Raw genomic sequence first — 60,948 nt, forward strand, 5'->3', positions numbered from 1 at the left:
TCGTTGCTGATGAAGGCGACATGCATTTTGATGATTTCTCGCTGCCCCAGGTCGATCGGTGAGGGCGGACGGAAGCGTCGCTGCTGGCTGTGGTGTCGCCAGCCAGAGCAAGCTTGGCCCATCCTTTTTGCAGGCACGTACAGTAACAGCCAAGCAAAACCGTATGGGACTTGGGACGTCGTCGTCGTGTCCCTGCTGGGCTCACCGGCTCAGGCTGAGCAACGGCGGCGGACGACGGTTGGTGCCGGGTGCTCGCTCGCAGCTCGCTCGACGGACCGGCCGTGGTCCCTCTCCCCGCTCCAGCTAGCGCTCACTGCACTCTGAAAATCTCTCCTCCCTCCTGTTGTGTGTACAGCTCGCGGCTGCGCGCTGCGTTGCAATCGTCGCGTCGCGTACTCGCGTCCCGTCCGGCCGCTCGATCTCGTCGATCGCCAGGACAAGGCCGCCTCCATTATTAAAAGCCACGCAGGCGCCACTAGCAGCTAGCTCTAGCTGCGCACCAAATAAAAACCGGGGCTCAGTTGCTGGTTGGATGCCTGGATGGCCACGCCGCGCGCACGCACGGTGTGTGTGTGCGCGCGCGCGCGCCCTGTGTGACAGTGTGAGTGTGACGACATGTGACAAGCCAGGTCGACCCCAGCCACGAGCCACTTCCTGCTGGTAGGGTTCCTCCCCTTTCCGACATCCCCTGTTCCTCACCATGCACACGCACCGCTGCTGGTAACACGTTTTTATTTTTATTTTTAATTCCCCCGCGTACGATCACCTGGCGTAGGATCATCGAGCGGGCAGTTCAGCTTTTCCACCCCCTGCTGGTACTACGATTGCCGCCGCGCGCCTCGCATCGATCACACCATGTGCACCACCTGTCCTGCTGTCCACCTGCCCCTGTTCTTCCATGCTCGATGCGCGCATGGAGGATGGCGAGGAAAATGAGGCTCGTGCCGCTGCCCGGGTACCAAACCGGCAGGCATGCGACCAGGGGCGGAGACCCGGGGGGGGGGGGGGGCAGGGGCCTGGCTCCATGGTCTCCAAATTTACATTAGAAATTTAAATTTTGATTAAATTTATATATACATTTGTATGGTTGGCTTTTCCTAATAATGAAAAAATCAACTTCCTGGCTCTGCCCCTGCATGCGACGTGCTCGCGTGCGTTCCGAGTTTATCTAGGCAGCACTGCACCAGGCAGGCGCATGGTGACCCGTCGGCCGCCACCAGGATTCTCTCTACAGACTACTGGCAGCTAGCATGTACAAGTGGGTGTGGGTGATCAGTAGATCGAATTAAACAAGAACCATGCGATCAAGCAGCGGCTCTCTGTGCTCATGCGCTGAGCCTACTTGTTGGTGTAGATCGTGGAGGAGTTGATTGATCGTGCACGCACGCACAGCCACGGGGATATAGAGTAGAGTATATAAGAGCACTGACATATACTCAGGGCACCACTCTGATTGTCATGGAGTATGTAGTTCACTGCCTGCCGCTGCCGGCCGCTTCAACAAAAAAAAAATAGAGAGAACTCTGATTAAGCAGTAGAGTATTCCGTTTGCACCAGCAGGAAGTTGGCATACATGCATCTTCCAGCTAGATGCTATCAGTTTTTCTAGCTTACTGGCGTACGTACGTAACATTAGTTTAATTCTTCATACGTCAGTTTGTGTGCCTCCAATATACACCTAGTCAACTTTACTCTGGTTCATGGGCGATCTGAAACCCACTTGCATCATTGCATGCCCGGTTGCTGATTCAATTCGTCAGATACGTGATCGAACCGCACCGTGATTCCTCTGAGCAACTCGTGGTTGTCTGACGATTAGATAAGTTGGCAAGGAAGGCCATGCATGTGTTCTTGATAAGCGCAAGTCAACAGCTAGGAGCTAGCTGATCTACTGTCTGCGCGTTAGGGGAATCGATCAACTAACCGTGGAGCCTCTTGCGAGTCTATTTGCATGCCAGGGCAGCTGTTCCGAGCTTTCAAGTGCAAAAAATACTCCGTTTTTCTGTTGTTGTTTTTTTGGAAATATACGACAGGAGGATACTCCATTTTTCTATTATTTTCGATTTGTTTGCATGCAATTTCAGCTTCCTAGTCTGAAACTTCTGGATGCACGCGACAAACTGTCCCGCGGTATCTAATCCTATATATCGAAATGAATCAGGGCCGCCATTTACGACCCAAGTACATTTTTTTTTAAAAAATAAGGCAGGTAGATACTAATAGGCATGTACAATGCACCCAGTAGATTCAGTGCATTGCTAATCTGCTAGTATCAGCAGCACTTTGCTTGTTCTAGTAGATTGTAGAGAGACAATTAGCAATCAAAGCGTGTGGCACGTACCTGGCTGCGAGAATAAGAACAAGGGAACAAGCATGCGTTGTCCTGCCGCCGGTACGCGCCAAAAGGCAAATTATGAACCGAGGAGGCTTTCATTTGGCCATAGATTTCAAGATCCTACCTAACTAACTCCATGATCATCAGCTAGCACCATGAGCGTCAATAAACGGCCCCCTAATCACAGTCCTCCATCCCATGCCAACAAAAGGCGCACACGCACACACACAGAGAGGCACATCTCTGCAGTTGCCAGCTCCCTCGAACGAGCCATCCCCCGGATCGTGCGAGCCTTCCAAGTTCCAAACCCCCAAGTCGCGGTCGCAGACGCACTTCTCCCTACACATCATTGCTCGATGAACGCCCCGATTTAGACAAGCAGATGAAGCAGATCCGTCTAACCCCAGGGGTAGTGATCACCAGGTGCAGCGTCGCCTGGGCTGGTCGATCTCCTTCGGCCGACGCCGAGCCGCCCTGCCGGACTACTACTAATCTATTCGCCGCACGCTGACTGCCTGCTCCGAATCTGGATGGCCACGCAAGCGCGCGTCGACGACTCGACTCGGCCCCGCACCGCGCCTGCCGACCAATCATCGCCCGGGCAGCGGGCACAAGTGGCTATAGTTGGCCAAATGTGCCAGACTCGATGGGCCAGCACGGGCACGATCCGAAAAAGCAAGACACTAGTACGGCACAGGCACGACACAATAGTGCCAGTGTCGGCACGAGGCACGGTCTATATAGTGCCTGGGCCGCAGGTCCAGCCCGCGGCACTAGCACGGACACGGCACGACTAATGGGCCAGCACGATGCCGGCCCGATAACACTAACAGAGATGACCCAATTTGTAAACCTAGGTATAAAATCAAATCATTTTTCCTTCCCACAAGCACAGCCCCCATCGCCATCCTTCAACCGCCGCCCCCTCTCGTAACTATCGTTCCGTCCCTCCCTCAACCTCCCGACGCCTCTGTCCTCTTCTCCGCACCCCTCTCTCTCGCCCTCTCGCACCACGCCGCCGGCCAGCCGCCGCACCTCCCTCTCGCACCGTGCCGCCGGCCCGCTGCCGTGCCTCCCTCTCGCGCCGCACCCGGCCGCCTCCGTCGCCCCCTGTCCTCGCCTCCCCGGCCGGCGGCCACCGCCGCCACCGCCGCCGCCGCCCCTGTCCTCGCCTCCCCGGCCAGCGGCCACCGCCGCTGCCGCCGCCACCGGCCTGGCGTGCCCAACGGCACGGCACGGCACGCCGGCGCCCTCGCCGGGCCGTGCCTGGGCGGGATGGCGGCACTGCGCGGCACGGCACGGCGGAGCCGCCGTGCCCCGGCGTGCCCGTGCCGGCCGTGTTCGGGCCGGGCCCGTGCCGTGCGGCCCGGTTGGCCACCTATACAAGTGGCCGCTGCGGCGCTGCTGGCTGGGCAGGGCCGGCCCGGGCACGCCGCGTCACCGCCCGCACGCGACGCGGTGCGAGGTTCGCGTCCTCGACGACCGGCTCGATCCCCTGCCGGCTATCTTCCGGAGCCAGCCAGCTTGGGGATTGAAAAAGGGTAGCGAGCTGAACTGAGTGTCTGAGCCCCCTCCCGGTGCTTCAGGTTTGGCAGATGGATTGCATGATCGACCGGCCCTGTCTGTCCATCCGTGTCACACTCGAACAATGACAGTGTATAGAAATAGAAGCGAGCAGCGTGGGGGAGTCGAGTCGAGGCGGCAGCCACATGAGTCATGACGTCTGATACTGTGGCGGTACATGGCCCAGCGCGTTACGTAGCCGGCAGCGCCGAGATTTTGTCGCGGCAGCCTCGTGACTGAGCAGGATAAGCTTGATAATTTCATGTCGTCGTTAGTGTTCCAAAAGGAAAACGGAGTGTTGTTCGGAGGGAGCGAGCCTGCGATGCGAGAAGATGGCGCCACATGACCACTCCACTGCATGCCTCTGCGCCAGGTGGTGATTGCACTGGTTGGTGGTTTGATCGGGGGAGTCTATTTACCGCATATGCGAAGGGGGAAGAACACATCGCAGAAGCTTCCGCCACCGCTCCCCCGCCATCCCCCGCCTCCCCAGGTTCCGGCGCCTTCGCCGCCGTCTACCACCGCCGCCAACCCTAACCAAGCTCGTCGCCACCACGCCGCCGACTTCTTCTCGCCCCCGCCGCCGGCCGCCGCCCACCGGAGGTCCTACCCCGCCCGGCCGGCGGCGCTCCCGCGCTGCCTCGCCCTCCGCCGGCCGAACCATCGCCGCCGCCCATCCTCCACCACCCCGGCCGCCGGCAACCTCGCCGGCGGCCGCTCCGCCCACCAACCACCCCTCTCTGGCCAACCCTTTCCCCCTCCCCACTCCTCCAGATCGCCGGCAGTCGCTCCACCTCCTCCCCTAGCTCGCCGGCGGCAGCAACAGCGCCTTTTGCGATGGCTCGCCGGGAAATCGCATATGCGATGAATAGATTTCCCGGGTTTGATCTCCACTGCATGGTGTGGCCAGGACGAGACGACCGCAGGATACTAGTCAATGGCATGTAGCCCAACAGTGCACCGTACGTCCGCGTCAGATTCCATGGGTTCTGTTTTCCGGATCTCCCCGACTTGCTTTTGTGGAGCCGTTTGACACGGCAAAGGGCGTACAAAATTCAAATATACTACTGGTATAGCAAGCGGTGCGGTGGGTCGTTGGAGACTTGTGTTGCCGAAAAAAGGACTGTTCAAAGAGGACACCAAAGAAGGAAAAACAAGTGGTTGCCTAGTTGGAGGTGAAAAAAAAATAGAGAGAGACCGAAGGAGGGGGGGGGGGGGTATGGGGAGAAACCTACCACACAGCCCGCCGGGTCACATGTCTAGTGGGCCTGAGGCCTGTAAGAATGTGGCCTCAAGTATTTGATGATGGGCAAGCACAGAATAGCGATGATGGGCAAGCACAGAATAGCGGAGCGGCTCAATACCTGAACTGGGCTGTAAATTTTTTTTTTGAAAAAACAAGCCGTAAAAGCTCCATCAGGAGGTTGCAGGCCTAGACGCGCCCAAAGTGAAACAAGTCACCCTCCTTTTCTATCTGCGCCATACATATGGGTGGTAACGGGCCATGAGCCTAATACTCTTTTCACAATTCTATTTGATTTTTAATTTTTTTAGCTTAAAATTAAATAAGATTAGAACCCGATTTTTTTAGGACTCAGCCCTTACATTATGTAGACAAAAAATTAAGGCATTTTACCACCCCCTAGCCATACAATGACACAAGTGTACACGTCTCTGCAAGTACGAAGTACAGTGCTGGGAAACTGGAAACAGTACTGGTAGTACCATAATTACGGCAGGCTTGAGTCTCCGAAATGACGAGAGTGACATCTACCTCGAAGGAGTACAGTGGACTTTGATGAAGTACCAATACTAGACTCTACCACGGTAGAGCGGTCAAATTAAAGGCATATCTGGCAGAGTTACAACTCTGAGACCCATACAAAATTTAGAGAATGCGCGATGAACTAAATGGTTTAAATTTCTATCTTTGGTATGGAGTAATAACAAATCAACTCGATTAAAGAGACAAAGACGGAGCACGATGAGCGCTTGCTCGATCAGTACAGAGTTCAAGAGTTATAGATGATACGGTTTCTGAGTGCCACGTCCGTCTGGGCTCTCCAGACTGGACGCTCGCTTTCTTTAGAAGTTTTATGATGCAGATTTGGAAAGAAAAAGTTACCTATAGTTATTGCTCCATACCAATCCGCAATAATCCATTTTTGGCACTCTCATCGCTCCTTTTTACTAGGATGGCAGCATTATAGATTTAGGGTGTATAGTCTGTTTGGTTGAGTTGCAGCTTTTAGAGTTTTTTTTTCTAAAAAGCTGCTACTAGCTTTTTTTTCTAAAAAATCTTTCATAACTTTCTAAATAATGATTTTAACTTTTCAATTTTCTCTATAATCTCTGTTTTTCTAAACTTTTGGCTTTATAAAAACTGCACGGGAAGTTCCGCTGTTGGTAGCACTTAAGAGCAACTCCAACATAATAGCTAAAATTCTTAGGTAAATGAAGAGGTAAACAGACTATGTAAAAAATAAAAAGCTTTCCACAAGGTAAGTTACCCAACAGCTTCTCCAAATTGCCTCTTGAAATCAACTATCCTCTCCCTCAACCTCTCCCAGACAACTTGGCACGGCGCGCGCGCAGCGTCCTCAGCAAAGAAGGCCGGCGGGGCGTCCCCGGCGTCGAGCTCGGCCTCCGCCTGCCAGCCCTCGTTGTTCACTGCCACTGCACTCTGCCGCGTCCTCCGTGAAGCAGGCCGGCGGGGCGTCGAGTTCGGGTGCCGCCTGGCAGCCCTGTCATCTCTGTTGCTGCTGCATCGAGCTCTCTCCCCGTGTTTTTTTCACCTGTTAATGGCGATTAGGCCCCAAATTCACCATTGTTTGGCCCTGATTCCTGTAATTAGTTTCAATTTCATACATCAGGGTTGGATTTATCACTCAGAGCATTTAGAAGGAGGGAATTCATGCCAAAAGTTGAAATTCCCACCCATCCCGTAACCATAGATGCAAAAATCCCCAAATTTCAGAAATCCTAGCCGCCGCTGCACATGAGCTCGAGGAGTAGCGCGTCCGGCCGGCCTCCATCATTGCGCATCAGCACCACGCGTCCGGCTGCCACCTCCTCCTCGCATGAGCTCAGGGAGGAGAGCGCCACAGCCGCCGTGAAGTCCCACGCGGCTTGTCGCTTGCCTTCGCCGCACAAGGTAACCACCGAGGATCCCTTGACAAAGCCGCGTTGCTTGTGAGGGAATTGCTGCGGGAGCTTGCGCCGGGAAAGAGCCACGCTGCTGCCTCTACCATGGCCGCGCACTCCCTGCCAGTGCCGAAGCCAACAGCCGCCGCCGCCACTACCGGAGTTCATGCCGCCGCCGGAGCCATGGCCGCGTACGCCCTGCCGGCGCCGAAGCCGACGGTCGCTGCCGCCGCCGCCTGTGAGAACCGCCCAATTTATCATCGGTTTAGGTGAAATTATTGATTAATCCTTTAAGACGAGGACTAACACGTGTCCGTCTCTCGACACGCCACGTGCTAATCCACGCCTTAGAGGCACTTAATCAACACAATTCACCCAGAACGAGAGCAAACCCGGTAGTCTCGGTACGTGTTTGCCACATGCCCAGGATTAAGCACACGTACCGTTATACAAACGCATACATTGCTGATGATCCACAAAGAGCAATTTTATTCATTTATTATTACAAATTTGATATAGGTGGGTCCAACCTAACTTCATTACAAACCTTGGGCTCACAGAAACCATATTAAACAGAAACTTAAGGATTATTATATTTACATGCTCTCACGGAGTTCGATTACGAAGAAACTTACTACGATGATGATGTCTTGCTCAAGGACACCATCCCAGCCTCAACGACCTACTCCTCCCCCGCGCCTAAATCGGCGGGGTAGAAGTGGCCGAACACCACTTCGGGTTCACCTGCAACTAGGGTTAGAAGCACCCTGAGTACAAAGGTACTCCGCAAGACTTACGCAAATAAATAAGCAAGGAACATGCAAAGGCTCAAATAAAAGCTTTAAGGTTAAGTAATTATTGCATAAGCATGAGCTCTTCTAACAAAATTAATTAAAGTTGCCCAAACCCCCAAACACTTTTAGTTGATTAAGAGAGTAACATCATCTATAACTGATCATAGATGTAACAAGAACCGTTCCCATCATAAACGATAATCTATGAGGAGTTCATGGGATAATGAGCTTGCTCATAACCGAGAGCGCGGCAATTCGAATTGGTTATAACCTTGCAAGGGTGTACTACTTTACCCACACGACGCGAGGACCATGCGACTCACCCAACCGGCCAAAGTTGGATAAGGGGGCACTCGCGACAACCGTTCCCAACATGGCTCGATCATTGAAATCTTCACACCTAGCTTACGCGTAGAGACTTAGTTTCCACCGGGGACATCTCTAAACTTTCCTACACATAGGTCCATCCGGGGGACACCTCTAAGCCTCTCTGCATAGCCTTTAGCCACGTATCTAGGACTGTACATCAATGATCAAGTCAAAGAAGGTAATTGGCTTATCCGTTCCATTATATTGGATATGTGGTAGCACGGAAAGGTGCTCAAAACCAACGTCGTCCACTCGGTCCTTAATCGATCCAAGCGGACTATGCCCATGTGACTTCATTCTCTAGGCCCTAACATTCCGCTCGAATCTCGATACTGCACTCCACTTGTCCCAGATACTCAAGTGCACTCAAGGATAATCAGGTAAGTGTGATACTCCAAACCATTCCTTTCGAGCAAGCAATATGAGTATTCTAAGCAGGGCTAAGCATCTAATCAGATTAAGTTATTAACTGACTAACAAGTGACAAGGACATGGATAACAATTCAAGGAAGGGTAATGCAAGAGAATAGGTATCAAAATGCAATACATACATATTATATAACCCCATATTACCCGGTGATGTAACTAACTAACTCAGATTAAATAGGAGTAAAGAATCATGCTTAGCTGCTTGCCTGGGTTAACTTCGGGCTCGACCATGAACGGGATTCCGGGTTCAGGCTCGACGGACTCGGCAGGCTCAACGGGTTCGTTCTCCGACGGTTCAGTCACTATAATGCATGAATGAGATGCCAGAATTAGCATGATGCCCTGATTGTGCAACAAATGCTATGCATGAAATGAGATGCATGCATTAGTGTGATATCCTGGATTATGCAAGGGTGACAAGACGTGAATAATGAATGGCACATATGCGATGATGCACAAACGTAACACACGCGACAACAACCAATCACTATGCAAACACGAACGAGGAAACTAGAGCAAGAATTAGGAAATAAACTTATAAAACAAACATAAATCACAAATTAAATTGAGAAAGCAAAGAACATTACAAGGAACTCATGAAAATTTGGATTTACATCAAAAGCATTTTCCTAGAATTAATCATAAATATATCAATTTTTAGTTACTCTAAATAAGATAAATAAAAAAACATGCAAACGAGTCCAAACAATTTCCATAAATTTTGCACAGGAACTAAACATGTAAACAAGGCTAACAAAAGTGGTTTTGCCATTTTATCATTTTCAGGAAATATTTATGCAATAAACAACATTTCAGACCAAGCACAAAATCGAAACAAAACGCTAACCAACATGCGAGATTCATGCAAGCAAGTTGTACCACTGGAAAGAACATTTCACAAGGAGCCTGCGAGATTCATGCAAGCAAGTTGTACCACTGGAAAGAACATTTCACAAGGAGCCTAACAAAATTTGGTTTAGCATTTTTAGAGCATCACACAAATAACTAAGCATTTAACTCACTTTTGCAATATTAAACCACAAGTAAATCTACAGGACAGTAACATGCAAAACTATATTTTTCAGGAGTAGATCTAAGCAAAAGGAAACTAACAAAACAAGTTTCACTATTTTTGGATCTATATATATTTTTCTATGATTTTTGCAAACTCAAACACACACAAATACAACAAGGATTGTTATTAGCTTCTACCACTGTTCATCTTCTTCGTGTCCACGAACAGACCCACGACGCGCGCGACGCGGCGGACGGCGGCGCGGCGAAGCAGGGCTGGAGAGGGGCCGGAGGCGCGCGCAAGGCATGTTCCAGGCGACGGCAAAGCTCACCAACAACGGCACGGGCGGAGAGGAGCGACGACGGGGCGGCGCGACGACGAACAGCGGCGGCGGGCGGAGGGCTGCGCCAACGGCCCTGCAGGGAGGGGGAGGAGGCCTGGTGAGGAGGGAAATCGAGCGAGGGAAGGGAGGAGATGCTCCTCGCGCAAGGAATCGAGAAGTAGCTCACCGGAGACGGCGAATCGACGGCGGCCGACGGAGCTCCTCGCGGCGGCGTCAATGGCGGCCGGGCGGCGCGGGCTCGATTCCGCCGGGAAAACGCGAGAGCGAGCTCGAGGAGGCTGGAGGAGGTGGAGGGCGAGGTGAGGGGGCCGTGGGCGCGCGAAATCGAGGAACGGCGGCCGGAGTTCGTCGGCGCGACGATGGGGGCGAGCTCTGCTCGAGTTCCAGGAGGAGGAAGATGGGGAGGAGAAGGAGAACACGGCAGCGGGGAAGGATAAGGCCGCGGCGTCGTCGTGGAGGATGGGGCGAGCGGAGGACGCGCGCGGCACGGAAGCCGGGGATGGCCCGCGCGTGGCGACGCGTGCGTGCCGCGGCGCAGAACAGAGAGGAGGAGGAAAGAAGGAGGCTGACGGGTGGGCCCGGCGGGAAAATTTTATTTATTTCCTTTTTTTCTTGGGCTGTGACACCGCCGAACAGGAAGAAGAAGCGGGGAAGAGAGACGAGGCGCGGCGAGGGAGGGGCAAATCGGAGGCAAGGGCGCGAGGCGCGAGGCGAGATGGCAAGGAAGGCCCATTTGGCAAAGATGCCGTGCGCGGGACCTGGGATGCCGATCGGGATGGCGATGGGAGTAGTATGGAGAAACTGTTGGATCCTAATTTTAAGACAATTTATTTATTTTTACCTATTCAAATTTTTTTCCAGAGTCTCTTAGAGATGCTCTAATCATAATGATAGAGACAGCTAGTGCCACCGTTCATCCGACAGCGACAAACAACGCGAGCCAATGCTACCATGCTGCCTACAAGACCGGGTAGCTCCAAACGGAAGAAAGGGAGACGTGGAAGACTCTAAGACTATCCGCACCCCACACCTCCAGTGCTCCCCCAAACATTTAGAGTTGCTATTTAGAGTTGATATCAATGCAGCCCACTACTCTACGCTCCCTCCATTGGTTGGGGAAATGCCCCACCCCTCCATCTGCAGCGCATGTACGGCGTCCACCCCATCCACTGTGCCGCTGTGGGCCCCACAACGGCCGCATCCTCCTGCGCTCCAATGGAAAGAGGAGAGGGCCGGGAGGCGGATGACGAGGTGACCCCGGACGATGGTCGGCGGAGGCGGGCCCGGAGCACGGCAACGACACGGAGCGCAGGGGCGGCGGCGCCGTCCCGAGCCAGGCCGCGGTGCGGAAGGCAGGGGAGGCGCCGCCGGCCCGAGCGAGGCCGCAGCGCAGAGGGGAGGGGCGCGCAGCCGGCCCGGAGCACGGCGACGACGCAGAGGGGAGGGGCGGCGCCGCGGGCCCGGAGCACGGCGACGACGCGAAGGACAGGGGCGGCGCCGCCGGCCCGAGCGAGGCCGCGTCGCGGAGGGCAGGGGCGGCACCGCCGGCCCGAGCGAGGCCGCGTCGCGGAGGGCACGGGCGCGCGGCCGGCCCGGAGGGCGGCGGCGGCGCGGGCGGAGCTCGTGGCCGGCGCGAACGCGCGTGGGGCGGAGCTCGGACGCGGCCGCCGCGCGCAGATCACGTGGGGCCGAGGGCAGAGCTCGCCGCTGCCATGGGCGGAGTGGGGAAGGGAGGGGTGGTTGAGTTTATAATATAAAGTAATTGATGGTGGGGTATGGAGTAAAAATCTGGAGTAGATGGAGTGCGGGATAAGTTGGTGTAGGGGGGAGAATCTCGCTGACTAGACAGGAATATTCTTTTTAGAGTTGAAATGTAGAGGAGATGGGGTGTGGATAGTCTAATGCCCCCGCGTGATGGTCACATCTATGCTTTGTTTCTCTGAAAAACACAACTGGACGTAGTAAGTGTCATGCTAGCACAGCTTCCAGAAGAGTAAGAAAAGAAAGAAAATATGCTGACCTGCATTGTGCCTGCCCTGGGTCCTCTCAAAAGAAAAAAAAATCATCGTTGACCTACTTTGTGCCTGCCCTGGGTCCTCTCAAAAGGGGAAAAAATCATCGTGACCTTTCCTTTGGAGCCCCGCGCGGCGGCGGCGGGGCTCCGACGACCCGCACAACCCGCGCGAGCCCAGACGAAACCCATCTCGGCAACCCTACCGGTCGCTCGCCCTTGTGCCGCGCCGCGCATTCCCACCACGCGTCTCCCAAAATTCGCGGCCGCCTATATAAAACCCGCCCCCACCACCTTGCCATCCGCCCTCCCCCCTCACCGTCCTCCTCCTTTTTGGCTTAGCGGCCATGCCTCCCCTCACGAGCGCCCTGCTCTCCCGCTCCACCACCGGCTCCTCCACCCGCGTCTCCGCCGCGGCGGCCGCGGCGATCTCCAGGCCCGCCGCGGACGCCGCCCCGTCGTCCTCGCCTCCCCCTTCACGCCCGATCCCGAGGCCGCGCCCCAGCCCGGCGTCGCCCTTCGCGTCCGGCCTCGCGGGCCGCCTCTTCAGCGGCCACCGCGCCGCCGCCCGCTCCGCATCGTCTGCGACCGCAGTCTTCGAGCGCCGGTTCGCCTCCGCTGGTACGGATTCCGACGACCTCGATGGACAAACTGGGTCAAATTATTGCATCCCTCTGCTCTGACTGTGTCTCTGTCTCTGTCTCCGCCTGTTTCCCCCCTCTCCAGCGACCAGGAACACTTACGATGAAATCCTGACGGGCCTCGGTAGGCCAGGAGGCGGAGAGGAGTTCGGGAAGTACTACAGCCTGCCCGCTCTCTCTGATCCGAGGATTGGTGAGTTCGTCGTGACGCTTCAGTACTCAATTTTGGCGTGACTTGTTTTAGTTTGTAGATGCGACGTGGTTTGATCCTGGGTTTCTGTTATCGAATTGAAATTTAGTGAGTTTTGTCTCCTCCGATCTGTTTACTTCACTCAGTTGCGTGTAATGCGGATGAATTGGTGGGGCCAGTTCAGTGGTCTAGAGCCTCTGATCTGCTCTAATGCTGGATTTGCGAATTTTCTGGGATGACAGATGTTGATATATCTCTTGAAAGCATTATTGTTTTTCCCACGTAGCTTCATAGGTTTTATCTGTTTCTATGACCTAGTTATCTGAAAATTCTGATGATTCGACCCATGTGTCCGGCCTATTCTTCTGCCAGATCGGCTCCCCTACTCTATAAGGATTCTTCTTGAGTCGGCAATCAGAAACTGCGATGACTTCCAGGTCACTGGTAAGGATGTTGAGAAGATCTTGGATTGGGAGAACAGCGCACCAAAGCAAGTTGAAATCCCATTCAAGCCAGCCCGTGTTCTTCTCCAGGTACCACATTATTTGAACAAATTCAGAGTTGTTACATTTGTCCAAATTCTGTGGATAGAATAAGTGTGAGCTGGAAATATTCCCATCAATAGCTTTTGATTACAGGAATCTTTTAATTGGAGTCCCACTTTCCAATCCTATCGAGAAAGTGGAGTCCCTTGCCCATTAGCCAATTTGCATGGTGTTTGATTGGTACTATCCGTTGACTTTTTGAGTTGTTTAATGACAGACACATACATCAGACTGTTTTGGTGGCAGAATAAAGTTATCTACATTGACTGTTCTCATAACAGTGATAAAAGAACCATAGCAATTGCTACATAAAAGTTGGTCATGTTGCTTAATTTAGTCTAATACTTTTCAAATGAGGTGTATAGCTGATGTGAAATATTTGCTCTGCATTCTGAACTGTTATGAATTAACTGGTGACTCAATTTTTTCTATCTCTTGGTTAAATTATAGGATTTTACTGGTGTCCCAGCAGTTGTTGATCTTGCATGCATGAGGGATGCTATGAGCAAACTTGGCAGCGACCCAAACAAAATTAATCCTCTGGTGAGTACACAGTGTAATGCAATTCATAATTTCTGGCATTTTGTTTGTTTTCTCTTACTGCCATTTTTTTTGTATTTCTGAACCTTATCCTTCAGTATGCCACCAATTTGTACGGTAGCTATATTTTAAACTCCCAATATGAACATTACTTGTTATGTTAACTGCTACAGATCTTATATGTTTTATTATGAAGTGCTTATTGCTATTTAAGAAACATTACCATTGCAATCAACAACAGTTGGCGTCACCTTCTCTAATAGAAAATTATACACATTATAGTTGCAGTGCATATTTCTAATGCACATACATCATAGGTCAGCTTTTGTTTTTTCAAAGGGCCGAATAATGCAACTTTTTAAATGGCTAATCATATTAGTTATCGTCTCTCTGGAGTCTGGCATAACCTTTTATATTAGTTATATTTTTCTTTTGAATCGGATGGATTCTTCTTTGTACCCTTCAGCTAACTTTTAGTCTATAATGCTCCCATTCACCTCCCATAATGTAGCTTGCACGTATATAGATATTGTGTATTGATGCTGGTACCATTTTTTTTGCTGATATATATGTATTGTTTGCAGGTTCCTGTAGATCTTGTTATTGATCATTCAGTACAAGTCGATGTTGCACGATCACAAAATGCTGTTCAGGCAAATATGGAGCTCGAGTTCCATCGTAACAAGGAGCGGTTTGGTTTCTTGAAATGGGGGTCCTCTGCATTCCGTAACATGCTTGTTGTTCCACCTGGGTCTGGCATTGTCCACCAGGTAATTTTATGATGTGATCATTTTGACTATTATCCAAGCTGAGTTGGTTTTGTTGGTTCAAAACCTTTTAACCCTCCATTTGACCTTTTAGGTGAATCTTGAGTACCTGGCCAGGGTTGTGTTTAACAATGGTGGGATCCTTTACCCTGACAGCGTAGTAGGAACTGATTCTCACACAACTATGATTGATGGTCTCGGTGTTGCTGGATGGGGAGTTGGTGGCATAGAGGCGGAAGCTGCAATGCTTGGCCAGGTGAGAAGTTCATTTTGATATCTCTAAAATCTGCTGTTATCATACCATAGAACCTTGTTTGAACCTATGGCACTGTTATGGACAAGTACATTTTCTCTTAGCTATGGCCCATTTGGTTGACCAGCATCTACTTTGGCAACTTACATGTTGAGTATGGTTTCTATGTGCAGCCAATGAGCATGGTCTTGCCAGGTGTTGTCGGTTTCAAGTTATCAGGCAAGCTGAGGAATGGAGTTACAGCCACAGATTTGGTTCTAACAGTAACTCAAATGCTTCGTAAACATGGCGTTGTTGGAAAATTTGTCGAGTTCTATGGTAATCATATTATAGCCTTTAAAACCAATATTTTCCTTTATGAAGAGCTTCTATGATGAGATTTTCTAATGTATATCTCAAACCTCTAAACTTCAGGCCAAGGTATGAGTGAATTGTCACTTGCTGATCGGGCCACCATTGCAAACATGTCACCAGAGTATGGTGCAACTATGGGTTTCTTCCCAGTTGATGCAAAGACACTGGACTATTTAAAACTTACTGGCAGAAGTGATAATACTGTAAGCTATTAGTGGTGATTGTATTCAATTTGTTTCTTATCTGCGTTGATAAAAAGACACTAGACTAATTTTGTATCATGTTTTAGGTGGCCATGGTAGAGTCCTATCTGCGTGCCAATAAGATGTTCGTCGACCACAACCAGGTGATTGTTTTTTGTCTGTTGAACATAAGCTAGTTTGGTATATGCTTTGTTTTATTAACACTTCGTCTGGCATGTAGGTTGAAGCTGAAAGAGTGTATTCTTCTTATCTAGAACTTAACCTTGAGGAGGTTGAACCATGTCTATCAGGACCAAAACGGTAATGTACTTTATTTCTAAGTGGTATTGGCATATCTTGCCTTTGTTCTGTAATATATTTGTTCCTTTGCAACAGGCCTCATGATCGAGTGACATTGAAGAACATGAAGTCGGATTGGCTTTCTTGCTTGGACAACGATGTAGGGTTTAAGGTAAGGATTTCCTCTATGGATTGCAATTACCATTTACCAAGCTTATTTGTGTATGTTCCACCAGCCCCTGTATTGCCATGTTTATCCCATTTCCCTCATCTTTATGCTCACTGCAACCGTATTGCAGGGTTTTGCTGTCCCCAAAGAATCACAGGGCAAAGTTGCAGAGTTTTCATTCCATGGGACTCCTGCAAAGATAAAGCATGGCGATGTTGTAATTGCAGCTATAACTAGTTGCACCAACACGTCAAATCCTAATGTAATGCTGGGAGCTGCTTTGGTTGCGAAAAAGGCTTGTGAATTAGGCCTAGAGGTTTGGTTCTGGACGACATCTTCCATCTTGTTTTCCCCATATTTATTTTGTCAATATTCGATACACTACTTGAAAACATAAGAACTCTATTGTTTGATTTATACCTTATTCAGTAGTTCCATGCTAATATTGATTGGCTATTGTTCCAAATGATCTTTTTCAACCCTCTGTATGATGAAATTAATTCAATGCCGCAGTTGTTCTATGTTTTCTAATACCATCATTTAGTTTAACAATGGTTCATGTCAATCAGGTAAAGCCGTGGATCAAGACAAGCCTTGCACCTGGTTCTGGTGTTGTGAAGAAGTACTTGGATAAGAGGTAAGTCTCGGGTCATCAGCTCAAATGCTTACCTTGTACTGCAAGACTTTGTAATGTTTGCTTTGTTGTTTCCCCTTCTGCAGTGGTCTGCAGAAATATCTTGACCAGCTTGGCTTCCATATTGTTGGCTATGGTTGCACAACCTGCATCGGAAATTCTGGAGAACTTGATGAATCTGTGTCAGCTGCAATTTCTGAGAATGGTTATTCTAATGACATTTGATAGTTAAAGTGTAAAGTTTGTAATAGAGCATATTGCTTATATTTCCCCCTTTTTTGTAGATATTGTTGCTGCTGCTGTCTTGTCTGGTAACAGGAATTTTGAAGGACGTGTACATCCATTGACCAGAGCAAATTACCTTGCTTCTCCTCCACTAGTTGTGGCTTATGCCTTGGCTGGCACGGTAAGTGGGAGGATCTGCTTCTGAGTATGCAACCAAATGAATAAATAAATGTTGCTTATTCTGTTAAGGCTATCCTACACATTTTTACAGGAAGACCATTCTTCACTGATCAAGAAAAATGCTGTTATAGTGAAGTTAATACAATATATGTAGTTGAAACAAACTAATCAGTGGCACTCCCTGTGTTTTATTGGTTAATGTACCAGCTATTTTTTTTTGCTCAAATGATTCATGGCATGAAGCTAGTTTTATTAGTGCGTTAGACCTTGTTATTTTTTTGTTTGTCTTTTCTTATTTGATGAATTGTTAATTTTGCTTAGGTTAATATTGATTTTGAGAAAGAACCTATTGGCATCTCGAAAGATGGGAAAGAGGTTTACTTCAGGGACGTTTGGCCTTCCACAGAAGAGATAGCCGAGGTCAGCATCCAGCAGAGAAATTATGACTATATTTCATTTTCCTAACGCCTTGTGCTATGAAGCCTTGTGCTTGTCAGAACATGCTTTTAATGCTTGTCCTTTTAATTGCTAGGTTGTCAAGAGCAGTGTGCTCCCTGACATGTTCAAGAGCACATATGAGGCAATCACAAAAGGAAATCCTATGTGGAATGAGCTGTCAGTCTCAGCAAGCACTCTCTACCCATGGGATCCCTCATCTACTTACATCCATGAGCCTCCTTATTTCAAGGATATGACAATGACCCCTCCTGGCCCACGACCTGTGAAGGATGCATATTGCCTTCTGAACTTTGGTGACAGTATCACAACTGACCACATATCCCCTGCTGGAAGCATTAACCCAGAGAGCCCAGCTGCAAAATATCTGAAGGAGCGTGGTGTTGAAAGGAAGGACTTCAACTCATATGGTAGCCGACGAGGAAACGATGAGATCATGGCTAGGGGTACTTTTGCCAACATCCGCCTTGTGAACAAGTTCTTGAATGGTGAGGTTGGACCAAAAACAATCCATGTTCCGTCTGGGGAGAAGCTTGCTGTTTTTGATGCTGCTATGGTAAATATAATTATAATCCATATCATGTAGTTCAGTGATACATGCTATGTGCCAATGGCTTTCAAGTTTTGATATTGATCCATTTCCTTTTGTTGACTGGCACAGAAATACAAGAATGAAGGGCATGATACTATAATTCTGGCTGGTGCTGAGTATGGTAGTGGAAGCTCTCGGGATTGGGCTGCAAAGGGCCCAATGCTTCAGGTAACATTGCTTCCACTATTTTCTTCAGCTATGCCGTTAGCTAACCTCACTGTGTCACTGATGGGGGTACGTTCACCTGTTGGCTGCAGGGAGTCAAGGCTGTGATAGCAAAGAGCTTTGAGAGGATTCACCGTAGCAATCTTGCTGGCATGGGAATTATCCCTCTTTGCTTCAAGGCAGGGGAGGATGCAGACACCCTTGGCTTAACTGGCCATGAGCGCTACACGATCCACCTTCCAACCAATGTGAGTGACATAAAGCCTGGACAAGATGTTACCGTGACAACTGATACTGGGAAGTCATTCACTTGCACGCTCAGATTCGACACCGAGGTATGATTTTTCTTTCCTGTGGCAGTACCTGCTGATGCTGATTAACTACATTGGTATGCTGATATTGTGTTTTTTTTAATAAATATTAACGTTCAGGTGGAACTTGCTTACTACGACCATGGAGGCATTCTACCGTACGTCACCAGAAAGATTGCAGAGCAATAGATTGTACCATTGAGATGAGGCTCGTGATTGATGTAAACGGGCACAGCCCATTTTTGAGTACTTCAAAGTTCTAATAATCTCTAGGCACAGAGAACTCTGTCCGAAATTTTGAGTTACTGCCCTCCAGCAAGAATTGGAGTGCTTAATGATGCTTCGTGATCTTAACCTTTCTCCAGACATGTTAATAATCTTCCAACTCCTGCAAACGCTGAATATACATTGGGCAATGATTACCCATGATGTAAAATGATTCGTCACTTGTTGAAAGTTTAATGCTGATGCAGTTGGGTACTGTTAGCTTATACTTATTGGTTTCTTCTGAGACCTGTGCTTTGATTCATTTCAGAAGTACATGTTAAATACAATTGGATTTTAAAGACACTATTTCCTGCCACCTTAGCTCAATAGGGCTAGCAGGGGTGCGGCCCCTACTGTTTCTTCGAACTGTACTATTTCAGCCGTATTTGGTGGGTACTGCCGGGTTGGTGTTTTTGGTGCCACCTATAAACAACACTCCTGCCTCATTAAGAAACCCGCTTTTCTCAGTCCTAAAAGATGAAGGGAAAGGCAATCCTAAAAAGGCTCAAAAACAGTTTACACATATAATATACAATATAGTTTTGGTATCTCTAGAAGAACAGTAAAAGGCTCAAAAACATTAATAGAAGAAAATAAAAATCCAACCCTACCCACAACTACTACTAGTACACTCTGATTTATGCCCGCAAAATGCAATACAGATTTGTGTAATCTTTTTTCCTCATTTTTGTAGCAAGCACTATGGCTGTATATGTATTGAAGGGTGCAAAGGCAGGAATAAAATATTTTATCTAGAAAGATACATTATATAGTCATTATTGTTATGTTTCAAACATGGAAGGTTTCCTAAAATCAACAAAAAATTATAGATGCTATTAATGAAAAAAAAAGATAAATGATACAAGAAATGGCAGGGCCGAACAATGTCAGGCCAACTAATAAGGTGGTAGAAAAAAGAAAATGGTAAAAATGTACCTCACATCCATAGAATCATCATATGTCAGCATTTAAAATATATTTGTAGATACATAGCGTTCATATGCATCTAAATATGTATTATGACTAAATATATAGTATAAACTATGTATATGTAGGAAGTCAAAACGATCTATAATTGTGCGGAATAGAAGATCCAAGGCAATATGGAAAGCATTGCATGTGCCCAAAATGTAATTTTACTTGTGCTTTCTTCAGTTTCGTATCATCCAATACCATAGTGTTTTCTTTTTACAAATACTGATAAGGAGATTGCGAAAAGGTTGCACATACTCCCTCCATAAAAAATGTTATTCTAGAATTTAAAATTTATCCAAAAAAATTATCTTATCCTTTTAGAAAATGTACGGACATGCAATATTCAATTAGGGCTAAATATGGATAATAAATAAAGATGAATATACTTATTTTATCTTTTGTTAATTTATTCTAGAATTTCTAGAGTGGCTTGTTTTTTAAGACAAAAGGAGTATATTGAAAACTTTTACATATCATCACATCTAACCTACCCACCCACCTCACAAACCACTCTTTCATGACCCACATGTCAGAAAAAAAAAAGCTTGACGAAGGCTGGGGCGGGCACATTTCCGTCCACCCCGCCATACAATCCCACCCAATCGTCTAATTTTTTTTCACCGGCGCCGGATCTACCCGCCCGACGTACCCAATCCCACCCGCCCAGACTAATCGCGCCCGCGGCTCGTCAATCACGCCGCCTGCCCCTGGCCCCCGACGCCGCCTCCCCCCGACGCCCCCTTCTCCCTCGCGACACCGCCTCCCCCGATGCCCTCCGCCCCAACTCGCGGCCATCCCCGCCGAGCCCCCCCGCCCGAGACCCGACCCCGGCCGCCTGCGCCTAGCCCTGCGCGCCGCCCGCCTCCCCCACCCCACGGCCACGATCGAGCGACCCTCCTCCCCGACGGCTTGCCTCCCCATGGAGCTCGCTGCGCCCGTCCCTGCCCCGGTGGGCACCCGCGCGGGCGGCCCGGCGCGTGGCAGCGGGGCCGGCCGGTGGCAGCGGAGGAGGCCACCGCATCCATGGCGGCAGCGGGAAGAGGCGCAGCTCGGGCCGGCCGCACCTCTCCCTTCCCAATCCCCCGCTGCCGGCGGAGTGGTGCAAGGGCTCGGCGTCCACGTACCTCACCGCCGGCGAGATCTCCGGCCTCGTCGCGCTCGCCGGCCCCTCCGTCGCCTTCGCCGTCAAGGCCATCGCAGGTAAGCTCCCTCCCGTTGAAGGCGGCGCGACACCCTGCGGGGCGGGCGCGGCGGCCAAGCCGCTTAGTGCGGGCGCCGTCACTGGCATCCTCCTGCTCCGCCGCCGTCCGAGCAGCGGGACGCCGCCGCTCCCGGGGCCGGAACGATCTCCAGGGTCCTCAACGTCATGGGTAATAATTCGAGTCCCCGCCCTCCCTCCGTTCCCTTCCATTTCCTACGGCTGCTCAGTCCCTTCCTCGTTTCGCTCACTCTGCGGCTGATTGCTTTTTTTGCTCGGGTTTCGTTGCAGCGATGGAGAAGGAAGCGATGCTGCTCGTCAACAAGTTCAAGCTCGACGAGGCCCTGCCTGTGAATCCATGTCGGTGCCCCCTTCTCCTTTTTCTCTCTTTTTTGTTTTTATTTATCTGCGTACGTCTCATGCTCTGCTCTGAGTGCGATTTCATTGGATTAGAGCAATTGCGAACCGTAGCAGGGTTTTCTTTTGCCCCTTTTTGCTGCGTGGCGAGCAGGGCGATTTCGTACCATAGCAGGAATTTTAATTTGCCCCTTTTGCTGCATCCTGGATAGTTGATTAATCAATATTGAGGTAAAAAATTTTGAATTTTCCTAATGAACTGTGGATGTCTGTCAAAGAATGTGGTTGATGTAATCCTTCTTCTGATCGAGAGCTTGACAGTTGACACTTGGATCCCAGTCTCAGGTAAGAAAATATGCACCGGGATGGCTGCAAAGGTAGATAGCTTGTATGCATTTCTCTCATTAGCTCAAGGTTAAACAATGTCTTCCTTTAATTTTCATTTATCATCCTTACTTCACAAAATAATTCTTTTTAGAAAGTTTTTGTTGCTTCTCATTGATGACTTGTGATGTAGAATGCTGGGCACTTCAAACTTTATTCAGGAGGACTGGCATGGAAGAAGCAAGGGGGAGGAAAGATCATTGAGGTTGATAAAGCTGATATCACATCTGTGACATGGAAGAGAATTCCTAAATCCTATCAGCTTAGTGTTGGGACAAGGGAAGGCCTCTGTTACAGGTTCTTTGGCTTCTGTGAACAGGTCATTTTCTCTCAACTGGTTTATTCGAAGGACCTACTTTCTATTGCTAACTTGAAAACATGCTGAAAAATGAATTTGGTTTTGGATTTCTTATCATACACCTGATATATGTTCCAGTGCCTATTTTTGTTTCAGATAATTGAAACTGGTGCATATTTTGATTCCAATTTTATTTCACTACTATGTAGGATGTTAGCGGCCTTACTAACTTCATACAAAAGAGCACGGGGATCACACCAGAGGAGAAGCAGCTTTCCATTAGTGGGCATAACTGGGTGGAATTGCAATAAATGGTTAGCCAAGTTGTCTGTGGCATTTTTTGTGCTACATTGCCTTTTGGCAACCTCTGTTTTGGTTTGATTCCTTGTGATGTTCTTTTATGCATTTGTTCCCCCCTGAAGGTCTCTCTTCTCATTCATCCCCTACATGCAGCAATGCAACGGTAGATGAGAGCTCATGCAATTCCCAAACGCATTTTTAAGCCATCATTGTATAGGTATGTATGGTTCAGAGATTTGGGTTGAATGTGCGAGAACAAATGATGGAGCAGTTACATTTCTGCCTATATAATCTTCTAATTACTTTATCTTTTTATATATATATTTACCCAGGGCTTTCAAATTATTTTTTCAGCATTGAGAGGAGACAAGGTGGTCACACTGACCTTTGCAGAGGGGATCAAGTGGCTGTCCGGTGGCAGATTAGATGTAGCAGGACCAGTGCAAAAATAGGTGCGACTGGATCAATCCTTCGTTATTTTTGAAATCCTTAACTTCCATGATTCATTACTGTTTCTACTGATCCAATGATTACTTTCTCCCCCTGTGTGATTCAATATTTGAACCAAAAAAAATCTATTACTAACTCTGAAACAAATTAGATGTACCGTCAGTCACCCAGACTTTGTTCCACTGATATATATATATATATTTTTTTGGAATTAGCTTCTTCATTCATTCATCGAAATGATCACAATCATCTTGCAGAACTTGCAAAAGGAAGTTAGGAGGGGCATTTGCCCAAACGTCAAAAGCATGCTCAGCAAAACTAGCACATACATGGGCTGCCTTATTAGCCGATCGCCTAGCATGCACTACATTGAAAGAGGAGAACGATGAGGACATCTCTTGGATATCACTGAAAATCGGTGTAAACTCCAACCTCTGATAGTTGGCACCTGCAGAAACTAACTCCATATTGTTATGTTTCGTTGACTTCCTATTGCACGCAAAAACTAGGCTTTGATTGCAATATCTGCCCTGGACATGTATTGCAATGTTATTCTAGAAAGTATTCCCTTGAGCTCATGTCTTTCTTCATCGTTGAGCTGAGCAAGCATTCCAGTAGTTGCTCTTGCTCATCTATGTTCAGTAGAATAAAATGCTGGAAGTCTATGCTTATCCCAAAATTATGATGGAACAATATTTACATGTGTATGAGTTGCCACACACTTCCGGGCAGTTATCCTCTTCCATTAGTTTAGTTATTTTAATTTAGAGGATTTTATGTGATGCCGCTTTAATCATTTTGTAGTATCACTACTACCTTGATTATTAATGTAAGTAATATCACCCTTGTGAATTTATGATTCTACCTTAATTGGAGTTTTCGTTTTAGACTGAGAATAATACATGGAACTGTGCATTCGCTATAAAAAAGAGATCATGTATATGATCTTGATCAATATTGAGCTTGCAGTAGAAGTGTTTTAAGTTGAATTTCTTATGTGCCTGATCCTTGGTTTGCATTTTTGAGTAGATTTAAAGGAGGAGAATGCATTTAGGCATTGGTTGATGTGGAAGCTTGGACATTGGTCTCACATGTAAGCAGCTAGGCCTGGGCATTCGGGTATTTCGGGAGATTCGGGTAATGAAAAGTGCTACCCGAAATTTACTCAAAAAAATGAATACCCGAAAATTCGGGTTCGGATATCGGGTAATCCCGATTACCCGATATACCTAACCAGCAGTCAGCGACCCTGGGCACTGCGGTGTGGCGTGCTGCATGTCGGCCGGTAAGGGCGCGACTGCCGACGAGGGGCGGCAGGCGGCCGAGGCTGGCGATGCGAGTGCGACGGCCGACGAGGGGCGCAGGGGCGGCAGGTGGCCGGGGCTTGCGACGCAGGCACGGAGGCCGACGAGGGGCTCAGGGGCGGCGTGGCTTGAGCGGCGGGGGTCTGCATGCCGCAGTGCAGCCCGTAGGATCCTGGGACCTGGGTGGCGGCTTGCAAGGGCAAGCGGTGGGCGGTGGGCAGCAGATGTTAGTGGTGGTCTGACGGGCGGCGTGGTGGCTGGGAAAGTGGGAATTGGGATCTCGGGTCAGGGAGGGAGATGCCGATGGGGTTGGAGTCAGGCGAACGAGGATGAATTGATGATGGTCTAGCGTTAGAAGATTTGTGGGTTGCTAGGATGGGGCTGTCCACTTCTATTCATCTTGGGCCTTTATAGAATTTCGGGTATTTCGGGTAATTCGGGTACCGGAGATATATACCCGAATTACCCGAAATAAATTCGGGTTTTTCAAAGTTGTACCCGAAATAGGAATTGGGTATTTCGGGTTCGGGTATTTTGGGTTCGGGTTCGGGTATTTCGGGTTTGGGGTTCGGGTTCGGGAAATTGTGCCCAGGGCTATAAGCAGCCCTATATCTTAATGGCACAATCCATATCAATCATAAAATCCATATAGCTTCTCTGCTGGTAGCTGGGTCATGAAATTTTAGTTTCTGTATAAGCCCTGTTATCATAAATCATCTAACGATTATCTCACATGTCAGTTAAAGTTTAGTGTCCATCTTGTAGCTTAGAACTTCTGTTCAGATGTGGAGTACATCTTCGTTATTTTAAACAGGAACACAATAGCCTTCAGAGTATCAAGCCTCTTATGGCCATATGCGTACATGACACGTGTCATACAAATTAAGGACAATAGCTTCAGATCATTCTGAAATGCACAAATCCTATTGGTTAAGTATATCTGAACTTAATTCCTTTGGCTATTTTCTATTGCTATCTTTAAGGGATCAATTATGGTTATTTTCAACGCTGTAGAAATTTTGGAGCAAAATGATGCAAGCTGATGTATTCTTGCGAGTTTTTGGCATCCACTAGGGAATGGAACATTCATCGAACTGGAGCAGGTGTGGATAGGCGCGTGGAGGGTCTCAACACTGATGCAAGCACGTATCTCATCGTCATGTGGACCATTGCTTCTACACTATTTCTGAATATAAGAAATTGTTTAAAACATGTTATAAAAGCTCAATGTCGGTGAAAATAATTGTGATATAGGTTAGGGCTTTTGTTATTGAATACACCCTCACGGTATATATGCCTCTTTTGTATTCTATAAAATTATTATTTATTATTGTATTTTTGAAGACATGTGAGTGCCCGCACATGCCACAAAGTTGTGATCCTAAACTTTAACAGTTGAAGAGAGCTATCCTAAAATATAAGCTTCACAGGAAGCAATATAGGTATCAATGCTTGTCTTTTGCCTTTTCTTATTCTTCATTTTGCATTTCTTCTATTATCTTATTTGGTTTATGTGCAACACTTCTGCTTTTGGGGAGTTGTGCTCTTTTTCCTTTTGTTTTCTGAAATTAACAGGATATATGCTATGAGATTAAGATTTCTTTTTTCTGGAGTTATAGAATATTATTTTATTTTAGGACTTTTTATTGGCTATAGAATATTTATTTGACTTTAGGACTTGTTTCTTGTTTTAGAAATTATTACTCTTGTTTCAGGCCCTCCATTGTAGAATCCTTTTTACAGCACAGCATGTAACAGTTGTAAAATATTCTTGAATAAAATAATAGATGTGAACTATATCAGTGTATCTTAGAGTCATATTTCTCGAGTGTCGTAGCAGTGTGAGACAAGATTTTCTTATGGATCAGCTCTACTTGAAATATGTATATCTGGATGGCCGACTACTGTATTAGGTGTATGGGTGATACTAGAACTGAGAATTTGATATGCCAGTGCGCAAGGAATTTCAGGTACTTTTAGAATTTTCAACCATTTTCCTTTTTTGTTTCTTGGAGCAAGCTTACTGGTGTACTTGATTGATGTTCAAGTCCTATTCAAATGTAGTTGGCAAGCGCCCACTGGTGGCGCAGCATCCGTGCCACTCTGCACTCAGAGAAGCCTCATCATCTACAAGGTAAATAAGACTAAAACATAATACGTAGCAGTAGATTAACCATCAATGACTCCTGCTAATCAATGTACTGCTATATGTTATCAATGTATCAGCGAGGGAGCTTCTACGTTATACATCGCGTAAAGCTGCTGAACACATATATTGTTTTTTTAATAAACTAATGATCTGTTCTGTTGGAGATCCAATGGTACATTAGAACATGTCAGAATGTATTTTTCAAGGAATAAATCCACAACTAAATAGTAGGTGTAAATGTATTCCCTCGCAACTAAATTTGTGCCTTTCTACCTTTTCGGATTAATTCTGATTACACTCATTTGTAGTTCTTGCCTACAGTTGCGGATTTCCATCAACTGATTACACTCATTTGGGGTTTCCATGTATGTAGTTAATACTTTAGAGAAGGTGGTCCTAACCCAAAGTTCAAATTGACCACTCTTGTTGTATTTTGCTTGCATCTATGACCCAAGATCTCTGTTATGATATAGTTAGGTAAAGTATTTGACATCTCTTTTAGTTCTGTCAAATTTTCTTGTCAGATATGCTAAAAAGTAACTTCTCCTAAGCACATTCTCTTTCCATCTGCATGTGCTTCTTACTATGTTGAGCTTTAAATGTTGAACATATGTAGGGTTAGCGACTTAGTGTTTATTTAGAGTGCAGATTAGTATACATGGAAATTTAGTGTGTGTATTTTTTTCACCATATTATTTTTAAATCATACTAGTAGTTTAGATGAGCGGAGGAATTTTACTGGCTTGGACTCCACTTTTTTTTAAGATACTACAGGTTGAAGCCGTTTTATAAGACGGGCCCGTTTGGTTTGTAATGTGGTAGTAAATAATGATATTTTGACTGTTAATTACGGTGTTAAACAAAGCCAGTTTACAAAACCAACTTTAGAACCCCGCACTAGTGACCCTGAAGAATCTAATGAGGCCTTTGATCGCGCGATTAGAGAATGGTACTGTAGCATCATTGTAGCAAATTATCGATTAATTATCGTCATTAGATTCGTCGCGAAAAGTTACACCCATCTCTGAAAAGATTTTGCAAATAGACTTTATTTAGTACACCATTGTAAGCATCTAGGCCCTCAAGGTTTGTTTCGGTGATTAATGACAACCATTATTGTGACTAATGAGTTTGTGCAGCTTAATGAAATATTATCGCTCATTTGGTCATATGTTAAAGAGGCCCCTCAATTTCATTATTCAAAAAGTCGATCTCGGTATTCAACTCAAATATATAACAAGACTAAGGATCTTTCTAGTTCTAAGTGTCGTAAGGTTGAGAAGGACACTTAGGTTAGTATAATTTTTATAGTTTTGTAGAGGTCGCACTATTGAGAGGGGTTAATGCTAAGTAACTTGAGCATGGACATGGTCAATCAAAAATGGATGCACACTATGGTCACTCAGGTTCTAAGAAGTTCAAATAAGTGGTTTTCAACTTATATCTCAAGAATATTTGGATTTCATTCAAGACTCAAATCAGAAAAGGCAAAATCAGAAAAAAAAATCTATACACCGGTTTAACCGACGACTTCATTTTTCTATACGTCGGTTAAATGCAGTTATCAGAGTCTGGACAAGTACATACACCGGTTAAACCGACGATATTTGAAATTAACATCGGTGCAGTTGTTCAGAACGTTGGTTTTCCAGGGTGTTTCAAGATTACATTCACCGGTTAAACCGACGATATTTGAAATTAACGTCGGTGTAGTTGTACAGAGAGTTGGTTTTTCAGTTGATCAGTGGACAACTACTCACCGGTTAAACCGATGATACGTCGGTTAATCTGTCCGAGTTGTAACGGCTAGTTTTCCAAATGGGTAGTTTACATTCATCGGTTAAACCGACGATGACTTTTGGAGGACCGTCGGATTAACCGGCGTTGCGTACTTTTCTGGCAGCTTTTCTCCAACGGCTCTATCCGCGTGAGCTTTCTATATATACCCCTCCAATGGGTTATTTTGAGCTCTCTTGACATCAGGCAATATTCATACACTCATACTATTGTTGAGAGCTACCTTGAGCTTCATCTTCCACACTTTTGATGATTCAATCATTCAAGAAGCAAGACTAAGGACTTGAGTAGAGAGAAGCTGGTGTGCATCTGTTCTTGGTGAACGGTTCTTGCTCAAGTGAAGGCCCTAACTTGTTACTCTTGGTGATTGGCAGCACCTAGGCGATCTTGGTGATTGAGGTGTTTCTTTCGCAGCTTGCCAAGTTGATTGTGGGAGCCCGAAGAAGTTATGTACGTGGGTTGAGCTCCACCACGCCGGGATGGTGAACGGAGACTCTTAGTGAGCGCCTTAGTCTCGGTGACTTGGGAGGTGACAAGACTCTTAGTGAGTGTCACAACGTGGATTAGGGGTGTGTGCCAACACATCGACACCACGGAAAAAAAATCCGGTCATCTCTTGCCCACTCTTTACTTTAAAGCATTTACTTTCATGCAATTATTCATATGCTTGACCTTAGATATCATAACTTAGCTCTACCTTGTTTAGTTTCATATCTCGTTATATCCTTTATAACTTGTGTAGTTTGCTTAGTTAGCCGGTTGGTGAATTGAGCTTTACTAGCATTGCATAGGTTAAGTTTGCTTTACTTTGTCTTAGAAATTTGAAAAAAGTCCAATTCACTCCCCTCTTGGTCCATCGATCCTTACAATCATGCATGTGAAATTCTTTTGTAGAATGGAATAGAACGGGAAACAAACGTGGCTAGGGTAAAAATAAATTAGAAGTCAAATGAAACCATCTTTTTTTTTAAACTTTGGCGTTTTGGATTTTACCGCTATTTCAGGAGAGCCCTGCCAAACAACTGAACCGAGGGACCGATCTGTCATCCACGGTTTCACTCCCACCGCCCTTTTCTCTAAAAAAAATATCACCTCTCATTTTCTCATGAAATTCCGCGTGGGCCCACAGCGTCATCCTCATCGGCCCGAAGAGCACCGGGCTACCAGCCTTCTCACGTCCCGTCCCCAACTCGGACGCAACTCCCGCTGCCTCAGCCTTGATCTAGGGTTTCGGCGACTGGTCTCCTACCCTCCCCGTGCCCACCGTGTCCCTCGCTCGCGTTGAACTCGCCCTCCGGCAAACCGGAGGCGAAGGCGAGCGGGGGCGCCTCTCTTCGGGCTCCGGCGCACCGAGTTACCGATTTGAGGCCGCTTGACCATGGCAGCGACGGGGCAGGAGGAGGATGGCATCGACCACTACGAGGTGCTCTGCCTGCCGTCGGGGGAGGAAGGAGCTGCGCTGACCATCGAGCAGATCGAGAAGGCCTACCGGACGCAATCGCGGCTGCGGCACCCCGACAAGCGCCCCGACGACCCCAACGCCACCGCGGACTTCCAGCGCCTTTCGAGCTCCTACAAGCTCCTCCGCGACGAGTCCCTCCGCCGCCAGTTCGACGCCCGCCTACGTGGCCGCCGGGAGGCAGCGGCCCGCGCCGCCGCTGCGGGCGTCAAGCGCCGCAAGGCGGTCTCCGACCTCGAGGAACGCGAGCGCGCCGCCGCCGCGGGCCAGCCCGCCGACCCCGAAGAGCTTGCCAAGCGCGAGATGAAGCGGACGGCCGCCGACATCCAGCGCGAGCTCGACGAGTTCCGCGTCGCCAAGGAGGCTGCCACCTCAGGTGCTGGAGCAACTTCGGTAAGGATCTTGAACTTTTTCAGTTTGGTTTTTGCGAGCTCTAGGAAATCTTTCAGTTAGTTTGTTGAATTGGTAGGGTAATTTGCATATCGCTTTGTCAATTGATTTTGCATTAAATTTTATTAGAAATCACTACATTTTGGGATCCTGGGTATCGAGAAATCTCGCAATTTCTAATTCATATACCTTATGATTCACTTGAAGCATCATATTTCTTTGAGACAGTGTGATCAGTGGGGAAATTGCTTGTAGTTGTACTTATTGAATCGATGCTAAGGTTTTGCAAGAGGCTTGTTGAACATAATAGATTTTTAGTGGTTAACAATTGTATTTTGACAATGGCCACGACTTGGTTATGTGTTCAGGGGTATGGAGATAAGAAGGGTGGAGCCTCGCAAGATGGGGTGAAAACAGACAAGGGCAAGATCTTGAAGGTTACATGGGATGGGAGTGCTGATTCTTATACTGCAGCAAAGTTGGAAGAGCTCTTCCAGAAATTCGGCAAAGTTGAAGATGTAGTGATCAAGACAAGGAAATCAAGGAGTAAGGGCTCAGCAATTGTAGTCATGGGCACCAAAGAAGCTGCAGTAAGTCCTGTTTTTCTACTCTTGTAGCCTTGGAAGCATTCCATATTTGGCCTAGAATTGTGATGATTGGCAAACTTTGATTTTTTTTTCTGTTAGTGTTACATTGATCCAAAACTTTACGTTAGGTGGTAGGGGCAAATGCGCATCTCATACCATCCTAGGAAAGCGACTTGCTATTTTAATTCAAATTCACAACAAGGTAGGAGAGTGATCACCGTTTTAAACTAAATACATTTATGTGTGAAATGTTGCATAAGTTAATAATTCTACATCTTTATCCTGATGGCAACGAGAATTCAAGGATGAGTTTTAACTGTTTTTCCAGGGAGCAAATTAAGTCCTTGGAGGTTACCATGGAACATATGCTTAGTAGTCTGTACTCTGTACTAGGTTCCTGTTGTTCTTTCTTTTTTTATTTATGAAAATCACAGTAGGGGCATCCTGTACTGTTTTGTTTTGTTTTTAAAAAAATGTATTACTCTGCATTGTGCCATGCCTCTTAACAAATGTTTGTTTGTTTTGGCAGCTATTAGCAATGCAGAACCATTTTTCTCTTTTCCCATTAAATGTTGCTCCTGTTCAAGAATCGGGTGGGTTACCAGCAAGGTCAACTCAAGCCCATGAATCGAGGACAAGCAACATTGATGGAACTGGATTTAGCGATTTGGAAGCATCGGTATTCCGGAAACTTCAAGAGGTAATTGTTTTCAAGAGGTATTTGTGTCACATAACCGAGTCGCAATGACATAGAATGTTTCGAAAAGTTGGAAGTAATAATTGGCTTTTTGATTTTGCAGGCCCAGAAAAGGAAACAATGTGGTTGATTGCTTCTTTCTGAAACATGAGTATGAATGACATGTCGCACATTGGATGGTACCTGAGGATTGCTGCACCAGACGAGTTACAGAAATCAGAACTACACATTTGTTTAGGTGGGAGTCTTGTCGCTGATAAATTTATCCGACTCAGAGCAACGACAGATATTTTTTTTTTGGTCAATGCACAAACTGTACCATGTATGTATGAATAGTTTGTAATTCTAATTCCTGACTATGTTCTGGAGTATGTCATATCAACCATGATATGACCATTTTTGGCTGGAAAATGGGAAGAAGTTGCCTCTCGGGATGGTTCATTCATAGATGCTTGTCCCCTTGATCTTCAGTAACCTCATCTCTTAACTATGTACTGGAGTATGTCACATCACAGCATCAATATCTGATACGACCATTTTTGGCTGGAAAATTGGAACGAAATCCATCTCGAAATGGTTCATTGATCATTCTTAGGTGCTTGATGCCTTTGATTTTAATAAGATATTGGATGGTATGATGATTAGTGCCGCAGTACGCTTACTCTGACGAACATCTGAGGTGTTTCTTAGTAGTATATCAGCTGTGATGTTGATGTACTTTGCTGAATTTTGCCGCGCCATTTGAACTGCGATATTATTGCAGTTCAGACTAGAGAGCGCGGGAGGCGAATTTCTCCCCACGACACGTTGGTTCCCTCCTCCCACTTCCCTGATTGGATAAACCGCGAAAGCAAAAACCCAACAACACAGAAATATCCCATCTTGCTTCGGTCCGCTTCCCTCCACGGCTCGCCCCCACCCGCCCTCGCCATGGCCACGCCGCTCCTTCTCCCCTCCCGCGCTGCCCATGCCGCCGCCACCGCCACCTGCGCCTCCCAACACCTCACCGCGGCCACCGCCAAGGAACCCCCGCCCCGCGTTCGGCCCAAGCGCGGCGGGGGAGTGGGCTCCAGCTCGGGCAACGGTCCCAAGAGCCTTGTCCTATCCCACGTCGCGGCGGGCCGCATGGACGAGGCCGCGGACGCCTTCGCGGCCGTCAGGAGCCCCGACGCGTTCCTCCACAACGTCATGATCCGCGGCTTCGCCGACGCGGGCCTCCCGCGCGACGCGCTCGCGGCCTACGGCGCCATGCTCGCCGCCGGCGCGCGCCCGGACCGTTTCACCTACCCCGTCGTCGTCAAGTGCTGCGCGCGCCTCGGCGCGCTCGAGGAGGGGCGCGCGGCGCACGCGGCCGTGATCAAGCTCGGCCTGGGCAAAGACGTGTACACGGGCAACTCGCTGGTCGCGTTCTACGCCAAGCTCGGCCTCGTTGGGGACGCCGAGAAGGTGTTCGACGGAATGCCGGCGCGGGACATCGTCTCGTGGAACACGTTGGTGGATGGTTACGTGTCGAACGGGATGGGGGCGCTGGCTCTGGCGTGCTTCCAGGAAATGAACGACGCCCCACAGGTGCAGCATGACAGTGTTGGGATAATAGCTGCTCTTGCGGCTTGCTGCCTGGAGTCGGCACTGATGCAGGGGCGGGAGATACACAGCTATGCCATCAGGCGCGGGCTGGAGCAGGATGTCAAGGTGGGGACTTCTCTTCTTGATATGTACTGCAAATGCGGCAATGTTGCGTCCGCTGTGAACATGTTTGCAACGATGCCATTGAGGACCGTGGTGACATGGAATTGTATGATTGGTGGGTATGCTCTGAATGAGCGGCCTGTGGATGCATTTGATTGTTTCATGCAAATGAGAGCGGAGGGGTTTCAGGTGGAAGTGGTCACTGCTATCAATTTGCTTGCCGCCTGTGCTCAAGCTGAAGGTTCACTCTATGGAAGGAGCGTTCACGCTTATGTGATTCGGAGACATTTTCTTCCTCACGTGGTGCTTGAAACTGCTCTTCTGGAGATGTATGGAAAAGTTGGTAAGGTGGAATCATCTGAAAAGGTATTTGATCAGATAACGGACAAAACGCTGGTATCATGGAATAATATGATTGCCGCCTACATGTATGAGGAAATGTATTGGGAAGCCATCACATTGTTCCTGGAGTTACTGAATCAACCACTTTATCCTGATTATTTCACCATGGCAACAGTAGTACCAGCATTTGTCTTGCTAGGGTCACTACGACAATGCAGGCAAATGCACAGCTACATTGTCAAGTTAGGCTACGGAGACAACACTCTCATTATGAATGCAGTTGTGCATATGTATGCAAGGTGTGGCAATATTGTGGCCTCAAAGGAGATATTTGACAAAATGCCAGGCAAGGATGTGATCTCCTGGAACACAATCATTATAGGATATGCAATTCATGGACAGGGAAAGACTGCATTGGAAATGTTTGATAAGATGAAATGTAACGGTATGGAACCAAACGTGAGTACCTTTGTCTCTGTGCTGACTGCTTGCAGTGTTTCAGGCCTGGAGGCTGAGGGGTGGAAGCAGTTCAATTCAATGCAACAAGAGTATGGTATGGTTCCACAGATTGAGCACTATGGATGCATGACTGATCTTCTGGGCCGAACAGGTGACCTTAGAAAAGTATTCCAGTTTATTGAAAACATGCCAATAGCTCCAACATCCAGGATTTGGGGTTCCTTACTGACTGCGAGCAGAAACAAGAATGATATTGATGTAGCAGAATATGCAGCAGAGAGGATATTTCAACTGGAGCATAACAACACAGGATGCTATGTTGTTCTGTCTTCCATGTATGCTGATGCTGGGAGATGGGAGGATGTAGAGAGGATAAGATCTCTGATGAAGGAGAAGGGGTTCCGAAGGACAGAAGCAAGAAGCCTTGTCGAGCTTCATGATAAAGAGTGCAGTTTTGTCAATGGGGACATGTCTCACCCTCAGAGTGAGGAAATTCATGAATTCTCAGATATTCTTTCAAGAGAGATTGGAGAAACTTTTGATAGCCCAAATAATCTCCTCAACGATTCGGATCCTTTCGCATCAACGAAAACAGTACTGCCCAATAAGCATAGTGTACGGTTGGCTGTTGCCTTTGGCCTGATAGCATCTGAGGCTGGAGCTCCCGTTCTTGTCAAGAAGAATGTGCGTGTATGTAACCACTGCCATCATGCACTGAAGTTGATATCAAAATACTCGAGACGGAAGATTATTGTTGGTGACACGAAGATATATCACGTATTTTCAGATGGTTCTTGTTGCTGTGGTGACTACTGGTGAACTGTTATTTACCTGAAGTTTATGGAAGCCTGAATGAACTTCTGGAAGAGCAACGCAGTGCCTGGATGCAGAACACCCAGCATCCAATAAAACTGCCACAGGGTATGATCTATGGCAAGATTTTACAGCATAGATTAGAGTTGAGGACGCATACATGATAGTGGGACATCCATTCTGAAATGCTCGTGACGTGGCACGAGGGAATAGCGTTTTCCCCCTTTTGACACAGCGAGGAGAAATACTGTGACTTACAGTACTGATTACAGTTTTGAACTTTTGATACATGAACCAAATGCAATCTTTTGTAGCAATTGATAGTAGCATGATGTACAAAGTCGTTTCTTTTCAACTGAAAAGACTCTGAATTACAGGTAACTCAATTGTACCATACATCATACGCTGATCAAATGCTAGGAAAGCTGTTTTCAACTCTCAGAAATTCTTGCCAAGAGAATCAAATGTAGACGAGTTGCTGCTTCAGATTTATCAATCCTCTGAACCATTTCCTTTGAAACATACATTAGCCTTTTACAGAAGATTAAACAAAAAAAAAGTACAGGACGCTTGGATTTGGGAAAATCCCGTTCTGAATCTACGCTCCGCCGCGGCGCTTGGCCTCCTCGGCCTCGATCGCGCGGCGGGACGCCTCAGCGAGGCGGTCCAGCGCCTGCTGCACGGCGTCACGGCCGCCGATGAGGAGGCGCGCCACCACCTCCGGGTCGCGCTCCCCGCGGGCCTCCTCGAACTCGCGCCTGGCGTTGGCGCGCAGCACCTCCCGCCACGGCACCCCGCGGTCGTCGGGCCACGCGAAGAGCCGCGTCGCACGGAGGATGTCCCGGTACAGGCCCAGCGCCTCCCGCCGGGAGCTCGTCAGCCGCCGCCGGGCCTCGGCCTCCGCCGCGTCGTCGTCGAGGACCGCCGCGGGCTTCTTGACGAGGTGCCGGTCCAGGAGCTCCTCGATGGTGTCGGGCCCCTCGTGGATGGCCCGCGCGGGCGGCCGCGGCCTCGGCGCGGCGAGGGCGCGCAGCGCGGCGGAGGCGCAGGCGCGGGCGCGTCCGGCTACGGCCATGCTCCTGTGCTGTGCTGCGGCACAGCGGTAGAGTCCGAATCTGATTTGGGTCTGGCTAGCCCGGGCAGCAGCCGGTGGGGAATCAGACTTGATTGGGCTGGGCTGGGCTGGGCTGGGCTGGATCAGTGTGGGTCGGGTCGGTGGTGAGGGACGGCCTGGAAGAGAGGCGGTTGCGGTTTGATCCTAACACCTGTTGACGTCACCATTACGTCATATACGGGACGACAGTCGGTGTGTCCGACTCCGACCTCACTTCGAATTGCCGGCTTTATAAACGCGGGTGCGCGCTCCTCTCCTCCCCGCACCATCCATTGCTGTCTCTTCCATCGATCCGCGGCGCATGGACGGCACCATGTCCATGTCCCTGGCTGCCGCCGCCGCCAACTGCCGCTGCAGCCGCGTCGTGTTCGTCGGCAACATCCCCTTCCACGCCTCCGAGAAGGAGCTCCGCGACGCCTGCGAGCTCATCGGGCCCATCCGCTCCCTGCGCGTCGCCGCCGATCCGGCCACCGGCAAGCGCAAGGGGTACGCCTTCGTCGAGTACCCCGACGACGAGACGGCGCGCAGCGCCTGCCGCAACCTGCACGGCCACAACCTGCGCGGCCGCGAGCTCCGCGTCGGCCTCGCCGGCCGCCAACGCCGCCGCCCCCGGGGCGACCGCGAGCCTGTCGGCCTGGAGGACGCCATCCACGCCGCATCCCTCGTCTCCGGGACGTCCCCGCTCGACTCCGTCACGCGGTACCTGGCGGCGCGGTCGGTGCGTGAGCTGAGGGAGATGGCGGCCGCGCTGGAGGCCGACGGCCCCGACACCCGGACGCTGCTCAAGGAGCACGTCCCGGGGCTGGCCGCTGTCGTGGAGCAGGTGGGTCACCTGCTCGACATGGCGGCCGCTGACGACGCCGCGGAGGCGACCAAGAACAAGAAGCGGGCGGCGGCGACGGCCGACTCCAACGACGATCACCGCGCCAAGCTCACAAAGGTGGAAGTGGAAGCCGGCGGCTTCAAGGACAAGATCGCGGTTCCTTCCGCAGGCGTCTCGTGTTTCTGATCTGCTGTTCTTGCCGAGGCTCTAGCCCTCTAGTGTGATTGTTTTCTGATATTGTATGATGGATTGCTACGTTGATTAACAATGAGAATATTTGCATGTGTACCTCTCGGAGGAATGCAATCAATCAATGATATCCAAAATCCCTTCTGTCCCTTTCTATGTGTTCTAAGTTTTATTCTTCTTGAGGGAGTTCGGGGAAGCGGGACAACATATCTGCGACGTTTAGTGTGTACACTAACAACCACTTTTAAAACAGATCATCGACGTGGAGTGTTGAGGCGGGTGTGGTGAGTTCACCACACGCGGTGATTCTTCAAGGTGATGAGAGGCGGAGTCCAACGACGTATGTAGTGAGGTCCCCGCACGTTGTGTTCTCGTGGTGGTGACTGCGAGGCATCATACAAGAAGTTCAGATCTGGTGGTCTCACTTTGTCAGGTGGAGTGTGATGTTGCAGCGATACTATGACGGAGGATCCCGCATGGCGGTGGCCTTTTTTTCGGCGTGGTGTAGTATGTTTCTGTCGGTTTTTTGTCGGCACAAGGTCACACTGCAGGTTTCGGCGATTATGTGAGCATGAATGTTGGTGGTGTCGTGTCTCGTGGAGATGCGTTGCGCGGGTTGCGTCGATGTCCCAATCCGACCAACTCGAGTGGTTTGTGTTGAGTTCTTTTGGCATGTCTTGATCTAACATGCTGGAGTTGTTTTTCATGTTTTTTCTTTTTGTTACCTAATCATATCCTTCGAGGCATATAACTATATCTTTCTACTATATCAATAGGGATATAACTTTGTATCTTTTTACCGTATCAATAGAAACATAATCATCGAGTGTTGTTCCTTATAAAAAAGTTTTAGTCTTCCGATAGGACATGGAAACCAAGTGGAAAATCACCCCCCATTGCCACCGAGAAAGAGATCCAGAGTCTAAACTTTAGACCATATCACATCAAACAAAATTTTAATATTTAGAAGTATTCGTGAAGCCAAATTATAAAACTAATTGCAGAATCGCAGAGCTAAACTGCAGATGAATCTAATGAGATATATTAATCCACGTTTAGTGGATGATTACTGTAATCACTGTAGCAAACTATGAATAAATTAGACTTATTAGATTTGTCTGGCGAATTAGTACCTATATGTAAAAAATTATAAGTAAATTTTATTTAATATTTACAAATAGTAAAAAAAATTAATGTGACAGGGCCAAAGTTCAGCTGCGACTGCAGAACAAAGCCGAGGCCACGCCGGCTTTGGCGCAGACGGTTCTCGGCATCGAGAACCTCCTGACGCGCGACGCGAGCGCCAACCTTGGGCCGGGCCACGCGCACCGCGGCCTTGACCACGACGTACTACACCAGCCTTCGGTCGGTCACGGCCGCGAGGAAGGCCAGCCGCGCAAGGGAGGCGGCGACGAGAAGCGCGCTCGTTAAGGCGCAGCCCCGTAGAGCGGTAGAGGTCTAGAGGAGCGCGACGAGAAGGAGGTCCAGGTGATGCGTCGCCATCTGCCCATCTGGATGCGTCCCTCCCTGCCTCCCATGGCAAAGCCGGTGGGCGAGTCCTCTCCGTCGCCGGGCACATGTGCTCCTGCCCCGAGGACGAGTGGACGACTCCGACGGTCCAACCTCGGGCGTCGCCTGGAGGACGCCATCCACGCGATCACGCCGCGTCCCTCGTCTCCGGAACTCGATGCGTCACGCGATACCTGGCGGCGTGGGAACTGCTGGAGACGGTGGCCGCGCTGGAGGCCGACGGCCCCGAGACCAAAGGCTGACTTCTGAATGTGTTGTGATGATCAGTGAGCGCTGGGAAAGGCTCTCGCTCTCCAGAGGCGAAATTTATTCCAAGCAAACCAAAGGTGAAACGTAAAACCACAGCAGCACACGACACCATCAATCATACAGCATGCTACTAGTAATTTACAGGAAGAAGAAAATCGCACCACGATACGGCACGGCGACCAGACTCGAAGCGAGACGCGAAATCAGAACGGGAGCCTTCACTTCCCATACGCGGCGGCGGCGGCGGCCGGGCTGGGCGCGGCGGCGGCGGCCTTGGTCTTGATCCGGTACCTGGGGCGGCGCGGGATGACCTGGCTGGGGCCCATCCCGAGCTGGCCGTGGCCCTGCATGAGCGGCGGGCCGTCGTCGTAGACGTGGCCGAGGAGGCGGCCGCAGGCGTCGCAGCTGATGCGCGTGCGCTTCCGCTGGATGCCCCAGTAGTTGCGGGTCTCGAAGAAGGGGCGGATCCGGTCCGCGGCCGCGAACCGGAGGCGCGACTCGTCCACCCACGCGAAGGACAGCGTGCCCTTGTTCCCGGCCTCGAAGAAGACGCCCGCCGGGTACAGGTGCGCCGCCGAAAGGTTCAGGTCCGCGCCGCACGCCGCGCACCGGTACGAGGCGGAGGAGGCGGGCGCCGACGCCATGCGTGGCATGGAGGGTTGGAATTGGGCTGTGGGGTTCCCTCGGGTGGTTTCCGGATTTGTACTCCGGGGAGGAGCAAGGACGGCAGATTTGTCGTCGCTGTACCGGCCGCTGCCGCGTTGGACCGGCGGCGTTAGCTTTGAGGAAGACAAGTCAAAGGCTGGCCTGGACAGGTGTCAGCAGCCTTGCTGGGCTTGGAACATACTCCTGCTAAGCTTTCCTAACCCAGCTGCTTATTGGGACGCATCGGCCCAACATGGAAATACTTCGGCCCAGTCCACTAAGATGTTCATGCGAGACGTACAGCCGCGCCAATTGGATACAACCAGTCAATTCTATTTAGTGAACAAAATTCCATAACATTTGATATCCTGTACAGAAAAATATTTTCTTTATAGGCGGCCAATAGCTGATGCTGCGTAGGAAAAACAGATAGTACAAGTGCTTTGCAACTGAATATTTTCTAGATAAGACTGTTTGGAGCATTTCAACAATCATTCATAGGTATGCAAATAAATTAGGTGTCACTGATAAATATCCCCGTTACACACCAAGATAGAAAGCTACAGAATATGATTGAGATAATTACAAACGCTGGTAAACATCACCTTAGTTTTGTGTATAAAGGCGATCTAATTCGTTTAATGCAATAGAGGTCCTGCCTGGTGAAACCAGTAAGCTGCTTCGTTGTATCTTTTGTGCAAAGTCATGAGATATCTCTAACTTCAGTAACTTGGGGTATGTGATTTTGTCACTTGCGTAGTCTTTCCCTGCTATTTTCACATCAAGCATGTTACAAACCACTTGGAACAACAGCGTTATTGTAACCTTGCATACTTTCAGTCACTTAATTTGCTCATCCATGGCACCTCCGATGATTGCCCCAACGATAACAGAGGCTTCAAGCAACCCTGCAGTCTTGTGTAGATGGATAAGTCTTTAAAGGGCACAATTTCAGTTGAGGCAGCCATCTCAAGATCAATAACCTGCAGAAAGTAGACAATAATTTCAGGAATTAAATGACATCCAAGACATATTCTTTGGTAGAGAATAGTAGCTTTCAAGCTCTGATTCAACTATGTGTAGATAAATAGACGATACATTCCACATCATCACTTCTAGGAGAGCACGGTACATACAGGATGTTAGAATTAGAAAATATAGGATAACAGAGACAGAAACATTTGTGTAACCTCAGACTACCCGTTTTCAGAAATGGTCATGGTAAATTGGGATGTTTGTTGATCCTACTGTTGTGTTTTAAATGGAAATTAGTGCCAAGAAATCAAAGAATTTGCAAAGATACTAAAAAAATGTATAGTTGCTTCCTCATATGATTACAGTTCTTGCTAAGTGAAGAAAAGCAGAACTATAAAGAGAACAGATATTGGAGCAACGTTTTAGACTTCAGGAAAGTGAAAGTTTTGTAATTCCAAGTTATTAAATACAGTACTGAGCAAATGTTAACTTTATCTGTACTTAAAAAAAGGTTCATTTAGAATAACAACTAAGCTATGCTCCAAGCTTTCAAGTGGATGAGTAACCCTAATTTACCTGCATTTCAGTTAAGCCTAGCAGACTCAAAAAAGTAATGGCATAGGTCAATGAAACTGTGGAATCATACCTTAATGTTTAAGATGAATATCAATTAATAACCTCTTATTACAGTTTTCGTACTCAGGTTGCGCAAATCTTGGTCTGTATACTTTGCATGTGCTAATTACCATTCACTACAGCTCTGTTACTCGGCCGATATATTCAGTTTATATACTTTGCATGTGCTAATTACCATTCACTACAGCTACAATTAGCGTGGATACATCGGTATGCACCTCTTGTATCGCTCAGTCAGAATCCAGAGAGATGTCTAGGCCAAAACCGACTTCCACTTCCCAGAAGCATTTGAGCAAATAGGTGGAGCGCATGCTAGAGCAGCACCACGAAGGTAGCGAAGTGCCGAAGTGCCGAAGCGTACCTCGGAGCACAGGAGTAGAACCACGCCAGCATGCCCAGCACGGGCGCACGGCTTAGCAAGCGCCGGCGACAACAGGGGCAGGGCCATCTCCATCACCCGGTTCGGGTCCATGAAGTACTACCCGGCTTCATCGGCAGCACCGCCGGCCGCGTTCTCTTCTCTCTTCTCAGCCTTGCCCCTCGCCTGCGCTATCATCGCGGGTGGCCGAGGCGGCGAGCGGGCGCACGGGAGGATGCGCGGGGCTAGCCGGTGCGGCGCGGCGCCCAGGGCAGCGGCCAGTGGTGGCCCGGACCGGCGGTTGCGGGGCCAGGCCAGGACGCGGCCGGCGGCCAAGTGGAGCGCAAGCCGCGGCAGCTGCCGCCGGCGCAAGACCACGGCCCAGGCCAGGCCAGGCCAGGTGGAGGCGCGCCGCTGGCGGCTTGACGTGGCTGCCCGGTGGGTGGCTCGATGTGACGGTTCCTCCGCGGCGTTTCCTCCTCTTCCGTTCTCCTCTGCGGGCCGGCAGGTAGCTCGGCGCGGCGTGGCGTGGCGGCCCGGCTAGAGGCCCTGCGGCGCGGCGGTTCAGCGCGGTTGCCTGGCGGGCAGGTCGACGTGGTGGCTCCTCCTCCGCCCGCTGCTGGTGCGTCATCGCAGGGAGAAGGTCGGCTGCCATGAGGACAGCCGCGGGGACGCTGCGCGGGGTGGGAACGCAGCCGCAGGGATGCCGCAGGAGGGGGGAAGGACCGCCGTTGGGACGCCGCGGGAAGGGCCGCGTGGGGAGGGTGGAGGTGTGCCGCCGCTGGGACACTGCACGGGGAGGGAGCCCCGCCGCCGGGACGCCGCAGGGAGGGTGGAGGTGCGGCACCGCTGGGAGAAGGCCGGCCCGCCGCGGGGAGGGTTCCCGTGGCCGTTGGATGGCCCTATCGGACGGCCGATCTTTTTTTGAGCGACGTGGCCCGTTCTGGTGCCAGAGAATGTCAGAGCACGGACGCGCTTTCGTGTTTAGAGAAGAGATTCCGTAAAAATTTTTTTCTCCCCCACCTTCCACTGTTTCCGTCGCGGCCTTCCTGCGCCCCGCCGCTCCTGCGCGCCGTCGCCGCCTGCAACCGCCGCCGCCGCTCCATAATCATCTTCTAGAAGATGTATAGGAGCCCCCGGCCTCCACGGCACACCGAGAGAGCCCGCGAGATCTATATGATGGCAGAGATAACAGAACACCCCCGCCCCGCGATGGAACCGTCAAACCTTTGCATGGAACCAGGAACGAAGATGTTGAGTTGGGAGAATTGCGGCCTGAGAAGTTGGGCGCCAAGGAATGAAGGACCCGGCGCCAAGAATATTCTCACTTCTTCCTCGCTATACATTGGCTGCGCCGGGCCCCTTCGATCAGTTAACGCGTCAGAGAGATTTACAATTGACGAGGCACTGCGCCAGAGGATCGAGAACCTCGGCCGATCGGGCAATGGCGGGCGGGCAGAGCAACGTGCACGTGCTCTCGGCGCTGGACGGCGCCAAGACGCAGTGGTACCACTTCACGGCCATCATCGTCGCCGGTATGGGCTTCTTCACCGACGCCTACGACCTCTTCTGCATCTCCCTCGTCACCAAGCTCATCGGCCGCGTCTACTACACCGTCGACGGCTCGCCCAACCCCGGCACCCTGCCGCCGCACGTCTCCGCGGCCGTCAACGGCGTGGCCTTCGTCGGCACGCTGTCCGGGCAGCTCTTCTTCGGGTGGCTCGGCGACAAGGTCGGCCGGAAGAGCGTCTACGGCATCACGCTGCTGCTGATGATCATCTGCTCCGTCGCGTCGGGGCTCTCGTTCGGCCACTCGCCGGCGGGCGTCATGGCCACGCTCTGCTTCTTCCGCTTCTGGCTCGGCTTCGGCATCGGCGGCGACTACCCGCTGTCCGCCACCATCATGTCCGAGTACGCCAACAAGCGGACCCGGGGCGCCTTCATCGCCGCCGTGTTCGTGATGCAGGGGTTCGGCATCCTGGCCGGCGGCGCGGTCGCGATCGGCATCACCGCCATCTTCAGGAGCCGGTTCCCGGCGGCCCCGTACGCCGTGGACCCCGCGGCGTCCACCCCGGCGCAGGCGGACCTGGTGTGGCTCATCATCCTCATGTTGGGCGCGGTGCCCGCGGCGCTCACCTTCTACTGGCGGATGAAGATGCCGGAGACGGCGCGGTACACGGCGCTGGTGGCCAGGAACGCGGAGCGCGCCGCGGCGGACATGTCCAGGGTGCTCCGGGTGGAGATCGCCAAGGAGCAGGCCGAGGTGGCGGCCCGGTGCCCCAAGTGCAGCCGGCCGTTCGGGCTCCTGTCGTGGGAGTTCGCGCGGCGGCACGGCGCCCACCTGGTGGGCACGGCGTCGACGTGGCTCCTCCTGGACATCGCCTACTACTCGCAGAACCTGTTCCAGAAGGACATCTTCAGCGCGATCGGGTGGATCCCGGTGGCGCGGACGATGAGCGCGCTGGACGAGCTGTTCCACATCGCGCGCGCAGACGCTGATCGCGCTGTGCGGCACGGTGCCGGGGTACTGGTTCACGGTGGCCCTCATCGACGTGGTGGGGCGGTTCAGGATCCAGCTCGCGGGGTTCCTGATGATGGTGGCCTTCATGCTGGGCCTGGCGATCCCGTACGACCACTGGACGGCGCCGGACAACCAGACGGGGTTCGTGGTGATGTACGCCTTCACCTTCTTCTTCGCCAACTTCGGGCCCAACGCGACGACCTTCATCGTGCCGGCGGAGATCTACCCGGCGCGGCTCCGCGCGACGTGCCACGGCATCTCGGCGGCGGCGGGGAAGGTGGGCTCCATCATCGGCTCCTTCGGGTTCCTGTACCTGGCGCAGAGCCCGGACCCGGCCAAGACGGCGCACGGGTACCCGCCCGGAGCCCAAGGGGAAGTCGCTCGAGGAGATGTTGCGCGAGAACAAGACGGGCGCCGCCGAGCCGTAGTAGAGAGATTTTTTTTTTGAATTCTAGTAGAGCGAGTTGTAGCGCTAGCACTAAAAGTTCAGTAGTCGTGTCCGATGGCTGCTGGAATAATAAAGTTTTTTAGTGCCTCTCATCTGGATACAGCTGTAGTATCTGTTCATACACACGCACGCCTACTCCATACACACACTACATGTGTACAAACAGCCCTACAACTACACACAGATCTAACACCGCGTCCTTCTTGAGATCACCAGAATCCTCCGACTCTGTAAGCGACGGGCGCGTCGCATTCCCTTTGTGGCTCCACGCGCGAGAGACAAATACTTGAAATTATTTAGAGAACTACTATTTCCAGTGGAAAAACCTCGCCCGAGCCAGCGCTCTAACGCGGGGCGGTGGGCGCTGCAGCCAGCCGCTCCACCAACCGTGTCATCTAGAGATATCATTTGAAGATATATACTATAATAATTTTTTTTATATTGTCTTTTGTGTAAGAGGCCATGACACTCTCTCACCTTATTTCTTTCTCATCCATGTAGAACTGTTGCTGATATGGACAGGTTAGTAACTTATTATACCTGCACTAAGGTCCGTACCATCACGTTTTTGAGAAGACAGGCACGATTAGAGGGATGATCTATAACTAGATTTTAAAAAAATCACTCTAATTTATACATTTAAATTTAAAATATATAAATTACAAGTTGAATTGTGAAAAACACCCGTAAAAAAAAGAAAGTTGAATTGTGAAAATACCACTAGAGTTATGATCCGTTACCATCTCTAGGCACGATACTCCGAGATAATCTGCAAGATACTCCAAGATAATCTGCAAGTCAAGGCTCCTGCTATTGATGCGATGCAGGTCGAACGATGCAGAGCCTCTAGCTGTTTCCGAACTGCCCAAGTCCAAATACTGTTTTGAACAACGGTTCTCTCAATCATAACGCGCCTACTTGAGATGAGCCTGTGTAAACCCAGAAATCCCGCTTTTGACTTAAACTTGGACGAATATTTCGACCTACTATTTAGAGGAAATATCCCACCCCCACCCCAGGACACAAAAGCCGCGGAGATAACGATTCGTGACCTACAAAGGCCAGGTCAGTACACTTTGCCGGCGATCGACCGAGTCGCGGCGGGGATCGGCGTCGGGGCCACGGGAGCTGGGGGAGACGGAGGCGGCGGCGGACAAAAAGAAGCGAGGGGAGAAATGAACGTGTAGCAGGATTCGAACCTGGGCCGTCGATGCCTGGCACCGCCTGAGGAGGCGGGTGAGCGGGGCGGGGGCGGCGCGACGCCTGACGCGTTGAGGCTGGGGAGATCCAGCGAGTTTGGATCGTTGATCTGCGTTGAAGCCTCCTGAGAGGCACTTCTGACTAACCTGGGCATGGGCCGTCCGACCCGAAGAACCCGGACCGACCCGCCCGAAAAAAACCCGACCCGACCCGGCCCGAGGAACATGGCGGGCGGGTCCGGGCCATGATTTCAGCCCGGTGCAAAATTCGGGTCGGGTGCGGGCTGAAAATTAAACCCGCGGGCCGGCCCGACGGCCCGGTCAAAAAGAAGATTGCATGTTGATATACCAGTTCGTTGGAATTCTACCTATAAGATGATTGAAACTGCACTTTACTTTCAGCCAGTTTTAGAACACTTATCTGAGAGGGACAGCACATTTAAGTCAAATTTTTATCCATCATGTACAGAATGGGCAAAACTTGATGCAATGAAAAAGTTTCTGAAGGTATTCTATGATGCAACCGTCGGGTCGGGTCAGCGGGTCGGCCCGCGGGCCGTCGGGTCGGGCTGCGGGCGGGCTCGGGCCAACATTTTAGGGTTTTCGCCGGGCCACGGGCGGGCTCGGGCCATGAGTTTTTCTACCGGGTTTTTTTCGGCCCGACCCGAACCCGACCCGACCCGAGAAATGCCTAGGTATACTTCTGACCCTAGATTTCAACAGTGTCATTTTTGTGGGTATATTTTCACGAGTGCAGTAGGATTGGACATCTCAGTGGGGTGCAAAATGTGGGGTGGACACAGCAAAGATTAATCCGTGCTTTAGGGGATAGATAGAAGAAGAAGGAGATGCATGGCACCCTGTTTACAGCACGGGCGCCACGGGAAAAGAGCAGCACACACACACACACACATATCATGTCAGCATGTTCTGGGCGCAGCATGGATGCAGCTGGAGCTTGGAGCCTGGAATCAGAAGAGCACCGAGCACGATTGAAAGGAAATGTGCCTGATTGGTAGTAGTCCTAATCACCGCAAGGAAGGAGTGGACGTGTATCCTCTACGGTGACGTCTCGGTGGCGCATGAGCATGACATCTCAGTGCTTGCACCGCTCGGACCTCACGAGTCTCGACCTTGGCTTTCAGTTCCGACTGGCATCCAGAAACTCCAATCGCTAGAAAACGAATCATCACCACGACTTTTGGCCCCGTTTGGAACCGCGTCTGGCGCTGCTTATCCACGAAAAACGCAAAAAATATCCCGCCAAAAACCTCGCATAGGAAGCGCTTATTTCAGCCGCATGCGAAGGCAATATGCGAGATTTGAACTGCGCGGGCCAAAATCGCAAAAGCGGGCCCCGAGACGCGTTGTGCTTATCCCGCTCGCGGTCCCAAACTGGTGCTTTATCAACGACGATGGAGATGATCGAGCGCCGCGAGCCACATACGAAGCCGGGACCATTTATTCGGGCCACCACCATGACGAGACGAGGCGAGGATTCCCTACGCCATCCCGGTTTCAGTTGTCGCCAGCACTCCACAAGCGGCAGCTCGCAACCGAAGACTAGAAATTTAGAATCAGCTCCTTCTACTTAAATGACAAACCCGCAATTTTATTCAAAACAAAAATCTAGAATCAGCGGGAGGAGATCTCCATCAGGCGGCAAGGCCTGATCTTCCAACACAAGTCCAAATCAGCGGCGATCCGGACATCCGATGGCTAGGACTACGAGTACAACACCGCCCCCCCCCCCCCCCACAAAAAAAAACAGATACAATAATGGGTTTAAAGCTAAACTAGTCAGCATTTTTACTGATGTGTACAATAATGGGCTTAAAACTAAGCTAGTTAGTATTTTTGCTGATGTGGAGGAGAGAAGAGAGCTTACCTCTTGTTCTAGAATCAAGCTTGGCATATGTTGGCCTTGTTGTCTTGATGGGTCAGGATTCTTGTTGTCTTGATAGGTCAGGGATTAGGTGAGATCCCAGCCCGCCCAGTGATGCTTGCGTATCTCGAGCCGAGCGGGGATAGCGACCCAAATCCTCAACAGCTTGTAAGCATCTGATCAGAGAGGGAAAAAAAAGAAGAAAAAAGAGTAGCAACCCACGATCGAAGATGGTTGGGTGCCAGCTAGGGGAACTCACTAATTGGGGATTGTTAATTAGGAACAGCTCCGTAAAATAATTGGATGGGGCAAAACAGAACGAAACGAGCTCGTCGGCAAGTGGGGAGGACGAGGACAGCCAGGCTGGGCAAGATCCAGAGCAGCAGCCGGGTCCGGCCCAGCCAGCCAAGGCCAGCAGCCTGGACTATCTGGTTCTCGTGGTGGACTGTGCCGGGCGGGCGTGCATCTGAGCTGACGCGCGCGCGAGCCCAGCTGCAGGGCCGTGTTTGGTTAGAGCTGGAAAAAATTTCGCGAATTTTTTTTTGTACTTTTGACCATTAATTTATAGTATTAAATAAAATTTAATTACAAAACCACCTGCAAAATCCCTAGTAATTTCGCGAGATCAATCTAATAATATCTTCGACCGCACGATTAGAGTATGGTTACTGTAGCATCACTGTAGTAAATCATGAATTAATTACCATCATTAAATTCGTCTCGAAATTACACTCATCCGTAAAAAATTTCGTAAATAAACTTCGTTTAGTACTCCATACATACATTCGTCTTTTTGTAAATTTTTTTTATGGTATTAACCAACCGCGGCCCCAAATCCGCGGCCCCAAATGGGGAGAGTTTCCCTCCGTGCCGTTGACAAGGCAGCGGCCACACAAGTAGGCAGAGCCGAGCAAATGGTGGCCAAGCCGCCAGAGGCAGCAGATTTTTTTTCTTTCGAAAAGGAGGCAGCAAATATTCCAGCGCGCAGCAGTGTAGACAGAGAGGCAGGGCAAGCATGTGATTCACCGCCGGGCAGATCGGATCATGTGATTAACCGCCTCCTTGCCTTGCGAAGTTGCGATTCCTCCAGTTCAGCCGGCGCGCGAGGAAACTGCCTGGCTTCTGCCTGACTGCCTCTTCCATGGACAGGGAGCCCTGCTCGCAGAGCTGCTTGGTCCTCTCTGCCCAGCGTTGGTCTCCCTACTTATGTTCTGCTTTGCTTTTTTAACTTTTTTCCTATTCCTTTGATAAAACAATCAGAGCAACACTCAAAATTACAGCTAGTACAGACAGTAGTAGCCCCCTACTTGGTACGGATGCGTACAACGGCATCACTGTACTGAGGTCCAGATCGGCACATCGCCCGCCTCCTACTACTTAATCCATTGCCGTAGTACTATCACAAGTTTGTGCTAATGGCACGAGATTGAGATTTTGTTTAGATCCAAAGTAATTTTGAAGTATAGGTTGTGTGCTAATGGCACGAGATTTCCAAGTGTGTGCTAATGGCACGAGATTGAGGCCCTGAGTATGAGTTGCCACCAGCATCTAATTCGGAAATCTGAAGATTTTGCTCAAAACTGGGGCCATTCTTTTTGCCCTCCACCGCAAAAGGCAACCTCTGACAGCGACCGATCCTGCACGCCGCGCCGCCCGCCAACGGATATTTCTTTTTGCTCTCCACCGAAAAAGGCAACCTCTGACAGCGACCGATCCTGCACGCCGCGCCGCCCGCCAACGGATATTTTCCCAGGACTAGTGGCGCGCGCGCACGCAAAGCGGGGCCGTGTTTGGTTAGGGTTGAAAAAAATTTAGCAATTTTTTTTTATCTTTTGATCATTAATTTAGAATATTAAATAAAGTCTAATTACAAAACCACCTGCAGAACTTCTGGTAAAGTCGCGAGACCAATTTAATGAGGCTTTTGACCGCACGATTAGAGAATGGTTATTGTAATATCACTGTAGCAAATCTTGAAGTAATGACCGTCACTAGATTCGTCTCGAAAAATTACACGTAAAAAGATTTCGTAAATAAATTTTATTTAATACTCTATGTACGTATGTATTTGTTTTTTTTAAAAAAAATTGGTGATGTCAACCAAACACGGCCCAGCTGTCAGCTTTTTCCGTGTCCCTGCGCAGGCGCGGTGGTGCAGGGAAAAAAAAGAAAAGAAAAGGAGGCGTAACATGGCGGGCAGCGCCTCGGCCGCCGTGACGAGCTCACGTGCCCGGCTTGTCCCCATCCCCCGCCCTAAACCACTCCGCCAAATTATCTTTTTAGCACGGCTGATCCATCGATCGCCTAAACAACGCTTCAGATCCGGTCTCGGGCCCCACTTGCCATCGACTAGAGCGTACTGTAGGCCCGGGGTTCGTGACTGTCACGCACCACTCGCTGCTCAATCCTCCTCCTTTCTTGAAGGTGGATGGAGGAGGTAAAATAAGGTAAAATGTGAAACAGCGGGAATGTTTGTCGTTTCCAACCTTTCTCACCTAGCCCGCGCCAACGCCATGGCCGGCCGGCAGACCCGTCGTGCTGTGCTCTGCACGACGGAACACGGGCCGTGGGACACGGGGAAAGTAAATCTGGTATGGAAATCCCTGTGCGTGCAGATCTCACCAAACAATCTCTTCCTCACTAGTATACCAGTAAAAATAGGGGAATTCAATTCCAAGGTATTGTTGCAGACAAAACATGGCTGATGATAGATAGATATAGATGGATCCACCGATCAAGCAAGCGAGAAAACAAATTTAAATCCCAACAACCTCTCCCTCTCTTCAACCGGATAATCCTCCACCAAAAAAATTAAACTGAAATCTACGATACGAACAAGAAAAGAGTAACAACAAGCATGGTTCCTTCCTAGTATCTTCTCTAAGAGATTAAATTTGATTCCTGAAGCTCTCCGAGTAGCCTGCTCTTCTTACCTCTGCTGTTCCTGCCAGATTATTTCTTCTTCCCCTTGCGGTGGGCAAGTGTGTCCTAGTCTTGCACTATTTCGCCGCCTCGGTGGCGGCGGCGGGCTTGCGGAGGAGCACCAAGTGCATGGGCGTGAAGATGCCGGTCTCGCCGCCTTTGGTGAGGTGCTGCGCGGTCTCGAAAAGCATCTCGTGCACCTCGGACACGCCCTTGGGGGCGATCCTGAGCATGGTGAGCACGCGGACGAGGAGGGAGTTGCGCCAGTATGCGATGCGCCCCATCTTGAGGCGCGTCCACCAGGGCAGCGCGGGGGGCAGGGCGAGGTCCTGCTCCTTGAGCACCTCGAAGCCGACCTCCTTGGCGATGGACGCGATCTCGTCCTGGCGGCGCAGCCCCGGGAGCGCGTCGCCGCGCTCGATGCCTTGGATGCAGTCGACGTGGTCCGGGTCCTCGGCGCGGTACAGCGAGGTGGTGACCCACTCGTAGGAGACGTAGAGGCCGCCGGGCTTGAGCACGCGGAACACCTCGCCGTAGACGTCCTGCAGCCTGGGCGCGTGGCAGGTGGCCTCGATGGAGTAGGCGCCGTCGAAGGAGGCGTCCGGGAAGGGCATGGAGAGGAAGTTGCCGCAGACGACCTCGCAGCGGGAGTCGAGGCCGGCCTTGCGGTTGTGGGCGCGGGCGCGGTTCACCTGGTAGTCGTTGATGGTGATGCCGACGACGTTGGATCCCGAGTACCCGGCGATGGCGCGCATGGGCCCGCCGACGCCGCAGCCGACGTCGAGGAGGCGGTGGGCCGGCTTGGCGCCGAGGAGGTCGACGACGCGCTCCTCGTGGACGCGCGTGGCCTCGCGGTGGGAGCGGCCGGGGAGGGAGGGGGAGAAGTGGAAGGACTGGCCCCAGCCCCACTCGTAGATGTCGGTGACGAGGTTGTAGAAGGTGTCGACGAAGTCGGGCACCTTCTCCGCCGCGGCGGCGGTGGTAGCCGTCTCCTTGGGGCGGCGGAAGAAGGACCAGTACTGCGTGTACTTGTCCTGCACCTTGTCCCGCGTGATGGATCCCATCTTGAGATCCACCGCCCGCTTGCCCTTCACCTCCGCCGCGCCCATAACCCAGACGAACCAGTACACCAGCCCGACCCCGACGACCGCCGCCGTCCACGCCATCGTCGCCGCCTCCATCCCGCACGCACGCACCAGGGAACCTCCCTCTTCAGCGGCGAGCGGCGAGGAGGAGGGGGAGGGGGAGGGGGTGGAGGAGAGAAATGAACAGGAGGGCCGGGGAATTTGGGGGGGCTTTGGGGATTTAAGCAAGCGAGCGCGTGAGCAAGCGGGATTTCTGGGTGGAGCGCGTGTGGCCTTGTGGGACGCCTGGCTCGCGCCGCACGTCGCGGTGCGCCCCCCCTGCGGCGCTGTGCTCCGATCTGATCGGACGGCTGCCGCGAGACCGATGGCGATGCCGCCGGGCCAGGTGGTGTGCGGCTGCTTGTTGCTTTGCAGCTGCGGCGGCTGCCGAGTTTTTTTATGGGAAGAGACCCTAAAGGGCCGGGATTTTTGGGGGGCCGCCGCACCGGGCCGGGCCCGTGCCCGTGCCCGTGCATCAGTGCATGGGAGGTGATGCAGGTGGAGGCCGGGTGGAGTGACTGAGGCACCGTTTAGTTCCCAAAATAAATTTTTTTTCTCAAATCGATTGTTTTATCATACGTCGGAAAGATTTTTTTTACACTAATTTAAAAATTAATTTCAGAACCTGTTTGAAAACCGCGAGACGATTTTTTAGGGCTTTTGACCGCACTATTAGCACATGTGGATTACTGTAGCATTTATGGCTAATTATATACTAATTAGGCTTAAAAAATTTGTCTCGTCGTGTACATTCAAATTGTGCAATTAGTTTTGTCGTTTATCTACATTTAATACTCTATTCTTATGTCCAAAAAAAGAAGGTAAAAAATTTTGGCAAAAAAAAACGTGGAGGCCGGGTGGTGGACTGGTGGTAGGCTCCACCTCTACCGGCCAGTCCTGGGTCCAGCCAACCAGATTTGTTTTTGGCACGGGGCGGGGGCCACGAGGCAGAACGCGCTGGCGCGGACACGGATGAAGAGGGAGAGACAGGAGAGCTGGAGGGGCCGGTTGGCATGGACAGCCTGCCGTACTGCCATGTGTGCGTGCTTGGGCCTTGGGCCTATCGTCACCCTTCTATGCGCTGGCTGCGGGATGAGGCTGTGTTTTAGTCCGCGAAAAAGTTTTTGGTATTGTAGTATATTTTGTTGTTATTTGATAAATAACATTTGATTATGAATTAATTAGATTTAAAAGATTTATCTCGTGCTAATCAGTTAGATTGTGTAATTAGTTATTTTTTTATTTTATTAAATGCTTCATGCATGTGTCAAAAAATTTAATGTGACAGGTACCTGTAGGAAATTTTTTGGAAACTAAACAGGGCCTTGAGCAGCCTTGGGCCTCCTCGGAAGAAAAAAGAACATTGTGCGTTGCAGGCTGGAAGATTTTTGCTTTTGTTCTCGCTTCTGATCTGGCTTGACGATGGAACTAGACTACTACTCCGTAGCGCATTGTGCGTTGCAGGCAGGTAAGGATGAGAGTATGCAAACAAGGGTTATTGGCTGGTTGCGCAACAAGCGCATGCACACAAAATGTGGGACTACTGTAGTCTATACTATATGCGTTGCAACTATGTAAGGGCATGACTAATGTTAAAGCATCACTCGGTGCATATGGTAAACTCCACAATAGGGTAGGAAACAAAAGACCCCACAGGTGACCCTCTTGGTAACCCTGGTTGCGCAAGAGTTGTAGTGAAAAGTAATGTATTTTATTGCTTGTGGTCAGACCATATGGCTATGGGTGACTTTTAGAGTTAATGCTATAAGGTTGTCTGCACTCGTCATACTCTAAATTCATTCTCTAAAAGGAATATTTTTGTCTGGTCATCAAAATTCTCTTCTCTATATCCAGGCCCTATTTAGATCTTTACATGTAAACGCAAAAAAGCCGTAAACGCATTAAAGTGAAACAGAATCTTGCTAATTTGAAGTACTAAATGAAGTCTATTTACAAAACTTTTTGCATGGATGGACTGTAAATCGCGAGACGAATCTAATGAGCCTACTTAATCCATTATTTGCAATAGTGATGCTACAGTAACCATCCGCTAATTATTGATTAAACATGGATTAATTAGCATCATTAGATTCGTCTCGCGATTTACAACCCATCTATGCAAAAAGTTTTACAAATAGACTTCATTTAATACTTCAAATGCCCTGTTTACATCTTTACAAGTTTTTGCAAAATGAACTAAACACACCCCCAGTTTCTCTGCACCCATTCATCCTCTATATTCATCCTCTATACCAACTACCCATTCGTGGGGCCCATACTTCAGCCTCCTATTTTATTTTTTACTCCCCGTTGCCCTCCCTCACTCCCTGCGGTCCTCTGCTCCTCTGCCTCCCTCTCTCTCTCCGGTGACATCCATGGCCCCCGACGGCGCGGCGCTCGTGCCCGCGCGCGGCGGCGGCAAGAGGCGGCGCGACGGCCTCCATCCATGCCTCATCCCTCCTCTTCGGCGGCGAGCCGCGCCACCCCCACGCCTGCGCCTCCTCCGGGCGGATCCGCTCGCCCTCCGCATGCTGGGCGCGCGCGGCCGAGCTCCGGCCAGCCAGATCCGGCGGAGGCAGAGGCCCGCGGCTCGCCCGCCGCCGCGTTCATGGCGGCGCCTCCCACACCAGAGCCGTGGCGAGCTCGTCTGCGGCCGCGAGCTCACGCCGCGAACCCTCTTCCCTGCCCTCGCCCTCCTCTACTCACTCCGGCACGGAGGCGGGCTCCGCGACGGCTTGACCTCCCTCCCTCCGCCGCCTTACCTCCATGGCGTCGAGTCCCCTTTGCGCTCCGCTCCGCCCCGCCGCGCCGCGGCCCCGCGCCGAGGAGGCAGCGCACGAGCTCGACCGGATCTGCTAGGCGGCGGCGAAGGCCCGTGCAGCGATGCCCCCTCCTGCCTCTCCGGCGGTGGACGCCCCCCTCTCTCCGGCGGATCGCGTCTCCAGGTATGGCGGGTCCTCCCCCCGGCGGCGCTCGCCCTCTCCCTCTAGCGGCACTCTCCCCCCTCCGGCGTGGGCGAGCGGCCACTGCCGATGCGTCCGGCGGCGCGCACGCATGGACCTCGTCCTCTTGCGCGGGCCACGGCCATGGTGAGCCCCCTTGCAGCGGCGCGCATCCCTTGAAGCTCGTGGCCTCGCAGCCGCCGCGCTCGCCTCGAGCTCCGTCCCTATGGCGGTTGCGCAGCAGGAGAGGGGGGGCGCGGCAGGGCGCAGCCGAATGTGCGGCGGGCTGGACGCGGACGCGCTGCTGGGTGGAGGTTCGGGCACGCGTGTAACACCCCAGGTGTTAATCACCTTTAGTTATGATTAATCGTGTATTTGATATCGTTGTTAGCACTAACCTTGCATGCATAAAAATCTTTTAATTATATTTTTGCTAGTTGTTAACACATGAAATGATAACTAGTTTTCAAATTCAATGAAACATGTTTTAAAAATAACTTTTAAAATTCTTGCTCAAATAGACTTTTGCCTAAAAACAAACTTGTAGAGTTTGGAGTGGTGAAAAACTTTCGTGTTTATGGTTTTTCAAGTTTCAGCACAAAATTTGAAGAAAACTTTTAATTTAGCTGTGAATATGACATTAATGCTTTGGTTTTAACATTTCAAATTTTAAACCATTATTTGATTTTCAAATGAAGTTTTGCCTAAAATAAAAGTTGGAGGAAATCAAATTTTGAACAACTTTCATTCTTGGAAATTTTCGAGTTTCTATATGAAGTTTTGAGTTTTGGACGGTCAAAATCGAGCTAAGTTTCGTTGAATCATTTTCTCTCTACTCTCTCTCCTCCCCTGCCCATCTCTCGAGAAGTCTCCACGTGCTGGCCAGCTCTTTTCTCTCCCGTTGCTGTTTCTTCACCAGAAGCAAACTAGCACTTGCCTGCTCCCATCGCAAACCAAGCGCCCGTGTGAGCTAACAGCAAGCCAAGCACCCGTGTGAGCCACCCCGCGACTCCCTCCTGCCCTGCCGACCTTCCTGCCCCTGCTCCCTTGCTCGCGCGTGCGGGGAGGCGCAGCGCCGCCGCGGCTGCCATGGCTGGGCCATGCCGCGCGCCGTCGGCCGCCTGCGGCAGGCCTGTAGCTGCACCGAGCCCCCAAACGGATTTGCCCCGACGCGCTGGTACTCCCAGGCCCGAGCCCGCCTCGAATCGGCCGCCGGAACCTCGCCGTCGTCGCTCACCGCCGCCGCCGGCCGCCTGCTCCCGTCGCCGGCCCTCCTCCGACCACTTCGGCATCAACCGAGACCACCCAGAGGTAGCTCTCGTGTCCCTCATTCTCCCCCACCCCTCCCCGGCCGCCGGGATGGCCTCCTCTCGCTGGTACCAAGCTCCCCGAGCCTCTCTGTTCCAAAAATCGCGACCAGGGGCTCCACACAAGAATTGGAACAAGTCTAGGGGGTTTTCTGCGAAGTCTGTGACTCATATGAATAGTGCTGCGAAGGGTTGTTTTGTAATAATTGGCTGAAACTTTGAAAAATCATAGAAAATCGTAGAAAAATCAGAAAAATACAAACTAAAATTTGTTGGATTCCTTGTTCTAAGATCTACAACTTTGCTTGCAGGTTGATCTTCAGTTTCTAAATAGTTTTTGCTCTAGTTTAAATGTTAGTTTAAGTGGTTGTAAGCTTTGAAAATGCATAGTAAATAGTAGAAAAATGGTAAAAAGGTAAAACCAGTTGGGATAGCTTTGTTTTGACATGAATAACTTATGAAAAATATTTAACATGCTGGTTGTTTAATGTTTCTGTGATGTTTTGATTTAATCATGAATAATGCTTGTTTACACTTGTCTTTTTAATATCTGCAGTTTTGGAAGTCGAAAAATTATGAAATTTATGCAGTAGTGTACTCTTGTCATGCTTAGTTCACTGTAAAAATTTCATGTCCAAAAGATATGCGCATGTGTGTAAATCTGTTTTTGTTCAGTTGGTCTTGTTTAGGCTAAAATAAATGCTTTATGTTAGCAATAAATGTTGGTAAATTGTTTTTACACTCTTTATCAGTATCTTATCATGCTAATTAATTTGTGCTATCAGATCCTTGCTGCATGTCAAGTTGTCGCCCTTGTTTGGTTCCTAGATATAGTTGTTCTCTTGTGTGTTGCTAAGAGGTGATTTTTTCCTACATGTTAATTTCAGTAGATAATTCTTGTTTCCTGGGTAATCATGCTAACCATGCTAGAACCAGTTTGTTGCTTGTTTTTATGTACTTTGCTTGTGTTTGCTGGTTAGTAAATAAAGTCCAGAGCTTACTTCTTTTTGGTCTAGGTTTATGCTTAGTCTTCCTAATCAAGTTAATCACACTTCTTGTAGGAAACACTTCAGGCTAAAATACTTGAATGAACTCTTATGTTGCAGCACCAAATCTTTTGCCTTTTGAGTTTGTTTGTTGTGTTACTCGATAAATGATTGCCCAGTCATGTCTTTCCTTTAATTGCATTGCATTTGCATCGTTGCATATCATTTAGGTACGCTAAATGTGCGACATGTGGAACCGGAGGGCAATGTTGAAGCCGAGCCAAAAGATGGTGCACGGGTGGACCAATCCAGAAGACGGAAGGACCGACTGGAGTGCATGCTTGGACTGGGATGATGTCAAGCTGGTGCAAGACTACAAGCTAACTAACTGACTTGTGTCAAACCCAGGCAAGCCCCGGAGCATAACCCCTAAACTTCAGTATTCAATGTTTATTTATATAATTATTGTGCATTTACGTTCTAGGAGTTGATTGGAACCGTAGATGCATGATCCCTAGGTTTCCTCAGTTACTCCACTAGTGTGCAGGTCGTTAGTATTGCAATGCTTAATTAGGGCTCGGTAGAAGTCGAGTGATTCCTGTCACTCGCGAGCTATAGGTCCTGGTTACTTATGGAAAAGTGGTTTGAGAATGAATCTGTGAGGAAAGAAAAATGGAGACCGGGCGGAGAGGAATTGGATTATGGATATGGAATGTTTGGAAAGTGGACCTCCGCCTGTGTCGATTGAGGACCGTTCCGTTGTTGGCAGTGCTGATCGAGGATTGAACAGTACTAACCACATACCGGAAGTAGGAGGTAGTCGAAACCGGTAAGCTGTGTACCACCTTACAGCGGTGATTTGAATTCCGCCATGCTACGCTGGGCGTGGGAGTTGGCGGGTGTTGGATAGGATGCCGCCTCCGGGTTCTCCGGGAGTTCACTGCGAGGGGCCCATCACCTGGGTTTTAGCAGGCGTAGTTCAGATGCCGTGGTAATGTGGAAACAGTTGACGCGCGTGGCCCGACAGGGCTTGCATGTGTCGTGTGAGTTAGGTCCACCTTGCAAGGTTAAATCGGATCGATTCGCCGTGACTCGCGGTTATGAGAGCCTTGATCTCTTTGTCACATCGTAGTAAGAAAATAGAATGAAAGAGGAATGGAATAGATTGGTTTGTGAGTTACTGAAGAATAATCTGCTCCACCATGTGTGCTCTAGATGTTTAGGCGAATTTAGTTAATACTCGCTGTACTAAATGGAGCTAAAATATTAAAAGTAAGGATTCACTCCTAGCAGCATTTCAGCAAAAGAACTCCAGAGCCAAAAAAAAAGCCTGGCATGTCTAGATAATGGGCTAAGTATACCCAAAGTCGGGTAAGCCTTGCTGAGTATTAGTATACTCAGGGTTTGTTGTCACCCTGTTTTCAGGTAACTGCTGCTGGCTGGAGCTAACAAGGATTCACATCGGTGGGCTCGATGTGACGTCCTCACGTCATCGTAGTAATCGTTGTTTTTCTAAACTCAACTTCTAATTAGTTTCCGCTGCATTTTGAACTCTGATATTTTACGTAAACTTGTGTGTAAAACTCCACTTTGTAAATTAACTTTGAGAAATTTTGTCTGCTTGTAATCATCTGTGCTCGTCTTCGTGCGAGACTTCCAGTGTTTTTCGATCCTTAAACCGACAGACGTCCGGATTACACCGTTTTAAGTGCACAGTAACTTGATTAAACATTAAGATGATAGTTAGCGCACTTAAGCCGGTTTAATTTGGGCGGTGCTGCTACAGCTGGTATCAGAGCCGAAACGCACTGGGGATGATTACTTTTATGCTTAATTAAGTTTAAAACTAACTTTTTGGCTTGCAAAATGTTGGTTTCGAAAACTTGACGCTAGTTGCGCTAAGGAATAAGATAGATAGCTCGTATGCCCTATCTAGGTTTTATTAGTTATGGTGGCATCTAAGTATCTATTTTATTCCAGCACTTCCAGCTCTTTACTTTATGTTAAACCTTACTTTTGTGCACAATTGGTATCTAACATTCTGTAACGACGCACCTACGCTCAGGTAAGCAAGGTAAGTATTCTGGTAGTCCTTAGAATAGCCCACGTGTTTCATACGTGCGCGGGTCCCGTATAATGAGCATACGAGGAGGTGATAAGGCTCAATTCAAACGAGCCTGTCGCTATCTGCCGCCTGATATGGAGTGCGGATTTCCTACCGTGTGATTGTAATCACGGTCATTTCGTAAGGCAATGTTACGAGATATAAACCTGTCATGCGGTTGGCCATGACCGTGACCCTTGGGACACGTCTACCCTTGGATGTCCCGTAAGGCGAGTGTACGGGAAGTGAATACGTTGCTTCGGTAACGTATGCAACGCTGCCCATTCAGCGTCGAACGTTTGGGTGCCATCTCTATAGTGGATGGTAATGTATGGGTGAATATGTGGGAAACTGCATATGCGTTACCCGTGTGGCGTAGGACACATGGGGGCCGTTCGTGTGTGCTGGCACGAAGGGTCCAGAAATGGATATTCATGTCTCTTTACATTTTGTGTTTGTCTGCAGGTACACTAACCACGTGACGTAAGCTTTGAACGTAAGAACGACTAGTATATATAGGGAGAGTACGTATCTGTGCCACCGATTATCCCCGTATGCCTAGTTATTGGCATTTGTTGGTGAGGAACGATAGAACGTGCATGCATCTTGGCATAATCTTGAGTTTGATTGAGTGGCATGCTTGCTGCGTCGGTTTACCGAAATGTGTTGCTTGTACCTATTTCTCCACCTAGAATTTGTGTTGTTAGTAGTGAGACCTATACAATCTGCTAGCCTGACCTTGGTTGAGAATATCTTCCTCGGTGGCTTTGGATCATGTGAGAATGTTTCCAGTAAACCTTAGCTTGTCATTCAAGTCAACCTCTTGATCCATGTCTTGGACCTATTCCAACAAAACCACTGTTACTTTTCGTGGCTAAGCCTTGATTTTGCCAACAAAGTCCTTCACTCCATCGTTCCATGACCGGCCTATCATTGATGTCATAATCTATATTTTTTTTGGCTATTTTGATTCTAACACCGGAACCTTATGCATTCCATTCTTGCTCAGTAGTTTTGGATAAATTAAAAAGGTTCATGACAAAATAACTTTTTGAATATAGTCATTGCAACAATCATGCATCACGTCATTGGTCAGTGCATGGTGTTGCATCATCGTCGAGAATCCATAGATTGACTAACGGGTATGTGTCCGAGTACAACTTCGGGTTGTCTTCGGTTTCGTTAATCTATCTTGTTGCTGGCACTGTTGGGTTGCTACTATCAATTTCTCTTGCAGTTGTGTTTAGTTACATAACCCTGATGCCGCGACGGAACCTAGGGTCTCATGTGTGCTGCAGCCACATGATTGAGCCACTAGGAGCGCGCTGGTGCCAAGGTATATGTGACATAACTCATTGCAATCCCCTTTTATGCAACCTTATTAGTGTCCTAACTTCTAATCCCTCTCAAGGGTATAGGGTTAACGAGAGGTTAGTCTCGCGCAAGAGCAACGGTCCTAAGACGCGTGTTGTATTGTGTGCATCGCAAACTCATGCGTGTATGCATCATATTTTATGCACCTCCTAGATGCATAAAACATGGGCATCATCATCTTTGCACCATGGTGTATACATCATTGGGCCAGCATCATAACTAATGCATCAATTCATATGCACCATTCCATTGTGCATGGAACATTTTATCATCGTGTTGCACCCGCATTGCAATCATGCATTCCAGGAGTGCATCATTATCCGAGCCATCAAGCATTTGCACTATGGGTGAAACATTTTATCTTTATTCCTTGGTATGGTGGGCATTGTACTGGCATAAAGAAGCATGTTTTGTGTAATTCATCAGATAATATAATCCTGAGCAAGGATATTCCGAAAACACCTCCTAAACCATCCTTCCTTTTTACCTTCACTTGTTATTCATGAGCCTTGTGATGAATCTCAATGACATTTGCTCTCCTCGTGTTGCGATCTCTGCGCTGCGAGAGCTTGATTACCTTGTCTCAGCATCATTCCTTGCTTTGTTTGACCTTTTCTTCTTGAACGGAAAATCTTACCTCACTCAATTATCCAGTCTAGTTGAAGTGCCGTGCAAGGATCGAGTTCGGATGTCTTCTTGAATGCGCCGTCGTCATTAAGATGTGGTAGACAAGCGATCTTGTTGAAGATGCCGGGATGATCAAGCTACATATGCCATTGCTGTTGGAACAAGAGAGCATACAACACTTGAAGTCGGACAAGTAACCAATCGAATAAAATTATGGGAGATATCGTATTTCTTATACCTTGCTTCTTAAACTTTCTCTAAGTTCTCAGTCTTTATCTGCAAAGGATCATATCGACAACATCGGTCTTCTCTAGTGTGACTGTTTCCTGCTATTATTGATGGTTGATCTGCTCCTTTTCCATTAAGAGTCTTCCGTTCTGAATCTCGGGACGAGATTCTTTTAAGGGGGTAGGGTTGTAACACCCCAGGTGTTAATCACCTTTAGTTATGATTAATCGTGTATTTGATATCGTTGTTAGCACTAACCTTGCATGCATAAAAATCTTTTAATTATATTTTTGCTAGTTGTTAACACATGAAATGATAACTAGTTTTCAAATTCAATGAA

General features: G+C 49.5%; 7 protein-coding genes, 4 long non-coding RNA genes and 1 pseudogene across 13 annotated transcripts; 6 read left to right on the forward strand and 6 right to left on the reverse strand.

The window, feature by feature from the left end:
• Window positions 1-6,293: 6,293 nt before the first annotated feature.
• Window positions 6,294-7,273, reverse strand: LOC120692527. Its single transcript, XR_005682663.1, has 2 exons — window positions 6,836-7,273; window positions 6,294-6,742 (listed from the first exon to the last, which is right to left on the reverse strand). It is a non-coding gene; the product is annotated as an uncharacterized LOC120692527 (long non-coding RNA).
• Window positions 7,274-8,876: 1,603 nt separating this feature from the next.
• Window positions 8,877-10,271, reverse strand: LOC120692526. 2 transcript variants are annotated; one of them, XR_005682662.1, is made up of 3 exons: window positions 10,159-10,271; window positions 9,850-10,065; window positions 8,877-8,936 (listed from the first exon to the last, which is right to left on the reverse strand). It is a non-coding gene; the product is annotated as an uncharacterized LOC120692526 (long non-coding RNA). The 2 variants fall into 2 exon arrangements; XR_005682661.1 differs by having other exon boundaries at window positions 9,847-10,065.
• Window positions 10,272-12,159: 1,888 nt separating this feature from the next.
• Window positions 12,160-19,002, forward strand: LOC120689512 (putative aconitate hydratase, cytoplasmic). Its single transcript, XM_039971800.1, has 20 exons — window positions 12,160-12,624; window positions 12,730-12,837; window positions 13,207-13,367; window positions 13,830-13,922; window positions 14,504-14,689; window positions 14,781-14,942; window positions 15,113-15,257; window positions 15,354-15,496; window positions 15,583-15,639; window positions 15,717-15,796; window positions 15,872-15,947; window positions 16,075-16,260; window positions 16,514-16,581; window positions 16,665-16,783; window positions 16,863-16,984; window positions 17,305-17,403; window positions 17,516-17,995; window positions 18,101-18,199; window positions 18,289-18,531; window positions 18,628-19,002. The coding sequence occupies exons 1-20, from the start codon at window positions 12,351-12,353 to the stop codon at window positions 18,694-18,696; spliced, it is 2,970 nt and encodes a 989-aa protein (XP_039827734.1). The 5' UTR covers window positions 12,160-12,350; the 3' UTR covers window positions 18,697-19,002.
• Window positions 19,003-20,539: 1,537 nt separating this feature from the next.
• LOC120692632 lies at window positions 20,540-26,734 on the forward strand. Of its 2 annotated transcripts, XR_005682687.1 has the most exons (8): window positions 20,541-21,119; window positions 21,239-21,307; window positions 21,822-22,007; window positions 22,196-22,300; window positions 22,440-22,503; window positions 22,641-26,010; window positions 26,105-26,174; window positions 26,267-26,734. It is a non-coding gene; the product is annotated as an uncharacterized LOC120692632 (long non-coding RNA). The 2 variants fall into 2 exon arrangements; XR_005682686.1 differs by having other exon boundaries at window positions 20,540-21,119; window positions 22,641-26,174.
• A 2,329-nt stretch (window positions 26,735-29,063) lies between these two features.
• On the forward strand, window positions 29,064-31,566 carry LOC120692630 (dnaJ homolog subfamily C member 17-like). The gene is made up of 4 exons (XM_039976011.1): window positions 29,064-29,838; window positions 30,204-30,425; window positions 30,952-31,122; window positions 31,223-31,566. Exons 1-4 carry the CDS (start codon window positions 29,365-29,367, stop codon window positions 31,247-31,249), a joined length of 894 nt encoding a protein of 297 aa, XP_039831945.1. The 5' UTR covers window positions 29,064-29,364; the 3' UTR covers window positions 31,250-31,566.
• A 381-nt stretch (window positions 31,567-31,947) lies between these two features.
• Window positions 31,948-34,917, forward strand: LOC120690584 (pentatricopeptide repeat-containing protein At4g35130, chloroplastic-like). The gene has a single exon (XM_039973286.1). The coding sequence runs from the start codon at window positions 32,050-32,052 to the stop codon at window positions 34,426-34,428; it is 2,379 nt and encodes a 792-aa protein (XP_039829220.1). The 5' UTR covers window positions 31,948-32,049; the 3' UTR covers window positions 34,429-34,917.
• On the reverse strand, window positions 34,713-35,554 carry LOC120690586. The gene has a single exon (XM_039973288.1). The coding sequence runs from the start codon at window positions 35,495-35,497 to the stop codon at window positions 35,021-35,023; it is 477 nt and encodes a 158-aa protein (XP_039829222.1). The 5' UTR covers window positions 35,498-35,554; the 3' UTR covers window positions 34,713-35,020.
• Window positions 35,555-35,568: 14 nt separating this feature from the next.
• On the forward strand, window positions 35,569-36,639 carry LOC120690585 (cleavage stimulation factor subunit 2 tau variant-like). The gene has a single exon (XM_039973287.1). The coding sequence runs from the start codon at window positions 35,838-35,840 to the stop codon at window positions 36,543-36,545; it is 708 nt and encodes a 235-aa protein (XP_039829221.1). The 5' UTR covers window positions 35,569-35,837; the 3' UTR covers window positions 36,546-36,639.
• A 1,706-nt stretch (window positions 36,640-38,345) lies between these two features.
• On the reverse strand, window positions 38,346-39,269 carry LOC120687709 (uncharacterized protein At4g08330, chloroplastic-like). Its single transcript, XM_039969734.1, has one exon. The coding sequence runs from the start codon at window positions 38,978-38,980 to the stop codon at window positions 38,546-38,548; it is 435 nt and encodes a 144-aa protein (XP_039825668.1). The 5' UTR covers window positions 38,981-39,269; the 3' UTR covers window positions 38,346-38,545.
• A 145-nt stretch (window positions 39,270-39,414) lies between these two features.
• Window positions 39,415-45,245, reverse strand: LOC120688360. The gene is made up of 2 exons (XR_005681069.1): window positions 45,110-45,245; window positions 39,415-39,955 (listed from the first exon to the last, which is right to left on the reverse strand). It is a non-coding gene; the product is annotated as an uncharacterized LOC120688360 (long non-coding RNA).
• LOC120688358 lies at window positions 42,084-43,983 on the forward strand (annotated as a pseudogene).
• Window positions 45,246-49,640: 4,395 nt separating the features above from the next.
• Window positions 49,641-51,242, reverse strand: LOC120688359 (24-methylenesterol C-methyltransferase 2-like). The gene has a single exon (XM_039970649.1). It carries the CDS (start codon window positions 51,095-51,097, stop codon window positions 49,994-49,996), a length of 1,104 nt encoding a protein of 367 aa, XP_039826583.1. The 5' UTR covers window positions 51,098-51,242; the 3' UTR covers window positions 49,641-49,993.
• Between the last annotated feature and the right edge of the window lie 9,706 nt (window positions 51,243-60,948).

Source organism: Panicum virgatum, chromosome 9N (assembly GCF_016808335.1).
Source record: "Panicum virgatum strain AP13 chromosome 9N, P.virgatum_v5, whole genome shotgun sequence".
NCBI lineage: Eukaryota > Viridiplantae > Streptophyta > Magnoliopsida > Poales > Poaceae > Panicum > Panicum virgatum.

Bases quoted from the DNA above. Each gene is read 5' to 3' on its own strand.
- LOC120689512 (XM_039971800.1), top strand. From the start codon at position 12,351: ATGCCTCCCCTCACGAGCGCCCTGCTCTCCCGCTCCACCACCGGCTCC. The intron at 14,943-15,112 runs GTGAGAAGTTCA...TTCTATGTGCAG, and splicing joins AAGCTGCAATGCTTGGCCAG to CCAATGAGCATGGTCTTGCC. The intron at 15,258-15,353 runs GTAATCATATTA...TCTAAACTTCAG, and splicing joins AAAATTTGTCGAGTTCTATG to GCCAAGGTATGAGTGAATTG.
- LOC120692630 (XM_039976011.1), top strand. From the start codon at position 29,365: ATGGCAGCGACGGGGCAGGAGGAGGATGGCATCGACCACTACGAGGTG. The intron at 29,839-30,203 runs GTAAGGATCTTG...TTATGTGTTCAG, and splicing joins CAGGTGCTGGAGCAACTTCG to GGGTATGGAGATAAGAAGGG. The intron at 31,123-31,222 runs GTAATTGTTTTC...TTGATTTTGCAG, and splicing joins TATTCCGGAAACTTCAAGAG to GCCCAGAAAAGGAAACAATG.
- LOC120690584 (XM_039973286.1), top strand. From the start codon at position 32,050: ATGGCCACGCCGCTCCTTCTCCCCTCCCGCGCTGCCCATGCCGCCGCC.
- LOC120690586 (XM_039973288.1), bottom strand. From the start codon at position 35,497: ATGGCCGTAGCCGGACGCGCCCGCGCCTGCGCCTCCGCCGCGCTGCGC.
- LOC120690585 (XM_039973287.1), top strand. From the start codon at position 35,838: ATGGACGGCACCATGTCCATGTCCCTGGCTGCCGCCGCCGCCAACTGC.
- LOC120687709 (XM_039969734.1), bottom strand. From the start codon at position 38,980: ATGCCACGCATGGCGTCGGCGCCCGCCTCCTCCGCCTCGTACCGGTGC.
- LOC120688359 (XM_039970649.1), bottom strand. From the start codon at position 51,097: ATGGAGGCGGCGACGATGGCGTGGACGGCGGCGGTCGTCGGGGTCGGG.